Consider the following 72,089-nt stretch of genomic DNA (forward strand, 5'->3'; position numbering starts at 1 on the left):
TGAGGAAGATTAGGTATGTTGTGTTAAATAGTCAACTCCTGACAATATTGGGGATTGTTGGCACATGCCTTCTTCTGAACACGGTACTTTGGTCGAGGGCCGCATAAAATCACGACAGCACGACCTCGAACAGACCTGCTGGGTGGCCTGCTTCTGGCTCTGCCTCTTGTTTTGTCCATATTGGGGGGATGAAGTGAAAGGTATGCACTGACTTGACTAATACGATGTGCGGCCACACAGATTCAATGAAAGGTATACATTGACTGCTGGTATAATACAATGTGCAGTCACACAGGTGCAGTGAAAGGTATGCAGTGACTGCTGGTATAACAATGTGCAGTCACACAGGTGCAGTGAAAATGGATGCACTGACTGCTGATATATAAAACAGCGTGTGGTCACACAGATGCAGTGAAAGGTATGCAGTGACTGCTATATAAAACAGCGTGCGGTCACACAGGTGTAGTGAAAATGGATGCACTGACTGCTGGTATATAAAACAGCGTGCGGTCACACAGGAGCAGTGAAAAGTATGCAGTGACTGATATTATAATACAATTAGCAGCAGTCACACTAGGCACTGAATGTGCTTGGCCTGGCACAGTATAGCAATTAGCAAGAACCAGCTGCGACAGACAGGGCTGTGTATGCAGTGTCAGTGGGCCACACACAAATAAAAAACACATCACAAGAACATTAGCTCTCAAAAGAGCTGTTTTGGTGGTGCTTTTCAGCAACAAATATCAGCAAGGAGCAAGCTAACAAGATCTAACTAAGCTTCCCCTATGTCTGCAGCAACCTCTCTCCGTTCTCTCACTAATACAGCAGCACACAGAGTGAGAACATGTCCGACACTGCTGCCTTATATAGGGGAGGGGGGGGGAGGAGGCTCCAGGAGGGAGTGCAACCTGATTGGCTGCCATGTGTCTGCTAACTGTGATGTAGAGGGTCAAAGTTTAGCCCAATGATGTAGTATAGGGGGCAGGTCAAACTGGAATAAAGTTTGCAATCCAATGCGAACGCGAACCCGTGTTGTTCGCACAAACAAGTTCACATGCGAACTGTTCAGGACATCTCTACATATGTGGAGTTTTCCACAAAGGCAAAAACTTTCACTGTGGACAAGTCTTACCACCCCGGTGTGCAGTTTCAAATATGATATATGTCTCTCTATGCGCGGCGGTCAATGTTACACCAGGTACAACCTTTCACTTGTTGCTCCGCTCTGGATGCTCCAAAGTGTCAGATACATGTGGTCTCTAGCTGGACAATAGAGGCTCCCTTCCCTTCCATGCAATGTCTACACTGGTACTAGCGGTCTGGAGGTGCATTGTCTCACTGTTCCACTCTCCAGTCTCCACCTACCACCAGAGATTCTTCAGCAAGAAAAGGGAAACACAATAGTTTAGTCTGCGGGTTGTGTTGGTGAATGAATCCAGAGTTCTTATGAGCAGATTATTTGTTTAGTTGCATATAGTTAAAGGCAGTGTTCCCGATCAAAGTTTCGACGCTTGGCCTTCGCCAGTGTCATTGTGTGTCTCAACAGAGATGATTGTATGGCCTGGTTTATACTATAGGCTATATTCACTAACAATATATTGCACTGACAGTGCACATAAAGGATATTGGCCTCAATTCACTAAGATCATGCTGGAGATAATAAGGCAAGAGAAAACGTACCACCACACAGTGAGAGAGTTATCTTATCTCTTCATTCCTTAAGTTACCTCCTCTGTAGTTAAGTTACCTCCTCTGTAGTTAAGTTACCTCCTCTGTAGTTAATTTACCTCCTCTGTAGTTATTTTCACATGCAGTTAATAAACAGCCTGTCTTTAACTCTGGAGTTAATTTAAGGATTGAAGAGTTAACTTAAAGACAGAAGAGTTAACTTTAGGTTTGCCTGAGGTAAAATGTTTCCTGAATATGACATGCCTCATCACCATGGTGATAACTCTAGAAACGTTATTAAAGAGACTCCGTAACAAAAATTGCATCCTGTTTTTTATCATCCTACAAGTTCTAAAAGCTATTCTAATGTGTTCTGGCTTACTGCAGCATGTTCTACTATCACCATCTCTGTAATAAATCAACTTATCTCTCTCTTGTCAGACTTGTCAGCCTGTGTCTGGAAGGCTGCCAAGTTCTTCAGTGTTGTGGTTCTGTGATGCATTTCCCCCCTCCAAGCCCCTCTCTGCACACTGCCTGTGTATTATTTAGATTAGGACAGCTTCTCTCTTCTCTCTTATCTTTTACAAGCTGGATAAATCCTCCTCTGAGCTGGCTGGGCTTTCACATACTGAGGAATTACATACAGGCAGAGCTGTCTGCACTCTGCAGGAAGAAACAGCCTGACACTTCAGTGGAAGATAGCTGCAGGGGGAAAGAAACACACAAATGATCTCTTGAGATTCAAAAGGAAGGGTGTATACAGCCTGCTTGTGTATGAATGTATTTTCTATGTGTGGACATACTGTACATCAACCTACTTCCTGTTTTGGTGGCCATTTTGTTTGTTTATAAACAAACTTTTTAAAACTGTTTTTAACCACTTTTAATGCGGCGAGGAGCGGCGAAATTGTGACAGAGGGTAATAGGAGATGTCCCCTAACGCACTGGTATGTTTACTTTTGTGCGATTTTAACAATACAGATTCTCTTTAAAGACAGGAGATAAGCTTAGTGAATTGAGGACATTGTGAGTTAAAAAAAATTGTGTAATGCGCAATATGCAAATAGTGTATGTGTATAATGCAAACAACATGTATGTTACCCATATTAATTCAGCCAATAATGCATGTAGTATGGTAAACGAAGATGTTATCTGCATAACTCACATGTGCCATCTGTGTAACATGCATTGTGTAATTTGTGTAACTTGCACTAAGCTTTAAGTGCACTACCAGCACAGCATGAATGTTAGGGAATACAACCCTATGTTTTAGCTATCAGATTTAAAGTGAACCTGAGGTGAGAGGTATATGGAGGCTGCCATGTGTATTTCCTTTTAAACCATGCAAGTAGCTTGACCTGACCCTGTGTATCTAATAGTTTTAGCTAAAGACCCTGAACAAGCATGTAGTTTAGGTTCCTGGACTCAAGTTTGACTGGATTACCCACATGCTTTATTTTCAGAGTTGTGACTTATGCTGGGCATAGACGGTACGTTTTTTTCTTATCAATCGAGCTGGTGATGTCTCGATTGATAATTTCCGACGTGTCCGATCACCGCATGGATCAATTCCCGGCTCGAGCGGGGACAAGCGGGAATTGATCCGCACGGACGAGCGGTGACGAGCTGGCATCAAGCCGCTGGCTCGATTCCGGTGCATAAACATACCATCTATGCCCAGCATTAGACATTACAGATGCCAGGAAGATCAGCAAGACTGCCAGGTGGCAACTGGCATTGTTTAAAAGGAAATTAATATGGCAGCCACCATATTCCTCTCACTTTGAATTCCCTTTAATGCAGTGCAGAAACACCTAATGTGCAGCTTTTGTTGATCAATGGATTTGATCACATCTTATGTGTCCATCCAAAAAACAAAAAACAAAACAAAACCTGACAGCATGCTGCAATTTACAAGAAGACACACACACATTGTTGTGTTATGAATGTTTTTTTTCAAACAGGTCAGCACAGTTTAGCATATGCAAATATGCATTTAAAAACATATGCAAACGTGTTAATAGGTGTGAAGTAGGTGTTCACACTTAGGGCCTGATTCACAAAGCGGTGCAAACACTTTGCACGCCTGTGAAAAGCCCTTTATCATGCCTAAACTTAGTTTAGGCGTGATCTGAAGGAATTTGCGCAAACTCCCGCGCGCAAAGTTTTGCGCGCGCAGCACACCGTGCTTCGCGCGAAGCGCCCATTAAACCCTATGGGACTTTGCGCACGCGTGTGCACGTTTGCGCGCGCAAAACTTTGCGCGCTGGAGCTTCGCGCGAATTATAGCACAAAGCGGTGATAACTTTGCTAGTCTTTTAGGCGTGATAACTGAGTTATCACCGCTTTGTGAATCAGGCCCTTAGTGTGTGTAGATATTTTTCTTATACCTCTACACACATTTCAGCTAGGTACTGCACTTTGGGGTTGATTCACAAAGCTGAATTAATTTTCATTGTAACTGTAAAGGTGCATACACACGCACTACATCCGGCAACGACGGGTCCGTCAGACCCTCCCGCTGGGCGGACGTTCAGCCGACAGTAGTGCGTGTGTACGCGTTGTGGTCGGACCAATAAGGCTGTTTCTGAACAATCCGCTCAGCGGATCGCTCAGAAACAGCCTTATCAGTCCGCCAACAGAGCGTACACACGCACTACTGTCGGCTGAACATCCGCCCAGCGGGAGGGTCTGACGGACACGTCATTGCCGGATGTAGTGCGTGTGTATGCACCTTAAGAAGAGCTAATGCATAAAGGTCCGTACACACGCCTGATCAAAGGCAACGACGGGTCCGTCGTCATCTCCTGCTGGGCTTGTTTTCAGCAGACAGTACAGCTGGTGTACAATCTGTTGGTGGACTGACAAGACTGCCTGGCGGATCGCTCAGGAGCAGCCTTATCAGTCCACCGACAGACTGTACACACGCTGTACTGTCTGCTGAAAACACGCCCAGCGGGAGGTGACTGACGACGGACCCGTCGTTACCTTCCATCAGGCGTGTGTACGGACCTTTAGATAGACAAATAAGGACAGATAATTCATGAGATAAACAGTTAATGAGAGATAAATTATAAGTTAAGACAAATAAGGAGAAATAAACCATGAGTTAAGTTAGATAAGAAGAGACAGATCATGAGTTAAGTCATTTAAGTAAAGATAAATAAATTGTGAGTTAACAAGTAAGGTGAGATAAGTCAACAGAGAAGCTTTGTGGATCAGCCCCTTTATATGCAAGATCATCTCCAGTATTTTTGCCAATTGCCACTTAAAATCAATTGTTTTTACAGATTTGGATAATGTAAGGTATTTGTTACATTAGCACCCCTCCATTCTCTTGTCACCTACTGTGAACTGTAAGTGAGTAGATAAAATGGAACATTCAGTTCCATTCTGGTCTTTAACCATTTTTCATTTCATCTACCAATTCCCCAACCTTTTTGAGAATATAATCAAGTTGGCTTTTAAAGCTTGTTCTCTTTCTCGCAACAAAGTTTCCATGATTCTGCATATGTTCTTTTCTCTATTGTACTTGTGAAATACTCTTCAATTGTGCTGGGAAGAAACATTCAAAACAAAATAAAGTGATTATTAAACTCACAGCTCAGTAAATAACACCTAACAGAGATTAATTCTTTCCAGATATGAAAAGCCCTCAAGGTTCAATAAACATAATTTGGTAATATAAAAAATGTAATACTGCACTTGTAGCTTAGACTGGAATGATATACTTGCCCTCATCAGCAGTTTTAAAGTTTAGCTAGAACAAATCTGAAGTTGGAATGTTGTGCTTATTGTGTTATTCTGATTATATTATTTTATGTGTGTATCTGTTCAGGAAAATAAGGAGATACTGAAGTTTATACCAATAAAACCATTTACAGTCTACTAAAAGGTCAAAAACTGGGTGAATAAATGCTTTTGGGGAGGACCATGTGATGGCCTCTTACACTGTAAAATGTGGTGCAAAAGGTTAAAAGTGAGGTATGAGAGCAGTGGGAAATAAATCATTATTATGATTTTATGAAAATGAGATAAAATGAACAACTGCAGAAATCAGATGAGATGGAGGGTGGGGAAACACCCTAGAACACAAAAAAACACAGAGACAACGGGAGCCCAAATGGTGCAATACATCACACAAAAGTAGCAGATGAACGGGAGGAGAAAAGTGGGTACACACAAAGTAGGGTTGCAAGCGGGCAACTGACCACTACAGGCAGGTGGAGACCTATGAACCCAACTCTACTCTGGAATCCAGGCAAACCGTAGATGGTCATGCTCTTCAAAGAAAAAACCTGTGAGTACTAATGGGATTCAATGGTGTACCCCTCCTGACGGGGGAAGGGGGGTTGAAGTGACACAAAGGAAGGTATAGGTGCCAAAAAATAAATAAAATTATGTTAAAAACAATAAAAAGGTGCCCTAATCTTGGCTTTGAACACTTGCTGACACTTGTTTTGGCCTGAAGGAGTGGTCAGTGAACCTGGACCGTTGCCATTGTAATCAAATTAATAAAACATATACAATTTTCATCATTGAGGTAAGCCACCTAATTTGTCTCTCTTTTATTGTTTTTAACAGAGTTTTATTTATTTTTGGCACCTCTTCCCCCCTTTGAGCAACTGCAGAAATCATTGTGAAAAAGGGGGATCAGTACTGGAGTGTTTTAAAGGGGGTCAGTACAGGAGTGCTTTAAAGAATAATTGAGCTCTCGATTACGCTCCAATGGCCTGCGCTTGAAGTGAACCTCCAGACTAAAAATTGACTCAGCAGCTCTGGAAAGGCTTGGTGTTTCTTTAACAGTTTCACAGCATCAGAACTTTTTTTCTCTTAAACAATCCTCATTTTCAGCTGCATAGAAGAAAACTGCCCGGGCATTTTTCCCTAATGCTGTGCAAAGCATGATGGGATTTCTGATGTTGTTGTTCTCGTTCTGCTGTTTTGGTGCATTTTTTTTTTTTTTTACATTTTGAATTTGACATTTGAAGCCTAGGGTGCGCAGCTGGGAGGGGTGATCAGGACACTGGACAGTTGGAACTGTGTGTCCTGCTCTCTGTCACCTCCTTTCAACCAAAAAGATGGCTGCCCCCATGACAAAGATGGCAGCCCCTATGAATCACAAACATTTGCCTGTTCTTTTAAAACGGGGTGGGTAAGAGATTAAATTACCTATCTATACTAATTAACATAACTAATGTAACTTAATGACAGTATGTTTGTTTAGGCTGAAGTTCAATTTGGGCAACTCACAAAGATGTAAACTGGGAAAGTGCAAAACACACGTGCCCATGCATGTGCAGAAGCCAGTGACCACAACTCTGATGGTGATCTTATGGAGGGGCTAGCAGTGCACTGGTGAGCAGAGGAAAATGCAGCGAGGGACCACATAGACTTCAAGGAACTGGAAGAAGCCCCAGGTAAAATATTACATTTTCCTTATCAGCTTGGTTATCCTTTAACCCCCTTGCTGTTACAATTCTGGTGGAAAAGGGGGCAGCGCAGCACTTTTAAAAAAAAAATTTTTTTTAATCATGTAGCGAGCCGAGGGCCATGGTGACCGGGCGGGATGACGTCACGGACATCATGGACGTCGGGACGTCAGAGGGAATCCCGATCCACCCCTCCGTGCTGCCTGGCACTGATTGTCCAGGCTGCGCAAGGGGTCTGGATGGGGGCGGGGGTGGCGTGGCGAGGGGGTAGCGGCGAATCGGCGGCGAACGGCGGCGAGTGGAAACTGCACGCAGCTAGCAAAGTGCTAGCTGCGTGCAGGAAAAAAAATTGTCAAAATCGGCCCAGCGGGGCCTGAGAAATCCTCCTACGCAGGTTACCCCGAGCTGAGCTCGGGATAATCGGCAAGGAGGTTAAGGTCTGTTCTGAAAACACATTGATCCCCAATAAAAGGATATGGAAGCAATTTTTTTTCTGCTGGCTTCCAGGTCTTGGCATCTTACATAATGCTGTACACCCTTTCATGTTCACACTCTTTTTCTCCTAGCGTTCCAACTTTTATACTATACAGGGAGTGCAGAATTATTAGGCAAATGAGTATTTTGACCACATCATCCTCTTTATGCATGTTGTCTTACTCCAAGCTGTATAGGCTCGAAAGCCTACTACCAATTAAGCATATTAGGTGATGTGCATCTCTGTAATGAGAAGGGGTGTGGTCTAATGACATCAACACCCTATATCAGGTGTGCATAATTATTAGGCAACTTCCTTTCCTTTGGCAAAATGGGTCAAAAGAAGGACTTGACAGGCTCAGAAAAGTAAAAAATAGTGAGTTATCTTGCAGAGGGATGCAGCACTCTTTTAAAATTGCAAAGCTTCTGAAGCGTGATCATCGAACAATCAAGCGTTTCATTCAAAATAGTCAACAGGGTTGCCAGAAGCGTGTGGAAAAACCAAGGTGCAAAATAACTGCCCATGAACTGAGAAAAGTCAAGCGTGCAGCTGCCAAGATATCACTTGCCACCAGTTTGGCCATATTTCAGAGCTGCAACATCACTGGAGTGCCCAAAAGCACAAGGTGTGCAATACTCAGAGACATGGCCAAGGTAAGAAAGACTGAAAGACGACCACCACTGAACAAGACACACAAGCTGAAACGTCATCAAGACTGGGCCAAGAAACATCTCAAAGATTTTTCTAAGGTTTTATGGACTGATGAAATGAGAGTGAGTCTTGATGGGCCAGATAGATGCGCCCGTGGCTTGATTGGTAAAGGGCAGAGAGCTCCAGTCCAACTCGGACGCCAGCAAGGTGGAGGTGGAGTACTGGTTTGGGCTGGTATCATCAAAGATGAGCTTGTTGGGCCTTTTCAGGTTGAGGATGGAGTCAAGCTCAACTCCCAGTCCTACTGCCAGTTTCTGGAAGACACCTTCTTCAAGCAGTGGTACAGGAAGAAGTATGCATCCTTCAAGAAAAACATGATTTTCATGCAGGACAATGCTCCATCACACGAGTCCAAGTACTCCACAGCGTGGCTGGCAAGAAAGGGTATAAAAAGAAGAAAAACTAATGACATGGCCTCCTTCTTCACCTGATCTAAACCCCATTGAGAACCTGTGGTCCATCATAAAATGTGAGATTTACAAGGAGGGAAAACAGTACACTGGTTTCCTGTATCAAAGGCAGAGCCCTTAACCACTACACTATCCAGCCACCACTGGCTGGACTATACCGGGTGTATACTTATTATGCACACAATCCAATATATATATGATAGGATAACGCCAGTTTTTCTAGGTATATAAATTGTTTATTAAAAGTACCATTTCACATAAATAATAAACAATTTATATACCTAGAAAAACTGACAGGCTCTGCCTGTTCGTAGCGCCATCCTTCTGTATTAAGTATCTTTTTTGCTCCAAGTATTAGTAGGGGGAAGAAGATACCCCAGACCTTGAGGAATAGGCAGCTCCAAATTAATATAGCAGCGCCCTTCAATTAACTCGTTTGGGAAAACAGTACACCTCTTTGAACAGTGTCTGGGAGGCTGTGGTTGCTGCTGCACACAATGTTGATGGTGAACAGATCAAAACACTGACAGAATCCATGGATGGCAGGCTTTTGAGTGTCCTTGCAAAGAAAGGTGGCTATATTGGTCACTGATTTTTTTTTGTTTTGTTTTTGAATGTCAGAAATGTATATTTGTGAATGTTGAGATGTTATATTGGTTTCGGTGGTAAAAATAAATAATTGTAATGGGTATATATTTGTTTTTTGTTAAGTTGCCTAATAATTATGCACAGTAAGGGCCCTTTTCCACTAACGGCGTTTGCGATGCTGAATCGCAAAGTCGCAAACCGCTAGTGATTTTGAAATCGCTACGGTTTGCTTTTTAACATAGGAATCGCGGTAGGTAATTTCCACTACCGCGATTCGTTTTTTACTCAAACGCGATCGCACCACGGAGCGATCTTTGCCGCGATTTTGCTATGCAGTGCATTGCATAGCAAAATCGTGAATGCAATCGCCGGGAAGTTTCCTGCACTTGCGATTCAGCAATCGCTAGCGTTTAGCGCGAACGCTAGCGATTGCTAGTGGAAAAGGGCCCTAATAGTCACCTGCACACACAAATATCCCCCTAAAATAGCTAAAACTAAAAACAAACTAAAAACTACTTTCAAAAATATTCAGCTTTGATATCAATGAGTTTTTTGGGTTCATTGAGAACATGGTTGTTGTTCAATAATAAAATTATTCCTCAAAAATACAACTTGCCTAATAATTCTGCACTCCCTGTATAGTGTTTAATAAATCGGCATAATGAAGTAGAGTGCCCTGCAAGTCCTCCTCATCCGGAGTCATTCAGTGGCTGTAGGCCTCGTTCACATTACAAACGAGGACGGGCACGCACGCGGAAACGCAACGCCATCCGCGTTTGTATGCGTTGTGTGGCTGATCCCATCACTGCAAAGTGAATGGGACAGCCACGCGTTTTGGCAAAAAATGCGTGCAGCACGCGTTCCCGGACCGCACAGGTCCGGAACGCATGCAGTGTGAACATCAGACAGTGCACTTTATGCACTGTCTGATATCGTGCGTGTCGGCCACCTGCACGCGTTTCCAAAGCGCGGCTGGAAACGCGTGCAGTGTGAACGGGGCCTTACAGGCTGTCTCAAATGAAACAGTTGGCTGTTGGATTAATGGTGATACTAAAAATAACAATAATGTAAACATGTGATCATATTAATTTTGTACAGCATATGCCCTGTAAAATATTTAAATGGACATGGAGGAATTTATAAAATGTTTAATGTGTTTTCAGTATTATACTTTTTCAGCATTTGGATACAGGGACAGATTTCAGGAAGGCCACAAAGACCGAGGTCTTGGTCAGCTGCTGCCTTAGGGGTGGATAGACATGAAAAGGGTTGGTGGTTCTGGAAGAGAAGGTTGCAAATTACAAAGAAGGCTTCACATAAAGGGGCAACAGATGTAGCTGATAAACATGATTTTGTTTTATTAAAGGGTGTTGAATGTAACCAATAAATGTGATTTAATTTAAAAAAAAGAAAGCCAGATGTAACCAATAAACCCCCCATGGTAGTGCCTTATTCCACCCCCCCTCCCCCGGCACCTAACCTTAACTCTTCATGGTGGTGCCTAACCTCAAGCACTGTATCCAGTGAAATCATTGTAGCTGCAATTTTTGGCAAATATAACCGGTATTCGGCATGAATGTTGTAGCCACATTTTATGTCACAGATATAAACAGTATTTGGTGAGACCATTGTAGCCATCATTTTTGAAAGATATAATCAGTGTTTGGCATGATCATTGTATCTGCATTTTATGTATAAATGGTATTCAAGAGATTGTTGTAGTTGCAAAAGTAAGTGCTTATAGTGTATTGTAGCCTCAAACATTTCCATGATATAGCCGTAATAAAATAACAGGCACCCTTTTCACCACTTATAGCCACTATTCGTGGCAAATAACATGAAAGTCTATGGCGGTGCCCTTTTTGCACTGGCAGCTCTGGCACCCTTTTCAACTGATACCACTCCACGCAGCACTAGTAGCATATAGTGGCCTTTATTTAAATTATGTTTTCTCCTAAACTTTCACCTAAGAGAAACCTTTTAATCTCCTGTTTAACATTTTTTCAACACTCAGGCCCATATGCAATTAACTTTTTCTCCTGAGTTTTTCCTAGGTGATATTTTCACACCTTGTTAATAAATAAATAAACCATCAGCAAGTGAAAGAGACCACTCAAAATAATTTTGATAGTATTTGTTTATCTACTTTTTAATACTTTTTCAATTACAAAATACTGAAAAGTGATTTTAAAAAGATGTTGAAAACTTGTTATCTCCAAGGAGAAAACTCAGGAGAAAAAATGAATTGCATATGGGGCTCTGTATTTGCCAAAAAGTAGACCAGACCAGGCAAAGTACTGTCAACATTATTCTGAGTATTTTCTGGCTTCCTGGTGGCTGCAATGCATTTTATTGGTAAGTTTGAAAGTATCTCCTAGGAGAAAACTTAGAAAGAGGGAATTGAATAAGTAGTCGGACGAATGGGCTGTATGCAATAAACCGTGTTACGTAGCATTGCATACAACATGTGATGAGTGGAAGATAATGCAATACATTACATACAATGCATCACTCTACTCATTGTGCGTAATACTTTGCACACGTAATTGTTGTTGTACACACCCTAGTAAGTTTCATGGGTGCTTTATTAAGAGGCCCTGTGCCTAGTAATTTTTCCGCTGTGGGTGGAATATCATTGAAGTATTGGATAAACTCTCACCATCTGTAATATTCTGCAGTTAGAAAGATATTAAAAAGTACACATATGATTATAGGTATATGTTTTATGCTTTTATAGCACAGCTGTGTTATTCTGGGTTAGCAGTGTCTGGTAAGTGGATAAATTGCTTTGCTTATACATTCCCACTGAGATGCCAAATCAAGTGCATTTCTTTAACTCAGTTAGATTCTCTAGTGTTTGATTTATAAAATTATATGAACCTACTTTGAATAACTAAGAGTCCCAGTAGGCTCTACAAATCCTTGTAGTCTCTTCCGTGAAATGATGACACAATTATAAATAATAGAAAATAAAAATGAGAACATGTATTATATGGCTATTGTATGATTGAGCAGCATAATTAAATATCATCTCATGTTCACAACACATATTTTTTCTTTTTACCTACAAACAGAATGATAATGATGATGATTGTTCATTTAGTTGTCCACCAAAACCCTTGTTGGAGTAAAGCAGCAACAACTCTTCCCCCCCCCCCCCCCAAACAAAAAAAAACCCTGACGTGGCAACTTTTGCTAGCAGGTGGTATGTAATAATTTAATTCTAATGTTTTGCAAAAAGTGGCAGGTAAAATTTAGAGGGCACCTTGGAGCAAGAGGTACATGGAGGCTGCCATATTTATTTTCTTTCAAGAAATACCAGTTTCCTGGCAGTCCCGTTGATCCTCTTCCTCTAATACTTTTAGCCATAGACCCTCAATAAGCATGCAGCAGATCAGATGTTTCTCACATTATTGTCAGATCTGACAAGATTAGCAGCATGTTTCATTCTGGTGTTATTCAAAAGGTGACCACTAATGATTCAATATTTTTCATCCAATCTTACCAAATCTATAGGTGGCCACTAACGGTCCAATTTCTACCCAAAAATCGTTTGAGTGATCACAAATTCTGATCGGATTGGTTGTAAATAATCTCCATTGGTGGACACAATCGATTAGGATAAAGTGAAAAAAATGTCCTCCGAATGAATTTTCGTCGAACCAAAATTTGGATTTTCTTGTTGGTTGTGATAGATAGGAAGCAAACATTGGTTCGTTGATGGTTTAGTGAACGACGTATTACAATATTTCACTTCTGATCAGAATTTCTGATCGCTCTAACGATTTTTCGCTAGAAATTGGATTGTTAATGGCCAGCTTATGAGGTAGTAAATTGAGTGAGTATATTGAATGAATCTTTGAGACAGTCCCTTAAGCTGGCCACTAACGGTCCAATTTCTAGCGAAAAATCGTTTGAGCGATCAGAAATTCTGATCGGATTGGTTGTAAATAATCTCCATTGGTGGACACAATCGATTATGAACGAGTTAAAAAAAATGTCGCCCGAATGAATTTTCGTCTAACGAAAATTTGGATTTTCTTGGTGGTCATGATAGATAGGAAGCAAAGATTGGTTAGTTGATGGTGTAGTGAACGATTTTTCATCCGATCAGAATTTCTGATCGCTCGAACGATTTTTCGCTAGAAATTGGACCGTTAGTGGCCACCTTTACATTACAAAGAAATGGTAAGATTGGATAAAAAAGGTTGGATCATTAGTGGCCACCAAAACACTACCGTAGCCAAATAGATCTGCAGGGCTGCCAGGCAACTGATATTGTTTAAAAGGAAATAAATATGGAAGCCAGGGAATAACTTAAGTCTTATGAAGAAATAAAGAACAAAGTAGTTTTATCAGGATGGATTTCAGTATCTTTTCTATAAAAAGAGAAATGATAAGAAAAATCTTCTGTTTGTTTTGTTATTTATTGCTGACAAACTTAGGTGAAGGCATAACAGAGACAGCTACATTTGCAATGAATTTTCTCTGTTCTATATAGAGATGGCCCCAACAGTTCGCACATGAACTTATTCATGAACTTTTAGCGAGTTCGACCCCCCCCCCTTTACTACATCATAGGGCTAAACTTTGATGATCTACATCACAGTCAGCAGACACATGGCAGCCAATCAGGCTGCTCTCCCTCCTGGAGCCCCCCCCTCCTATAAAAGGCAGCAACACGGACATGTTCTCACTCTGTGTGCTGCTGTTTTAGTGAGAGAAGGGAAAGAGGTTTCTGCAGAGATAGGGAACGCTTAGTTAGGTCTTGTTAGCTTGCTCCTTGCTGATATTTGTTGCTGAAAAACACCTGCAAAACAGCTCTTTGAGAGCTAATGTTCTTGTAATGTGTTTTTTTTTGTGTGTGGCCCACTGGCACTGCATATACAGCGCTGTCTGTCGTAGCTCGCTCTTGCTAATTGCTATACTGTGCCAGCCCAGCACATTCAGCACACCTTTACTACATCTGTTTGACTGCACATTGTATCATACCACCAGCAGTCACTGCATACCTTTTCACTGCACCTGTTTGACTGCACATTGTATTATTATACCAGTCAGTGCATACCTTTCACTGCATCTGTGTGACTGCACATTGTATTGTACCAGCAGTCAGTGCATACCTTTCACTGCACCTGTGTAACTGCACATTGTATTAATTAACAAAAAGAATAATTTTTCTGGAGCGGGTACATGCCTAATTTTTCTGGCTGCACTGTGGCTGCACCAACACAAAACAAAAGACATGTACATGTGTCAATTCCCCTTCATGATCGTTACCTTGCCGCGGTGAGGGGGCTTGCGTATCACAATGAAGCAATTACCTATATGAGTGTGTTGGGGGGCACACCCAACATAATAAGGTTGTTGCTTCATTATGGACAGACCAAATTCGATCAGCTGGACAGTCACTGTTGTTCTGTCATTGAGCTACCTCAGCCCGACCATATGGGCTTGAAAGCTGCCATCACCTGCACTCTCACCAACGTGCACACCAGCACGGCCATCTGTTTGCGGTGCATTACACAGTGAGTTTGGTCTATTAGTGTGAAACAGTACACTACTTACACTACCTGCTGATCCTTGTATACACATGCAAGATGCTTTCAAGCACTTTAGGCCTCCAATTTAGGAATGCTATGTGATTTCTGCCTTTTAGGGATTATAACCCTGCTCTGCGTCAAATATGTAATATTCCCGGGGACTTTTTGCGTGTATCCCACTCCGCCATGCTCCCCTCCAGGTGTCAGACCCCTTGAAACATTTTTTCCATCACTTTTGTGGCCAGAAACAGTGTATGTGGTTTTTCAAGTTCGCCTGGCCATTAAAGTCTATTGCGGTTTGCGATGCTCGCCGGTTCGCAAACTTTTTCGCAACTTCACGTTCACGAACCGAAAATCGGAGGTTCGAGCCATCTCTAGTTCTATGCATAGTTCTGAAATTATCAGCAAAATGATACATCACTCCTGTTCCTTTCTATGCCCAGTTCCTTTCAATGTTTCAGTCACCGACAATCAGGATGTAAGATAGGTGATGTTGTACAGATAATTCCTGCCTTAAAATCTCAGAGCAGAATTTGTTTACAGCTCTTTCTAATGGAGGAGGATCGGCTGTTTGGACAGTAGTTTGATTCCGGAAAGTATAGTTCTGCACTAATGTACACTGCACTCCTAGGCTATGGGCGGTCTAGATACATTGCAATCACAAAATGAGATCTTTCTGGTGAAAACAGAACACACAAGAAAGTAGAAGTGTTCATATAATCAAAGGTTAAGATGTATGAAATAATTGAATAGTAGAAACATATTTTTATCACGCAGCTCTCCTACAAATGTATGACCCCTGCACAAAAGAATGACACACGATATAAAGATTCCAAACAATCTAAACTTTACTGACAAAAACTGGAAATAACAAGCACAGAGAAAATACAAAGTTTTACTGTAAGTATGGAAGTAGCTGACCTATGGTAGTCTCTGAGAAGAAATATGTGAAAAAACATTGTGGATTTCACAGAATATGGAATAGTTTTTAGGGCTGTTTTATACTGGGGGCGTTTTGCAAGGATACCAATAAAACAATAAAAATACATGTTTTATAGTAGTGCAACTTGCTTTTGCAACTGCATTTTGAGAATTACAGTGTAAAACAGCGCTAGGGTTTCTGCCACACTGTGAAACCAAAATGTAAAGGTGGGTGAATGTGAAACTCACTGGTCATGCTGACTATCTAATAGAGCATAGTGCACTGCAGTGGCGCAGCTAAGGAGTTTTGGGCCCCAGTGCAAGTTTTACAACCCCCCCAAGCACTCATCATATGGCATAACAAAACCTTCCAAGGACATCCACAATAAGAGAGGTGTAAGCAGGGGAGGGGAACTGTTTGTTAAGGATTATTACTTTTTAAAGTAAACATAGAAGATCATAACTAGCATAGCGCCATTGTAGAGCTAATACTGTTGTTGAAGGAAAGCCCCTTGTGGCCACCTCTGGTCCAAGGCTCCTGGTGTGGTCACCTCTGCATCCCCTATTGCTACACCACTGGTGCACTGACCTACCTAAATATTTCTTTGATGAAGGTTTCTCCAATGACAGGTTTTTTTCTTAAAAAAAAAAAGACTCTTCTCTTCTTATCAAAAATGGAAAGGCTGGTTTATTGTTGGAATACTTGAGCACAATTAACAATGAAGCTCATTTATTTAATATACTACGCACATAAGAAGTGAATGAATAATAAAAAAGCCTATCACATTCACAAGGTTCTTTGGCTGTTTTCCCCCCGCTATGTTAACATTTTCCATTGACAATACATCTTGTCCAATGTCATCATGTATTGTCGCGCACAACAATGAATGCTTATAATGATTTTTTAATAAGGTGCAAGAAGGTAGGAATACCTTAGAGCGTTATCACCATTTTAGGAAAATGTGAACTTAAAGTCTCGATTATCAAGGGAAATCATGGATGTTTTGTATTGCATTTATCTGTGGCTAACAATACTAGGTATTGCACAGTTTATTATGCTTTTATGGGTATTTTGTATAACACATTCAAAGTCTAATGGCTCTTTCTTCCTTTGTGAGTTGTCATGTGTTGTATTATGCCGGATCAGATAATAGATGTCTTAAGTCTTTGACATACTATTGTTTTCGTAGGCCAATAACACTGGAGGACAATGTGTTATTGTACTATTGATGACATAATATTCAGAACAAAACATATTCACTTTTGTCCTGTCATTAAGAAAGCAAACAATTTTGTTATAAAAAAACATTCCCTGTTCCCTTTTCTTCACATTGAATGTGTTAAACCCAACCTCGAGACACAAATGTTTTCCTCCTCTTCCCGGGTAAAGATTCAGTTACAGAATTCCTTCTAGAGTTTTCTGAATAAAGATGAGCGAAATTAGTCAAACCAGTTCCGGAATATTTCTACCTTTTTCGCAAAATTTTGTAAATTTACACTAAAGTCTAAGGGGGAAAATGCATTATTAAAACTGTGCACTGTCATATTGAAGCCGATTTTGACTCATTGTAAAGCCCCCATGAATGCTATTGTCACCAAATTTTATATGTATTACTCATGATTTATCTCTCCTTATTTAACTTAACTCATGATTTATCTCCCCTTATTTATTCATCTCATTAATTATCTCTACTATCTGTTTATCTCATGCATTAATTCTCCTTACAGTTAAGCTGTAAAAAGTAAAGGCACATACACACGCCATACTTCATTTGAAGAAGTACAGCGTGTGTATGCGCCTTAAGGGGCTTGATTTACTAAGACAAATAGCCTTATCAAAGTTAACATGCCTTATCAGAGTAGTATAGCGAGCGCTACAAACTTATGCCTTCTAATCGTCAATGACAAGAGCTCCACTCTTCCTGCCCTGAACCCCTGCGGGTTCGTAGCTCTCGCTATGCTACTCTGATAAGGGTGTTATCTTTGATAAGGTGTGTTAACTTTGATAAGGCACGCTATTTGTCTTAGTGAATCAAGCCCAAGGTAAGATAATTCATGAGAACAGCTTTGTGAATCAACCCCCTTTAGCCTTAAAATCTCAGTATAGCAGGGAAATCTGGGTGCAGGAAATGTATAATAAATTCAAAAGTTCAAAATGTGTCTTTACGGGATCTGACTAACTGTTATGCACCTGGTTGTATGGATACCGATTTGCTTAGGGCAGCAGCTCTTGCGGCTTATCAACCAGAGTCCCTGAGCTTGAAACAAGGGGCAGGAGTGCTCGCAGATCCAATGGCATGACCACGAATGGCATGACCAAATAGGAACTGGAGAACTCCCACGAGACGGGTCTGGTACTGCAATGACCTGAACACCAGGCAGGATAGCTGAGAAGCCACAGGTTGATGTCTTCATATAACTTAGCAGAGGGTCGGCAACAGAGCGGGTTCTCGGACAGGCAAAGGTCTGTAACACAGCGGGTTTTTGGACAGGCAAGGTTGGCAACAGAGCGGGTTCTGTCTCAGACGGGCATAGATCAAAGCCAGAGTGGGTAGTCGGATGTAGCAGGATTCAAAACCAGAGTGGGTAGTCAGACGGGCCAAAGTCAGCATTACAGGAACAAGGAACAGGCAGACAGACTTCAGGTCAATGGGAGGTAACTAGCTGCAATATTACAGCACCGAGCTAACTCCTCAGCAAGCTCAAATAGGCCGTTTGGCACGAAATGGCGTCACGCGGAAATGACGTTCGCATGCACGCACATGCGTACTAACAAGCGAAGTTCATGTACACGTGAACGTCCCTTTGCGTGCGCATGCACGAACACGCCCACACACTACACCTTCCGGCGCAGTGGTTTGGACGCGCATGCACGGTGCCCGCGAACACCCACCACCGGACCCCCATTACTGGAGAACCAATGACGAGCCCTGAGATGCTAAAAGACATCCGTTTGTGCCAGCCGCCATAATTGCCCAGGTAACTGGCCGTGACACTAACACCAAATTTTTGATTGTCTCAGGTTTATGAGGGTATTTTTTTAAATGTAAATTTTAACTTTTCGATGCAAAATAAGACTATGGGATTCCAGAAAAGACCTATTTAGAATTAGGACTGTACATGCAATGGTTTATATCATCAATTTATTTTCTCTTCAGGCTGGCTTATATAGTGTATTGTTATAATAACTCATGTTTCCCACCATCTGTATTTAATGCAGAAATGTTAGATCCTGATTTTACTTCTGCTTTCTATCAGAGGCAAACAACGTGTCTTTGGTCAATGCATGAAACCCACTGACCAACTAAGTAAAGAAAGTGGTAGTACCCCTCCAACAAGGGTGGACAATCGGCAACAAAAACAATGTAACAGAGGTGCCAACAAGTGTAAAATATATAAAAAAGACAGGTTAAAAAGGAGATACTGGTGAACTTACCTCTCCAATGATAATCAAATAAACAATTTTCATTTTTTTCATAGTCACTTTTGAAAAAAACCTCCAAAATTCAACGCATTTCATGCGATGCAGCCTGTTTCCTCAGGCAAAAAGAGAGTATCTAGGAGGAATATCAAAATACACACTAAATAACCTCAAATCTGAAAATAATTTTATATATATGAAAATATTCTGCATATAAAAACATAATGCATATAGAAATACAAATATAAATATCAAAATATAAAAATAATAATAGTAAATGTAGGAACCATATGTGTCATAAATTAGTGAATATAAATGTATCTAGTAAACCTATGCCATATATATCCCCTAAATGTATAAGTTACCTGTGGTGCATCATAATAGGCTATAACATATCCAATTAAAATTACTATATGTCTGTAACCACAATAAATACACATAAATGCATTTTACATACTTTTGCAAATCAGCACCCTTATAAAAACAGTGCCTGGGAGCCTGCACATATATGTGTGCATGCACTTGCACTACCAGAAGTATGCACAGGCATGCACACAAAAGCAGCTTGCATGAATGCATGCAACAAAAATACACAAAGCCTGTGAAAGCACAGTGGAATAGAAGCAGCAGTGGTAATATAATATTTAGATGTAGTGAAGTGATACCTGCATAGTTGGCAGTAAAGAATTTGTAGAGGAGGAGGTAGGCAGCCAGTACCATCACTGGCAATGAGGAGACTGTGCTAGGCAGAATTTTCTGCCTATATTGGGTCTGAGTAAAGAGCTGTCAAAAGTGGGGCAAGGTGAAATAGTGGAGGTGTGGGCAGAAAAGGGTACAGAAGAATGAGAAGGTACATTCCAATATCAGAGTCTATGTGTGCTGGGGCCTCCATGAAGCGCTGTGTAAGATTCCGGCATCTATAAAGAGGCAGAAGCCAGTGAGAGCGGTGAGGCGGTGCTTCATGTGCTTCAAGAAATAGCATGCATGCATGTCAGGTGCACAGCCACCTGGACACCATATTGGAAGCTGCCATTAGCCAGTTAGTGGAGGGCAAGAGTGATTTGTGCCTAATGCCAGGTACACATTATGCAATTTCCTGACAGATTTACTTTCATACTGATTATTTCCAACATGTCCGATCTTATATCTGATCAATTTTTCAAATGATCTTCCTTACACTACAATCAGATTGGACATGTTGGAAATAATCGATCTGACAGTAAATCTGGCAAAAATTTGCATTGTGTGTACCTAGCACTAATAAAGGCAAAATAGAGCGTCAATGGGTTAAATATCGCCCCATTGTTCATTGAAAAATTCAATAGTCAATTATAAAGTGCTTAACATCTGTTCCTAGTATAGATGGAAAAAAATATCAACAAAGGTTCCTCAAACCTCATCATTTGTAGTGGAACAGTTTGGCCTTTATTCAATTCCCTTTTTCTCCTAGGTATTATTTTCACACCCTATCAATCAATAAAAGGCCTTTAAGCCCCTAGTTAGTAAGAAAATACTCAGAAGAAAAATAATACATTTTCACCTACTTTTTGATCCTTTCTTATTTGCAGAATACTGACAAGTTTTTGTTTTGTTTTGATAAAAACATATTTTTTATATAGTAGAAATGGTAAATTGGGCCTGTGCGCTCGCTTAGTCCATGACTACAATGGCTGTGCAAGACGAAAAATCCAAAGACAGACATTACAAACGTCTTTAGGGACCAGTATAAAAATTCCTTTGTCCAAAATTCTTACTTGGTGTATGGTGTCCATTGGCAAAATTCCTTCTAACAAAGGTTCATCCCTTTAACTGGAACACTAAGTGCTTAGTAATATGATTCATTAAAAAATAAACGTGTCTCTATCTATTCATGAAGAGAAATCCTGAGGAAAATAAGGTCATTTCTTTGTGAGCACGATTATAAAATTGAGGCTGAAATCCTGATCTCTATCTGCTTGCTCCCATTTGAGCCTATTGCTTGTAATGTGATTGACAGAATAAAGTAAATCAAGTCTACTTTTTCACTTATTAATATAATATGAACTGTGAAAAGATTAAAGTCCCATTTACATAACCCGAGATGAAAGGAGGTGAAATATTGTAATTATCTTTTCAAGCTAAATTTGAACTGCAGTTTAAAATTAACCTATGCAAATGAAAGGTTAAACCCAAGTAAAGTGGTGCGTCTGTAAAAAGTATTTTTTGCTAGTATAGTTTTATGGCGGCGCAGTTAATTACTACCTAGAACAAAGACAGATTTCAATATTCACACACACAAAAAAAATACTAAAACATTTTCATTGCTAGGCTTGTTTTACACAAATGAAATGTGATTTACAAGCTAATGCTGGGTGAATGGGGCACTTCTCACATTTAATGGTGCTAATTTGAAATGAATTAGATTTCTTTTTATACTGGTCAAAGTGTGGTGGTAAGGATGTAATGTTAATATTAATAGAGGAGAATATTGAAGAGCGAAAAATAAAGCCTTAAATAGCTGATTACTGGGTTATTATTTTATTGATTAGTAATTAAATGCTCTTGTTAAACCATTAAGCTGAGCGTTACTAACATGGTATCCATAAGCTTTTTATAGTGTTGACAGATAATGTGGATGTTATTAAGGTATTATAAATACTTTTACTGTAGTAATTTTCTATTTGTTAAAGAACCCTTAAAGGGGAACTGAAGTAAGAGGTATACGAAGGCTGCCATATTTATTTTCTTTTAATCAATACCAGTTGCCTAGCAGCCCTGCTGGTCTATTTCTCTGCTGTAGTATCTGAATAACACCAGAAACAAGCATGCAGCTAGTCTTGTCAGATCTGACTTTAAAGTCTGAAACACCTGATCTGCTGCATGCTTGTTCAGGGGCTATGGTTAATAGTTTTAGAGGCAGAGGATCAGCGGGACTGCCAGGCAACTGGTATTGCTTAAAAGGAAATAAACATGGCAGCCTCCATATACCTCTCTCTTCAGTTCCCCTTTAATTATATGAATAGTTTCTAATTCTGTAGGCACAAGACAGCAAGCATAATATTCGTATTATTAACCACTATCCAGCCCGGTGCTATGTTTAAGGTAGCATGTTTAAAATGTCCTCCCCAGCCGTCGCAACCATGAACGAGCACGCCCTCCCACTGCACGGGTACCAGTCGGAACCTACAGTGCCACAATTGTGGAAAGGGAAGAAGTCTTCCCTGAACTAATTAAAATACCTGTTAGGCAAAGATCATGGCTTTAACGAGAAGCCAAGCCAAACCTTTGCTATAACAAACGCTGCCTCTGTGCTCGTTCTAAGCACAGAGATAGTGAGTTTGAGGACATCTAGCAGTTAAAAAAATACATACATAAGTTAAAATACAAATGTTTGTACTATATTTTCCACATTGCAAATAAAATAATACCTTCTTCTCCCCTCCTCTCCGCCCCCCCCCCCCCCCATAGTTACACTTGTAAAAAAAAAATACATAAATATATATTTTTTTTTTACTATGTATGGCATGAGGGTGTATTACTGTTATGTTTGCATATATGGGCTTATAATTAGTGACGGACGCAAAACTGAAAAATGCACCTTTTTATTTCCAAATAAAATGTTGTTGCCATACATTGTACTAGGGACATCATTTAAACGTTGTAATAGCCGGGACAAATGGACAAATAAAATACATGAGTTTTATTCACAGTAGCACGTTTTATTTTAAAACTATAATGGCCGAAAACTGGGAAATTATTTTTTTTCCATTTTTTTTCTTAATATTACTGGTACAATGCATGTAGAATAAAATAATTCTTAGTATAATGTACAACCCAAAGAAAGCCTATTTGGGGGCAACAAAACAAACAAGATATAGATCATTTTGTTGTGACATGCAGTGATAAAGTTAATGGCAAAGGAGCGCTGAGAGGTGAAAATTGCTCTGGTCCATTTGGGTAAAAAACCCCGTAGGGTGAATTGGTTAAACAAATAAGTTGTGTTGGCTTTTTACCCACAAAAAATGCATGACCAGCACAGACCACATGGGCACTTTATGCAGTATACCACAAATTTAGAATTACACTCTAGAGCACCCTTTGGGTACTGCACAAAGTGCCCATGTGGTTTATTATATGTGGGGCAGACCACCCAGAGGGCAAAGGACAGAAATAAATTACTCACTTGCTGATGGGTATAGTCTTTAGTATAACAGCATTCATGATAGTACACATGAGTGATTTTACATTTTTTTGTTGTTGTAGCCAGATCTAACTAGGTAGTCTAAAACAAGCACACACAGTGCTTATGGCCAGTATCTCGGCTTGCCCATAGTAAAGGACTTGCAGGGGGACACCCCCTGAAGAGTTCTAAATATGCACTTACTTTTAGCTCATAATTTTTCAGAAATTGCTCAAAAGGAAGTAATCCCTACTCCACACAAAAACAATACCTACCACTCACACATGCTTAACTTGTGGTGATTGCTGTACAAATGCTATGACTGAATGTGGTACAAATGTGAGAGCTAAGCCATGATGAGAATGCATAAGTAGAAGTTGCTATTTAGAATGGCCATCTGAATATGCACTTAGTACCTTCCGCTGCGCACATAAACAGGAATGCTTAGCTCACCCAGATGATGGTATGCAGTGAACATTAGATAGATCGAAGCTTACATAATTTCATAATTGGAAGAAGTGGTTGCATTAACACCTCAGGGAAATTCCTAAGATCTACAGTAAATGGGGATCTTACTTTGGAAAAGTTTTTTGTTAAACAAAGGTTTGTCATTACACATTGAGGTCGCATTCACAGTGCCATGTTGTGGAGCTGCATTATAAAGTCTTATAACGCAGCTTACCGCACTGCAATGATAATCCTATCACGTTAACGTCGCATTGAAAAATTGTTGCGTTGTAGTAACTCACTGCTTGCAGTACGTTACCTCTAAATGCAGACATATTGCTACTTTAACGTAACATTAAAACACAATGTCCCCCAGTGAATATGCCCTCAGATCAAGCCATTCCTCTAGATTGTAAGCTCGTAAGGGCAGGGACCTCCTCCTATTGTTTCTACACATACCACATTTAGTGATATCTCAATCCACACATTATCTGTGTATGTATTTGTACTTGTATTACTGGAGGTTCTGACTGTGCAGTGTCTTGAACTTCTCATGTATATACAGTCTGTTCCCCAATATTTGATTTGTACTATGTACATTGCTACAGAAGATGCTGACGCTACATAAATAAAAAAAAATAATAATAAGACATGATTACATTTAAGCAGTGAGATAAATCTCCAAAGAAAAAATACAGCATGTGAGCTCTACCCAAATATAAAAACAGACAAATAAAACTAGGGGGTTTAATAAATTGTGGCATTAAAGGTGACATTTCAGACGTGCAAATCATCATTTTAATTGAGAACAGAGAGCTTTGGGATTGTGTTTTCTAGTTCTTTTTCTTTTTTTTCTTCTGCAATATTTTGTTAGTCAAGTCATTGTAAATGTTGGAGAAAATTATGCATTGTTTATTGAAGAAAATGCTTACATTGATGTATGTGATAGTTATTATGATTTATAGTATAATATCTTTGAAGTGTACATGAGCCAAAGCTTGGGTACAAAAACAGATACCTAAAGAGATCCTCTGGATCCTAATGAGGATCCCTTTGTGGTCCTTCGGTCCCCTGTTGACAAGGGAGGACTCCCAGAAAATTACTTCTCTTCTATCACGAGTGTAGTGGTACTGCACCTGCACAAGTACGGCCTACCTGCGCAATAAGCTGGAGACGCTCATGCATGAACGTCTCCATGCTACTGCGCAGGCATGGCTGAGCTTGTGTGGCTGTAACATGGCCATGCTCATGACAGAAGAGGAGTGCAGTTCCTAGGTTAAAGGGGTTCTCTGTGAATGATGAAGGACTACAGGACAGTAACAGAAGTCTCATTAGGATCCAGAGGCATCCCTCTCCTAAGGCAAGTATCTTTTTCTGAACCTGGGTTCACTTTAATTTTTCTTATTTGATTATATGGTTCTAAAAGCTATTAGCATAAATCTTCCATATAGGAGAATTCATCTTGAAGGTAGATGTAAAGAGTGTATAAAATGTGTACTTGTTGCATGTTTGAAGAAATTGGCTCATTGACTTTTCACACAATTCTAGATATTATAGCTTGCTATATACTAAAATGGAAAATTATTTATTACATTACATTACACTTGGACTTTTATGTAATTTATATATTAATAGCAATTTATTTAACAACTTGTGACCTTAGCCCGTTTAAAAATGGTATAGGTCTGTCACCACATCGCTGCGCGCCACGCACCGCACGTCCACCCCTTCCGGCCCTATCCTCCCTCAGCTCTTCCCATTGTCTCTTTCCATCCCTGCACATGCGCAGTAGTGCAAAACATAGGACACACACACACACACACAGGAAGTGCAGGGACTCAGAGACACTTGATTATTATATAGAATAGCACAATTTCACTTTAAAAGTTTGCCAAGAAAAGTTCTCAATTCACTGGTTCAATTTATAACCAAAAGAAACAAGTGAAATTCAAGACATTTTTTCTTTGTTTTGGAGCACATTTTTCAAAATCTATATTTAGCATTTTGTAAGCAATTTTGTGTTCCTATACTTTGAACACAAGTACAATTTATGCTTTGAACACAAGTGCGATTGCTCCAAAATCATTGTAGTTGGAATTACTCTCAAGCAGTGTTTCTCAACCTGGGGTCCGCAGACCCCTCTGGGTATATCAGCAGCTGTCAGGGGCTCCCCCAGGGGCCACAGACAAAATGGCGGATCTCGCCCCCAGGAGAGACGTGTCAGGCAGGGCAGGCAGTGTTGGTGGGGCGCAGCAACTTACTTAGCCCCGTTTCCATGTGGACTCCTGTTGCCGGGCTCTCCTCCTGTCGCCGCCTCGCATCCTGCTGTCACCATCGTTACCCTGCAGCCTCTCATGATGTCAGAGTTGCTGCAGGAAGTAACCATAGCGGGAAGATGCGGCGAAAGGAGGAGAGCCTGGGGAGAGGAGGAGAGCCCAGCGAGAGGAGCCTGCACAGGAATGGGGCTACATAAGATTATACTGGGGCACTACCTGGCTATCTATACTGGAGCACCTATAGCTCACTAACTACACTGGGGCACCACCTGTACCTGGCTATCTATGCTGGGGCACCAGTGGCACCTAGATAATCTATTCTGGGGCACCACCTGTACCTGGCTAATCTACTCTGGACCACTACCTGCACCTGGCTAATCTATTCTTGGGCACCTATAGTTTGCTACCTACACCTGGGTACCACCTGTACCTAGCTATCTATACTGGAGCACTTATAGCTCTCTGCCTACTCTATGGCATCTGTACCTGGCTACCTATACTGGGGCACATATAGCTCGCTACCTATACTGAGGGCACCTGTACCTTGCCAACCTATACTGTGGGCACCTATGGCTGGATACCTATACTGGGGGCACCTATGCCTTGCTACCTGTTCTGGGGAACCTATCCCAGATACCTGTATGGGGGCACCTATACCTAGCTAAGGCAGGGGATCAAGAGGTGACACAGGGGAAACTAGAGGGTGACAAAAAAGGTACAGGAGGAACAGAGGGGGAGAAAATAGGCACAGGGGAACAGAGGTGACACAGAGGGGGTCAAAAGAGGCACAGGGAGAACAGAGATAATACGGGGAGAAGAGGTGACACAGAGGGAGACAAATGAGGCACAAACTGAGGTGACACAGAGGGGGACAAAAGAGGCATAGGGAGAACAAAGAGGGACAAAGGAGAATGGATTCGGGTTAAAAATGGACACGGTCCTTATCTCATTTGTTAACCAGGGACAACCTGTATTTCACTAGTATTTGGCTCCACCCACATCATGTAATTGCCACGCCCACTTTTTTTCCAAATACTTTCTTGCAATATCTGTCTCCTCCTAAACTCATCATATACCCAAAACACCTCAATACCTTGATAGCACCTCTTCTGTTTCTGTTTGTATGGGCAGAGGCGTATCTGGGTAATATGGCGCCTAGGGTAAACAGTGGAATTGCACCCTCCGCAAACCCTCCTGCACGCACCGTATATGCCCACTATTACCAACAGTAAAAACAAATACACCCACTTACATACAGTACATAAACCCCACCAACACACACATACCACTCGCATATATAAATACACACACAAAAAAGCACATACATACTGTAAAATTCAGAAACTCAAAAATATACACATAAAGAACACTCAGACACATGCACAAGCAGACCCTGTACACAAAGAAAGACACTAACGCACATATATAAATATACACACACAAAGACACACATACATACTGTGCATTTGCAAACCCACACACACCCTGTACACAAACAAAGATACATATATACTGTACGGTACACTCAGAAACACACACATACTGTACACACACACGCACACTAACAATCCTATAAACACACAGACACACATATAACACACAGACACAGACTTATGCACACATACATATTAACACACACAAAGACACGCATACATACTGTATATTCAGAAAGACACAAAAACGTACACACAGGCATACTGTACACACATAAATACACAAACAACATACTGTACATACTCAAATATACACACAAAGACACCACACACACAACAGCCTTACAACATTTCACTGAGCCATTTAGAACTTTCCTATTACATATACTGGGCATCTGTTCTTCAGGTATTCTGCTGTATCTGATGAAGATCTGTTAGAGGGAGTGATCCTCCCAAATGTGACATTATAAAGCAGCTCTGCATCATTCAGCCATTGGTCAGTGTTACAACAAGTTTTATCTATCTGACAAGAATCTGCTTTCTCTATTGGCAACAGACCTTGCTGATCCCGCAGTTCACTTCCCCCTGCCATGTTCCCTTCACATTCTTCTGTCAGTCATTCATGGACAGTGCTAACTCGTTTTCCTATTTCCCGGGCATGCCATCTCCCTCTCCCTCTTCCTAGCCTGCAGCTTCCAGGGCTCGCCTGGGACACAGCGCCACCTACTGATTGCCAGGAGCATCTGCAGCTGGAAATGCTGCTCTCTCACTACACTGACATCACAGACCTCTCTTTACTTGCTGCAGATTTGTGATGTGACGGGATCTGCAGCAGGAACAGGGAGGCAGCAGTGGCAGCATGGGGTGCTGTGGAGCCCATGGCACCAGCCATGCCTGCACCCCTCTAGATCTGCCACTGTGTATGGGGGCTACCTACACCACTGTATAGTTTGCTTCAATCTCAAAAACTCACGTTTGACTTTATCTGGCAAAATAACTGACATAGAGTTACATATAACATTCTAACTCAACTACCTCAGTTGGAGGTATGGGAGTCCCACAACTGTATCGGTACTACTTAGCCACAATCTTAGACCAATCTCAACACTGGTGGGAAAGTACGTATGTGAAAAAGTGGGTCTCCTTAGAGAAAAATACATGAATAGATGATCTATTTGGCAGCATTCTCAATAGTACAACAGGACAGAAACCTACCAAGTACTGGCTTCATTCCATCCAAGCCAACTTGAAAACTAGGTAAACTAAAGGATGCAACATCAATTTCAAAATTCCCCCAGCATAGATACAACACCTTGACCCATATGCACTTATTTTTTTCACCTGAGTTATATCCTAGGAGATAATTTTCATCTTCTCTTTTAACAACATTTTCAGCATTTTACAATTGAAAAAGTACCCAAAAGTTGGTGAAAAAGTACTCTCAAATTTATTTAGAGTATTTTCTTGCTTGCAGGTGGCTTAAAAACATTTTATGATGAGTTGTGAAAATATCACCTAGGAGAAAACTCAGGAGAAAAAGTGAATTGCACATGGGACCTAATCCCTAACTTAGACATCACTTATTTGATTAAACTGGGCCTAAAACAAGTTAATCAACATTTTTCAAAATAATACCTTCAAACTTTCCAAAAGCTGTGTCTTCAATTCAAACTGCCCAATACAGACTTTTATAAGTACTTACAAATTTGGCATTTATGTAATAAGTGCAAATTAAATGATCCACTTATACATGAGGATATACTGTAGTTAAGTTGCTCTTGAACACATCCCAATATCTTCAATCTATTTTGATCTGGTACAAGATTTTTTTCTTCACCTACTCTCTCTAAACATCACTATATATGTGTCTGGGAAAAAGGAACTGAAAAAGAGTTAGACAACTGACATTTGGAATAAACCCTTTACAAATTACCACCACTCCACAACATTTTCAGGTGTGTCCTGCACTGGCAAATAATACACAAGCGCCTCTTGGTCCATTTGTATTTGACACCAGTCATCCTGTCTAAATATAACCATCAAATGACAGATCTGTGCTTGAGAAATTGTGTCCATTCAGCAAACTTTTTACACATATGGTGGTATTGTTCACATATACAAATACTTGGGAATTGATCTCAGAAGGAAATGGAACCACTCTCCCCTTCCAACCATATATTGGTCTTCTACATCTAGATATAGACTAATTTCACTCTTCCATTAAAAGGTGCCCAAGCCGAATCTTAGGTTCAAAAAGAGGTATTTATCTAAGGGAAGACTTACAGTAGGATTCTATTGAGGTTTCCCTTTATGCTATGTCAGAGAAGCTACTCCCTATTTTCCTTTGTTTACCTAAAGTTAAAATATAATGTTATGAATGTAATTGCCATTTTCCACAATGACTGACTAACCAAATATTGTGGGGTAGGCTCAGTCTGTATGTAAACCCATTTTTGATGTTATACTTCACGTGTCATTCAAAGTTATTTGACTAAAATTTGCATTTTCACCTGATTAAAAAACAAAGTGGAATTTTCTCAAAATATAAACTTTTGAGAAAATAAGAGCTTTCTTGTTGAATGTGTTTCTCAAGTCCATCACCTTCAATGCATTTGGTAACATTTGTTTTTGCATCAATAACTATTAATTTTTGCATGTAGTCGACTACTTCCATGAGGCTTGAGTTACAACATTTCAGGGTTACAAAACAAAGTTTTCTTCATGTACAAAATACTGTTTTTAATTACATATTTTTGTTGTTAAATGTTACAGTATTGTATAAACTGTGATAAGTAGTTTAAAACACATTGAAGACGACTACAAAAAAATCATAGTTTATACTGTTTGCTCAAATCCATAGCTGTCCGACAGTAAATCAAATATCCACATTTCACCATGCATAACACAGGACTCAACTTACAAAACAATTCAACTTATAAACCCATCTCCCAGAATGGAACCTGTGTGGTCTGCCTGCATGTATACTGATTTCTGCACAAATGTGTAATCTCATGCTGATAGACTTCAATGTATTTGGTGAAAATGAGTTTTCTCATGCCCATATATTTTCAAATAGTCTCATTTGTGCAGAAATGTGACATTTTTAGAAATTAATGGTGAATTGAAAATGGCCATATTTGCCCATATTTATTCTTCAGGTATTTTGGACAGCACCATCAGAAAATTTGGATACCCAGCTAAACATTTCATTTATTCTTCTATATATTACTCAGCTAATCTCAAAAGATTTGCCAGGACATCTTAATGGTAAATTATACATGATCAGCGCAGAGTCCAAAAACAAAAGACGAGTCTTCAACAAAGAATAAGAGCAGGTAAATCTCCACCACAAAAAATATGGGGGTCACGGCACAGCTCTGTAATCATGGATACCCAAAAAAAGGAAAAAGGCTTACCAGCTGGTGACAACCCACATTATAAGGTTGTATCAATGATTTGGTAGGACATCAGGAAGCAACAGTCTGTCCAGGATCTACCAATTCAGCAATGATTCATCTCACGAATGGATATCAGGAAACATCATAAAAAAACAAACAAACGGAAACTCTAAGTGTAAACCGTTTAATATAAAGTTTTTATAGTAAAAACAGCTTAAAAATAGCATAAAAACAAAACTTACATGCAATGGGAACCCCGAGAAAGTTGCACGCGTGTATGGGTCAGCAGTAAAGGACAGTATAAAGGTGCCGCCTGTCTCCTTCCCGACCGGTTTCGCAAACTAGCGTCATCAGGGGATTAAGGATACAAGCGGCTGGCACCAAATATATACACTTTTACAATAAAGAAAGGGGTGGGGCTATGAACACCAACAGTCAAGACCCCTCCAATAGAATATAGATCAGACTCTACTGGGAGAGTGACTATAATCCAGATCAACACACATTAAAAACAATGGGATATAAGATTAGATATCTGTAGTCTTCAGTGGCTGGACAGTGCAATGGTCAAGAGCTCTGTCTCTGGCATAGGAATCCTGGGTTCAAGTCCTGGCTCCCCTGGTCTAGCAAGCAACCATGCTTTTTTTTTTACAAACTATAGTATGCAACACACACTGGTATATTTAAAACCAGAAAGGGCACACCATAGAAGGTGAATAAGTGAAAAACTTACCTAGACAAAGCCAGATAGACATTAAGTGAAATCCAAAGTCAGAGAGTACAGAACTGCATAGTGGCTAAATGGCCGGCATAGGAAACTTACAAAGAGGAAAAACCATAGTCCTCCTAATAGGATAGACAAACAGCGCATATCTGCATTGCACGTCATCTACAATGCCTGAGCAAAAAAATAAATAAAATAAAATATATATATATATATATATATATATACACACATATATACTGTATATATATATATATATATATATATATATATATATATATATATATATATATATATATATACACACATATACATATACACATATATACACATATACATATGCATGCGTCATTAGTAACGCTAAGGCGGCAAAGTGCCACATATGCATACAATTCATGCGGCGTAAAGTGCACAAACCCGGCGTGAAGTTTATGCAGGGATACGCTTGGAATATATAAAAACGTGTGTAAGACTTATGCATAAAACACATGAGATACATGAGACTATGCATGCACCATTATTAATCGTGGGAGAAATATAATAATCAACGCTATCATGTGAATGAGAGGAACGCCGAGAGCATAAAAGGACTCGTACGTACCAATAAAAGAGGAAACAATAGTGCACATGCCCATGTGATGGGGGGTTGTGTAAAGAGCAGCAAATTACTAGTGAGCTCCTTACAGGAATGTGCATAATATTTCACGCAAAGACGCGTCGAATGAGTAAGAATGTATAAGGAGGAAACAACAGTGAGAGAAAGAAAGACTCCCATTAACCAATGCCAAAATAAATTACCAGTGAAACAATTCCCACATCTAGACTTTTTTAGAGAGATATATATAGCTGAGGGAGTACCACACCAGATATGCCAGTCAGTATAGCAAGAGGTTATACAAGTGACCTTACAAACAATATTAAACAAATAAGCCAAGCAGACCGACACACATGTACAATCACAGAGTAAAAATATCATAAAAGATTATAAACAGTCATAACAATTATTAATTATTAATAAAACAATTTACGTCCAGTTCAACGTTCAGCCCATCTGGGCGTAGTGTTCGCAGTTTAAAGATCCATTCGGTTTCTAGTCGTGAGACATCTCTAACCCGATTTTGGCATCTCCAGTTTTTCTTAATGCTATCTATAACGCAGTATTTCAAAAGGGAAGGGTCCTTATGATGTGTGGTAGCAAAATGTTTGGGTACTGGATGTCCCATAGATCCCTTACTGATCAGGTAGATGTGTCCCCCCAGTCTTTCCTTAAAGGATCTGGTGGTTCTACTCACATATTTTAAACCGCAAGGGCATTCTAATAGATAAACTGTGAAAGTGCTATCACATGTGAATAACTGTTTAATTAGAAAGGGCCGTGTGGTAGAGTTCCCCGAAAAGGTATGAATTCTGCGTGGCATGGATTTGTATGCTTTACATCCTTTACACTTCCCACATCTATAAAAACCCTTAAGTAGAGATGTCGCAAACGGTTCGCCTGCAAACGGTTCCAGGCAAACTTTGGGGGTTCGCGTTCACCTGCACCAGGCAAACTTTTGCGGAAATTTGATTCGCCCCATAATGCTCTATTGAGCAAAACTTTGGCTCTCCATATCACTGTCAGCAGACACATTATTGCCAAACACACTGCTCTCACTGCTGGAGGCCCGCCCCCCCCCCCTCCTCCTCCTCCAAGCAAGGTCCTTATACAATTTGACTCAGTTGTCTTCCTACACTACACACTCTGCTAGGGATATTTTAATTGGCCTCTTGTGGGTCTCCTCCCTTCTACCCTTCTACCTCCTACCGGAGGGAGGAGGGTCTCATCTGCCAGGGAATTATCCTATTTCAAAAACCAGTATACATCATACCATGGCTGGGAATTGAACCCAGATCTCCCTGTGTGGTGGGCAAGCACACTTACCACGGTACCAAGTCTTTCTCACCAATTTGGTCTCTAACAACCCTTAAGTCCGCCGGACCATATCCCTTGGCCTCAAACCTAGTGATCAACAGATCACTTTGCAAAACATAATCCAAGGGCAGGGTGCAATTTCTCAGAATCCTAGTAAATTGGCTCCTAGGAACTCCTTTTAGCCAGGGGAAATAGTGACAGCTGCTAACAGGGATAAAACTATTTCTGTCGGTATCCTTAAAATAAGTCTTTGTAATAAATCTATCAGATTCCAAACGAATGGTCAGATCGAGAAAGTGTATTCCCTCAGAGTTACAAACACAATTAAAAACCAGATTATCGGTATTATCATTAATATGGTTAATAAACAATTGTAAAGATGTCTGATCCCCTTCCCATACTACCACCACATCGTCTATGTACCTCCTATATAAAAGGAGTTGCGGAAAACAAGATTTATCAATGAATCGTTCCTCCCAAACAGCCAGAAATAGGTTAGCACGAGGCTGGGAGCAAATTTCGCTCCCATAGCCACGCCAACCCTCTGCAGGAAGAAGGATCCATCGAACCAAAAATAATTGTGGCTCATAGCAAAATTTAAACACTCCACAATAAACACAGCTTGGTCAGAGCTAAATTGATCGTTTTTCATTAGACCTATACGTGCAGCTTCAACTCCATCCTCCTGATTAATAACAGTATACAGGGATGATATATCAGCTGCCATCAAAATGCAGGTACCCTTAACCGAGAGAGATCCCAGCAGTTCGATTAGATGGCCAGAGTCTCTGAGGTAGGATGGGATAAAAGGGACTAAAGGTTGAAGGAAGTGGTCCACAAATTACCCCAGTCTGGAAGTGATTGAGTTAATCCCACAAACTATGGGTCTCCCCGGTGGCTGTATGGGGTCTTTGTGAAGTTTTGGGAGATAATAAATAACCGGTGTTCTGATTAGAGTTGGGCCGAACGGTTCGCCTGCGAACGGTTCCATGCGAACTTCCATGGTTCGCGTTCGTGTCCCGCAGGCGAACCTTTGCGGAAGTTCGGTTCGCCCCATAATGCATGGAGGGTCAACTTTGACCCTCTACATCACAGTCAGCAGGCACAGTGTAGCCAATTAGGCTACACTAGCCCCTGGAGCCACTCCCCCCTACTAAAAGGCAGGCAGCGGCGACCATTACGGTCACTCGTGTGCCACTGCCTGCCTGCATTAGTGAGAGTAGGGCGAGCTGCTGCACACTCTCTCTCATAGGGAAAGATTAGTTAGGCTTAGCTTGTTCCTGGCTGCATACCTGTTTTGTGAACCCACCACTGCATACCTGTTCTGTGAACCCACCACTGCATACCTGTTCTGTGAACCCACCACTGCATACCTGTTCTGTGAAACCACCACTGCATACCTGTTCTGTGAACCCACCACTGCATACCTGTACTGTGAACCCACCACTGCATACCTGTACTGTGAACCCACCACTGCATACCTGTTCTGTGAACCCACCACTGCATACCTGTTCTGTGAACCCGCCACTGCATATCTGTTCTGTGAACCCACCACTGCATACCTGTTCTGTTCAGTGAACCCGCCACTGTATACCTGTTCAGTGAACCCGCCACTGCATACCTGTTCTGTTCAGTGAACCCGCCACTGCATACCTGTTCTGTTCAGTGAACCCACCACTGTATACCTGTTCTGTTCAGTGAACCTGCCACTGCATACCTGTTCTGTTCAGTGAACAGTTTGGTGTGTCAGTGTGAAGCAGTACCTTAATTACACTACCTGATTGATGTATACACATGCAAGATGTTTTAAAGCACTTTAGGCCTGTCATTTAGCATTCAATATGATTTCTGCCCTTAAAACGCTGCTTTGCGTCAAATCCAGATTTTTCCCGGGGACTTTTGGCGTGTATCCCACTCCGCCATGCCCCCCTCCAGGTGTTAGACCCCTTGAAACATCTTTTCCATCACTTTTGTGGCCAGCATAAAATTTTTTTTTCAAAGTTCGCATCCCCGTTGAAGTCTATTGCGGTTCGCGAACTTTAACGCGAACCGAACCTTCCGCGGAAGTTCGCGAACCCGGTTCGCGAACCTAAAATCGGAGGTCCGGCCCAACTCTAGTTCTGATATGAGAGGGAACCAAATACTTCGCCTCTAACTTGTTCAGAAAGCCATCGGATTCACCCCTAAGGATCAAACTACTCAGTTCATCATAAAAACGGTGTCCTGGATCTCCTCGAAGGGGGAGGTATGTGGCACCGTCGTTGAGTAGGCGTGCCATCTCAGCTTTGTAGTCAGCCCTATTAAGTAGCACAATAATCTAGAGATGGCCATTAAAATGCAAATAACTTCAGGTTGATATACATTTTATGTAGACTTATGCAAAAGCAAGTAGCTTGGAATTGTACCAGGCAACTCCACTAGCAGATGATTCTGATTGCCACAATTGTTTAGGGTGCATGCGATTACATAAAATTTGCATTACATTTCAATTATTTGCATCTTCTCTAAAAAGTAAATAGAAGGCAAAACCCTTTAATCTGGCTGAGAAAATATTGCTGCTAAAATTTTAGTACTTTTGTTTGCTTAGCAGTTAAATGAAGTAGATGTTACATCAGACTGTAATGGCTGATGTTTAGAATTCAATCATAAACATGAAACATTTAAACTGAACATAAAATTGTGAGACTTACTCGATTCTATGTTACTAATGTTCTACTTATTACCAACATTAAAACACATAAGTGTGTCATCATAAGTTTCTTTCAGGTTTGCTTCAAGCCAACTTCACCTCCTTTCTTACCAAACCTCTTATATTTTGTGTTCCAAAAATGGGAATTGGGCAGCACTGCAGGTAAAGCACAGTCTCGATGAATAAGAATTTGCTGAGCTGTAGTGCTGACCATAAAGAGTTAATCTTTCAGCAGAACATTGAAGAGTTTGAGAGTAAGAACTGCATTGTAGCTGGGCACACCAACTCTGAGCTCAATGCTTGCTAGAGGGGTCTGTGGGTTACATGACAGTTTTTTTTTCCAAAGGGGATTTCCCTGAAATGGCTTAATCAAATATGAAAATAACTCTGGTAATTGCAGAATTATTTGCTCAGTGTTGCTAAAAATGGAAAACTTGTAAGAGTAAACTAAGGCATCAGCTAGCATTGAAAAAACAGTTTCATAATATATTTATGTAACGATCAGTGTAACACAGAGAGGGTCTGATTACCGGTGATCTGCAGTATCACCGAGAATACAGATATATACCCGATTATTGATGATCTGCAGTATCACCGATAATCAGATATATCTCTAACCTCTGGACACCTGGGTAATAAGAGTGTTTAGTGCAACAGAAATACTTTGAGGACTGCACCTGTGGAGCAGGCGCACAGCAGTAAGGGGTACTGCACAGTAACACGTTCCTTCCGTAAGCCTGAGACTCTCCTGAGGGAGGGGTCAGGCTAGGAGTAGGAAGGACAAGTGTGAGTGACACCAGGAGGGGTGTCACCCACAGGTCTGTGAGCTATCTCTTGACTGAAGAGATAGCTCTCGAGGTCGGACAAGCCAGGTCGGCAACAGACAGACAGATCAGGGACAAAGACAGGAGACAGATGAGGAATCCTAAGACAAACAGAGTACGGAAACAGAGTATCAGATATAGCGAAGTACCTAATCAGAGATCAGAAGAGTAGTCAGGAAAGCAGAAGGTCATAACAGATAAACAATGCAATTAGTACTTTAAGCTATCAAGAATCTGACTCAGTGTGGATTCCCAGCTCCAGCCGGTTCTGGCACACTGTCGGATCTAGCTAAGGTCTGAGAGCTAGCACATATAGTTTTCCCTAGACTGAGGTGTGAGGTCCTTGATCATCAACACCTAGGAACTGGTCTAGATAATAACACAGATAATATCACAGATACTGACAAGGTCTGAGTGCTACCACGTAGTGATCGCAACGCCAGACACCAGAGAAATGACCAGCACCCAGTATATATACACAAGCGCTCTCAAGCGCCTCCCCTAAGTGCTGGACCAATGATACCTGATAGAATTGTCACCCTTCTGACTGCCATAAAGGCTCTGCCTCTCAGCGCGCGCACGCGTCCTTCTGAACCTGTGTGGACTATCAGTCCCAGCCACACCAGACATGTGTTGTAATGCATCTGTTGGTTTGAACGCGGAGCCAGCCGCACCGCTGTCAGAGCATGCGGCGGCTCCCCCGCGCTCCGTCAGGCTAGTGGATACAGGCCCATGCGCGCAAGCTGCCATGTTGAACGCGGAATCAGCCGCCCTACTTTGAGTACTCGCGGCGGCTTTTCCGCATTTTCTCACAGTACCCCCCCCCCCCCCCCGAGGAGTGGACTCCGGACAGCTCCTACCTGGTTTCTCAGGATATAAAGCGTGGAACTCCCTCCTTAATTTATCCGCATGCATGCGACACTCAGGTACCCATGTTCGCTCCTCAATACCATACCCTTTCCCGTGAACTAGATACTGCACTGAGTTTTGTACAACACGTGAATCTAAAATCTTTTCTACTTCGTACTCAGGTTGGTCATCTACCATCACAGGAGGAGGAGGAGTGGAACCTACATGAACTGCTGGCTTAAGCAGGGACACATGAAAGGATCTTACACCACGCATGCTGGCAGGGAGATCAATGGCATAAGTAACATTGTTGATCTTCCTGGTCGCTGGAAAAGGGCCCACAAATCTGGGTCCTAACTTCAGGGTCAAATGACGTGTGGACACCCAGACCAAGTCTCCTGGCCGGAACTTCCACTCTAAGGAGCGTTTTTTGTCAGCTTGACCTTTCTGACTTTGAAAAGCCTTCTCCAAATTATTTTTCACGATCCCCCAAATGTTCTTAAATGACTTTTGCCAAGCCTCCAAAGCTGGAAACGGAGTGGAAGCTACTGGCAGTGGGGAGAACTTAGGCAACTTTCCAGTTACCACCTGAAACGGAGAAAATCCCGAGGAAGAGCTTTTCAAATTATTGTGTGCAAATTCTGCAAACGGCAAGAACTTGACCCAATCATTTTGCGCCTCCGCAACATAACACCTTAGAAACTGTTCCAATGACTGATTAATTCTCTCAGACTGACCATTGGTCTGTGGGTGGTAGCTCGACGAAAATGACAGTTCCATGCCCATTTGATGACAAAATGCCCTCCAAAATTTATAAACAAATTGGACTCCCCGATCTGACACAACATTTTCCGGAATGCCATGTAGCCGGAAAATGTGGATGATGAAAAGATCGGCCAACTCCTGGGCCGAGGGGAGTCCTTTCAGGGGCACAAAATGGGCCATTTTACTGAAACGGTCGACTACCACCCAAATGACCGACATGCCCTCAGACCTCGGAAGCTCACCCACAAAATCCATGGACAAATGGGTCCATGGTTCACTCGGGGTGGGCAAAGGCTGCAACGTTCCCACAGGTGCCAGACGGGAGGGTTTGCTTTTTGCACATACTGCACACTCTCTAACATACTCCTTGCAGTCAGTTGCCAATGAAGGCCACCAAGCACACCTAGCAACAAGGTCCTGTGTTCTGGTGGCCCCAGGATGTCCAGCATTTTTGTGGGAGTGGAACATCTGCAATATCTGGAGACGAAATGGCAGTGGTACAAACATCACCCCTTCAGGCTTTCCTTCAGGGACATCCTGCTGGAAGGGACTTAACCCATTCAGGTTCCGTCGTTTTCACTTGAGAAATGTTCACCTCCCATTCATTAGCCTATATCTTTATCACTACTTATCACAATGAACTGATCTATATCTTGTTTTTTCCGCCACCAATTAGGCTTTCTTTGGGGGGTACATTTTTCTAAGAGCCACTTTACTGTAAATGCATTTTAATGGGAAGAATAAGAAAAAAACGGAAAAAATCATTATTTCTCAGTTTTCAGCCATTATAGTTTTAAAAAATTCCATGCCTCCATAATTAAAACTCACGTATTGTATTTGCCCATATGTCCCGGTTATTACACTGTTAAAATTATGTCCCTATCACAATGTATGGCGACAATATTTTATTTGGAAATAAAGGTGCATTTTTTTCCGTTTTGCATCTATCACTATTTACAAGTTTAAAATAAAAAAAATATAGAAATATTTCATCTTTACATTGATATTTAAAAAGTTTAGACCCTTAGGTAAATATTTACATGTTTTTTTTTTTATTGTAATGTTTTTTTTTTTATATTAAACATTTTATTTGGGTATTTTTGGGAGGGTGGGATGTAAAGTATAGTTTTATAATGTAATTGTGTGTTATGTTTAATTTTTTTTTAATTTTAGTTGTAGTTTTACTTTTTGGCCACAAGATGGCGGCCATGAGTTTGTTTACATGACGTCACTCACACACGCTTAGAGTGACTCATCGGAGAGGGAACGGCCAGAAAAAGCACAGCTTTCGAGAGAAGCTGTCGCTTTTTCAGCGGGGGAGAGGAATCAGTGATCGGGCACCATAGCCCGATTCACTGATTGCCTGGCTACTAAATCCGTGGCCGGGAGTGCGCGTGCACGCGCGCGATCGGCCGCGGGAGCACGCGGTAGCGCGCATGGTTTCTGGACGTAGTTTCTACGTCCAGGAACCAAAATAGGTTAAAGTCTACATCCAGTTTTTCCAGGTCTCTGTGGCTGCCAACACTACTCTCTGTGGGATAATTGTCTCTGGGTCTGAGGGCTGTGCTGTCTCTGGCTCAAAGCATCTGGACAAAGCATCCGCTTTAATGTTTTTACTACCCGGAGTGTACGTAATTACAAATCTGAATCTCGAGAAAAACAGTGACCACCGAGCCTGACGGGGACTCAATCTCTTAGCCCCCTCAATGTATTCCAAATTTTTGTGATCAGTGTAAACGGTAATCGTATGTTCTGCTCCTTCTAGCCAGTGACGCCATTCTTCAAAGGCCAATTTAATGGCTAGGAGCTCCCTGTTGCCTATATCGTAGTTTTTCTCTGCTGGTGAAAACCTACGAGAGAAATAGGCACACGGGTGTAATCTTCCCTGCAACCCAGAACACTGAGACAGCACAGCCCCTACCCCGACCTCCGAGGCGTCCACCTCCACAATAAAGGGATAGGAGGTGTCGACGTGTCTCAAAATGGGTGCAGAGCAAAACAATTCTTTCGAAGTGGAGAAAGCAGCCAGAGTTTCAGGTGACCAGTGGTTGGTATCTGCCCCTTTCTTTGTGAGACTGGTGAGGGGTGCTATGACTGTGGAGTACCCCTTTATGAACCTTCTATAGTAATTAGCGAATCCTAAAAATCTCTGAAGAGATTTTAGTCCCACTGGCTGGGGCCATTCCAGGACAGCAGAGACTTTGGCAGGATCCATAGAAAGGCCCGAGGTGGAAATTATGTACCCCAGAAAAGTGACAGATGTTACCTCAAAAATGCATTTCTCCAATTTAGCATAAAGCATGTTCTGTCTTAACTTGTGCAGCACAAATTTGACATGAGCCCTGTGCTCAGAGAGGTTATCAGAGAAGATTAGTATATCATCCAGATATATCAGAACAAATTTACCCAACACCTCCTCCCTGAATACTTCATTAATGAGTTCCTGAAAGATGGCCGGGGCGTTACACAACCCGAATGGCATCACCAGGTACTCGTAATGCCCATCGGGTGTGTTAAAGGCCGTCTTCCACTCATCGCCCTCTCTGATCTGCACCAGGTTGTATGCACCCCGCAAATCCAATTTCGAGAAAATCTTAGCATTGGTGACCTGAGTGAATAAATCGTCTATCAAAGGCAATGGATAGCAATTTTTTACTGTGATTTTATTCAGGCCCCGGTAATCAATGCATGGCCGAAGGCCTCCGTCTTTTTTCTTTACAAAAAAGAAACCTGCTCCGGCAGGCAACCGGGAAGGGCGAATGAAACCCTTAGCTAAGTTTTCACGGATGTACTCTCACACGGCCACTTTTTCTGGCCCAGACAAATTGTAGAGATGACCTCTAGGGGGCAAACAACCAGATCGGAGATCGATGGGGCAATCGAAAGGACGATGTGGAGGTAGTTTCTCTGCAGCTTTGGGACAAAACACATCTGCAAATTCAGAATATTGTTCTGGTACTCCCTCCACATGAATCCTGGTCTGACCCAAGGTCACCCCCACTAAACAATGATGAAAGCAATGGGCTGACCAGCTTGTTAGCTGACCAGTGGCCCAATTAATTTGAGGGGAGTGAAGGTGCAACCAAGGCATGCCAAGGATGATAGTGGAGGTTGTCATGTGCAACACAAAAAAAAAAAACTTTTCCCTATGCAACACCCCTATAGTGACTCCCACCTCTGGTGTCTGAGACAGAGGACGGCTACGTTGCAGGGTGGAATCATCCACTGCCGTAACTTGGATAGGTGGTGTTAACGGGGTGAATGGAATACCCAATTTCTTAACAAATTCGTAATCCATAAAATTAGCCGCTGAGCCCGACTCAACGAAGGCCTCAGTGACTTCAGATTTATCTTCCCATGTAACCGTACAAGGAAGAAGCAACCTTTTATCATCTAGGGGTAAAAGTTGTACGCCTAGGGTATTACCCCCAACTACTCCTAGGCAGTAGCGTTTCCCGATTTCTTCTGGCAATTCTGTACTCTATGACCCCCCTCTGCACAATAAAGACATAACTGCTCTGAAATCCTGCGTCTCCGCTCCACTTGAGACAACTTTGACCGACCAATCTGCATTGGTTCGGGTGGAGGTGAAACGGGAGGAGGTGGAGTCACAGGAGGCGCAGCGTAGGACACCAACTTTACATGATTTCTACCCTGGGTCTGTCTCTGATAGCGTAGCCTACGGTCGATCCTGATGGCCGATGAAATGGCCTCATCAATGGTCTTAGGTTCAGGCTGACTCAACATAAGATCAGAGACCTCATCTGATAACCCTGATAAGAAACAATCTAACAGGGCAAAGGTGTCCTACCTGGCTGATACTGACCAGAGTTGGGCCGAACCTCCGATTTTCGGTTCGCGAACCGGGTTCGCGAACTTTCGCGAAAGGTTCGGTTCGCGTTAAAGTTCGCGAACCGCAATAGACTTCAATGGGGATGCGAACTTTGAAAAAAAAAATTAATTATGCTGGCCACAAAAGTGATGGAAAAGATGTTTCAAGGGGTCTAACACCTGGAGGGGGGGATGGCGGAGTGGGATACATGCCAAAAGTCCCCGGGAAAAATCTGGATTTGACGCAAAGCAGCGTTTTAAGGGCAGAAATCACATTGAATGTTAAATGACAGGCCTAAAGTGCTTTCAAACATCTTGCATGTGTATACATCAATCAGGTAGTGTAATTAAGGTACTGCTTCACACTGACGCACCAAACTCATCGTGTAACGCACCGCAAACAGCTGTTTGTGTAGTGACGGCCGTGCTGGACTGGTGCGCACCATGGCGAGAGTGCAGGTTTTGGTGGCTTTACAGCCCATATGGTCAGTCACCTGGCTGATGTAGCTGAATGACAGAACAGTGACTGTCCAGCTGATCAAATTTGGTCTGACCACAATGAGGCAACGACCTTATTATCGTGGGTGTGCCCCCCGAGACACTCATCTAGGCGCCGGTCATTGCTCCATTGTGATACGCAAGCCCCTTCACCACGGCAAGGTAATGATCACGAAGGGGAATGGGCGCATGTTCATGCCTTTTCTTTTGTTGTTGCAGCTGCCCGCAGTGCAGCCAGAAAAATTAGGCAGTCATGTACACGCACCCGAAAAATTATTACAGCGGCCGCTGCTAGCAGCGGCCTAAAAAATTCAGCAATCCGCCTGGAGTCCCGGACCCTGTTGGTGGTGGCGGAGAAGGTAGTGAAGCGGCCTGCAGGCAGACATGCTGTGTGGAGGGACTGGGAGCGACTTAGTCTTCTTGGGGCAGGCCAGGCAGCCAGTCACACGGCGTGCAGGCAGAGATGCTGTATGTGCGGGGACTGACTTAGTCTTGGGGCGGGCAGCAGCCCTCCGGGATCCATGCCTCATTCATTTTTATAAAGGTGAGGTACTTAACACTTTTGTGACTTAGGCGACTTCTCTTCTCTGTGACAATGCCTCCAGCTGCGCTGAAGGTCCTTTCTGAGAGGACGCTTGCGGCAGGGCAGGAGAGAAGTTGGATGGCAAATTGGGACAGCTCTGGCCACAGGTCAAGCCTGCGCACCCAGTAGTTCAAGGGTTCCTCATCGCTGTTCACAGCAGTGTCTACATCCACACTTAAGGCCAGGTAGTCGGCTACCTGCCGTTCCAGGCGTTGGTGGAGGGTGGATCCGGAAGGGCTACGGCGAGGCGTTGGACTAAAGAACGTCCGCATGTCCGACATCACCATGAGATCGCTGGAGCGTCCTGTCTTTGACTGCGTGGACACGGGAGGAGGATTAGTGGCAGTGGTACCTTGCTGGCGTTGTGCCGTCACATCACCCTTAAAGGCATTGTAAAGCATAGTTGACAGCTGGTTCTGCATGTGCTGCATCCTTTCCACCTTCCGGTGAGTTGGTAACAGGTCCGCCACTTTGTGCCTGTACCGAGGGTCTAGTAGTGTGGCCACCCAGTACAGCTCATTCCCCTTGAGGTTTTTTATACGGGGGTCCCTCAACAGGCAGGACAGCATAAAAGACGACATCTGCACAAAGTCGGATCCAGTACCCTCCATCTCCTCTTGCTCTTCCTCAGTGACGTCAGGTAAGTCAACCTCCTCCCCCCAGCCGCGAACAATACCACGGGAAGGTTGCGCAGCACAAGCCCCCTGCGACGCCTGCTGCGGTTGTTCTCCTGCCGCTGTCCCCTCCTCCTCCTCCTCCTCCCCCAAAGAAACACCTTGCTCATCATCCTCTGAGTCTGACTCATCTTCTGCACATGACCTCTCTTCTTCCTCCTCCTCCCCCCTCTGTGCTGCCGCAGGTGTTGAGGAAACAGCTGGGTCTGATGAAAATTGGTCCCATGCCTGTTCCTGCCGTAACGGTTCCTGGTCACGCTCATTCGCAGCTTCATCCGCCACTCTACGCACAGCACGCTCCAAGAAGTACGCGTAGGGAATTAAGTCGCTGATGGTGCCCTCACTGCGGCTCACCAGGTTGGTCACCTCCTCAAACGGCCGCATGAGCCTGCATGCATTTTTCATCATTGTCCAGTTGTCGGGCCAGAACATCCCCATCTTCCCAGACTGTTTCGTTCTACTCCAGTTGTAGAGGTACTGGGTGACGGCTTTCTTCTGTTCTAGCAGGCGGGAGAACATGAGGAGGGTCGAGTTCCAGCGAGTGGGGCTATCGCAAATGAGGCGTCTCACCGGCATGTTGTTTTTACGCTGAATTTCTGCAAATCGTGCCATGGCTGTGTAAGAGCGCCTCAAATGCCCACAGAACTTCCTGGCCTGCTTCAGGACATCCGCTAAGCCAGGGTACTTTGCCACAAATCTTTGAACCACCAGATTCATGACATGTGCCATGCAGGGTATGTGTGTCAGCTTCCCCATATGCAAAGCGGCAAGCAGATTGCTGCCGTTGTCGCACACCACGTTGCCTATCTCCAGGTGGTGCGGGGTCAGCCACTCATCCACCTGTTTCTTAAGAGCAGCCAGGAGAGCTGCTCCAGTGTGACTCTCCGCTTTGAGACAAGCCATGTCTAAGATGGCGTGACACCGTCGTACCTGGCATGCAGCATAGGCCCTGCGGAGCTGGGGCTGTGTAGCTGGAGAGGAGAACTGCCACTCAGCCAAGGAGGAGGAGGAGGACAGCGAAGAGCATGTAGCAGGAGGAGAGGAGGTGGCAGGAGGCCTGCCTGCAAGCCGTGGAGGTGTCACAATTTGGTCCGCCGCTTTCTGCTTGCCATCGTTCACCACCAGGTTCACCCAATGGGCTGTGTAGGTAATGTAGCGGCCCTGCCCGTGCTTGGCAGACCAGGCATCCGTGGTCAGGTGTACCCTTGACCCAACGCTCTTCGCAAGAGATGACACCACTTGCCTCTCAACTTCACGGTGCAGTTGGGGTATGGCCTTTCTGGAAAAATAAGTGCGGCCTGGCATCTTCCACTGCGGTGTTCCGATGGCCACAAATTTACGGAAGGCCTCAGAGTCCACCAGCCGGTATGGTAACAGCTGGCGAGCTAACAGTTCCGCCACGCCAGCTGTCAGACGCCGGGCAAGGGGGTGACTGGCCAAAAGTGGCTTCTTCCGCTCAAACATTTCCTTCACGGACACCTGACTGCTGCTGTGGGCAGAGGAGCAGGAACCGCTCAAGGGCAGAGGCGGAGTGGAGGAGGGTGCCTGTGAAGGTGCAAGGGAGAGAGCGGCATAAGCAGATGATGCACCTGAAGGAGGAAGAGGAGAAGGAGGGTGACTTTGCTTTTGTGTGCTGCTGCTGCTTTTGCTCAGGTGGCCATCCCATTGCTGTTTGTGCCTTTTCTGCAGGTGCCTTCGTAAGGCACTTGTCCCTACGTGAGTGTTGGCCTTTCCACGGCTCAATTTTTGTTGGCAGAGCGAACAGATGGCTTTGGTCCGATCTGAGGCACACACATTAAAAAATTTCCACACCGCTGAGCCACCCTGGGATGTGGGCACCTCAGCAGCTGATGCTGAAGGGCAAGTTGGCTGGCTGTACATAGGTGGCGAATCTGGCGATACATGGTGCCGGACTCTGCCACCAGCTGTTTCTGACGAAGAGCTGCCCCAGCTTCTTTCAGCAACTTCTATCCTCCTACTACTCTCTGACTCCCCCTCTGAACTGTCCCCCTCTTCATCTCCTCTATTGGGAACATACAGAGGATCCCTATCATCGTCATCATCGTAATCATCCTGCCCAGCTTCGCTTGCCTCAGAAAAATCCAAATGTGTAGGTCCTTCATCCTCCTTACACGTTACATCCATAGTGTTGTCGCGTAACGCAGACATATGAGCTGGTGAAAATTCATCTGGCTGTAACAATGGCTGTGCATCAGTGATTTCACCACCACTAAATAATTCTTGCGAAGTGTCAAATGCAGCGGAAGTGGTGCTAGTAGTAGCGCTGGTGGCTGAGCAAGATGAGGTGTTCTGTGTCGCTAAATACTCAACCACGTCCTGACAATCTTGGGAGGTGATGGGACGTGCCTTCTTCCGAGCACTGTACTGTGGGCCAGGTCCACACGAAATTACATTTACACGACCTCGCGCAGACCTGCCGGGTGGCCTTCCTCTGCCTCTGCCACTACCTCTTCCTCTTCCTCTACCTGTTTTGTCCATATCGGGTATGCACGGAGTGGTATATCACACTGCGTGCACTCACGTAGGTAGGTGGGTTCACTTAACTGCACAGGTATGCGCACTGATGCGGTGGGTTCACTGAACAGTACAGGTATACAGTGGCGGGTTCACTGAACACAACAGGTATGCAGTGGCGTGTTCACTAAACAGGTATACAGTGGCAGGTCCACTGAACAGAACAGGTATACAGTGGCAGGTCCACTGAACAGAACAGGTATACAGTGGCGGGTCCACTGAACAGAACAGGTATACAGTGGCGGGTTCACAGAACAGGTATGCAGTGGCAGGTTCACTGAACACAACAGGTATGCAGTGGCGTGTTCACTAAACAGGTATACAGTGGCAGGTCCACTGAACAGAACAGGTATACAGTGGCGGGTTCACAGAACAGGTATACAGTGGCGGGTCCACTGAACAGAACAGGTATACAGTGGCGGGTTCACAGAACAGGTATGCAGTGGCAGGTTCACTGAACACAACAGGTATGCAGTGGCGTGTTCACTAAACAGGTATACAGTGGCAGGTCCACTGAACAGAACAGGTATACAGTGGCGGGTTCACAGAACAGGTATACAGTGGCGGGTCCACTGAACAGAACAGGTATACAGTGGCGGGTTCACAGAACAGGTATACAGTGGCGGGTCCACTGAACAGAACAGGTATACAGTGGCGGGTTCACAGAACAGGTATACAGTGGCGGGTCCACTGAACAGAACAGGTATACAGTGGCGGGTTCACAGAACAGGTATACAGTGGCAGGATCACTGAACAGGTATGCAGTGGCAGGATCACAGTACAGGTATGCAGTGGGCTGAGGGCTCACTGAACAGAACAGGTATGCTGTGGCAGGATCACTGAACAGCTATGCAGTGGCAGGATCACAGTACAGGTATGCAGTGGGCTGAGGGCTCACTGAACAGAACAGGTATGCTGTGGCAGGATCACTGAACAGGTATGCAGTGGCAGGATCACAGTACAGGTATGCAGTGGGCTGGGGGCTCACTGAACAGAACAGGTATGCTGTGGCAGGATCACTGAACAGGTATGCAGTGGCAGGATCACAGTACAGGTATGCAGTGGGCTGAGGGCTCACTGAACAGAACAGGTATGCTGTGGCAGGATCACTGAACAGGTATGCAGTGGCAGTATCACAGTACAGGTATGCAGTGGGCTGAGGGCTCACTGAACAGAACAGGTATGCTGTGGCAGGATCACTGAACAGGTATGCAGTGGCAGGATCACAGTACAGGTATGCAGTGGGCTGAGGGCTCACTGAACAGAACAGGTATGCTGTGGCAGGATCACTGAACAGCTATGCAGTGGCAGGATCACAGTACAGGTATGCAGTGGGCTGAGGGCTCACTGAACAGAACAGGTATGCTGTGGCAGGATCACTGAACAGGTATGCAGTGGCAGGATCACAGTACAGGTATGCAGTGGGCTGAGGGCTCACTGAACAGAACAGGTATGCTGTGGCAGGATCACTGAACAGGTATGCAGTGGCAGGATCACAGTACAGGTATGCAGTGGGCTGGGGGCTCACTGAACAGAACAGGTATGCTGTGGCAGGATCACTGAACAGCTATGCAGTGGCAGGATCACAGTACAGGTATGCAGTGGGCTGAGGGCTCACTGAACAGAACAGGTATGCTGTGGCAGGATCACTGAACAGGTATGCAGTGGCAGGATCACAGTACAGGTATGCAGTGGGCTGAGGGCTCACTGAACAGAACAGGTATGCTGTGGCAGGATCACTGAACAGCTATGCAGTGGCAGGATCACAGTACAGGTATGCAGTGGGCTGAGGGCTCACTGAACAGAACAGGTATGCTGTGGCAGGATCACTGAACAGCTATGCAGTGGCAGGATCACAGTACAGGTATGCAGTGGGCTGAGGGCTCACTGAACAGAACAGGTATGCAGCCAGGAAGAAGTTAAGCCTAACTAATCTTTCCCTGAGAGACAGTCTGCAGCAGCTCGCCCTACTCTGACTAATGCAGGCACACGAGTGGCCGTAATGGCCGCCGCTGCCTGCCTTATATAAGGGGGGGTGGGGCTCCAGGGGCTAGTGTAGCCTAATTGGCTACACTGGGCCTGCTGACTGTGATGTAGAGGGTCAAAGTTGACCCTCAGGTGCATTATGGGGCGAACCGAACTTCTTCCGCAAAAGGTTCGCGTGCGGTACCCGCACGCGAACCACCTAAGTTCGCGCGAACCCCGTTCGCCGGCGAACCGTTCGGCCCAACTCTAATACTGACCACCTTCTGAATTCAGCAGCATACTCCTCGACCGGACTCTTGCCTTGACTTGAGCTTCCGCTCAGAAGTCGAGGCAATGTCTGGATCATCGTAAATTATTGCCATGGCTTTAAAAAATTCATCTACAGAGGTTAGGGCTAAGTCTCCAGCGGGTAGACTGTATGCCCAGGTCTGAGAATCGCCTGATAACAAAGTCTTAATAAATGTGACCCTTTGGGCCATAGTTCCTGAAGATCTAGGTCTCAGCTCAAAGTGTGATAACACTCTACTCTAGTTTCATAATATATTTATGTAACGATCAGTGTAACACAGAGAGGGTCTGATTACCGGTGATCTGCAGTATCACCGAGAATACAGATATATACCCGATTATTGATGATCTGCAGTATCACCGATAATCAGATATATCTCTAACCTCTGGACACCTGGGTAATAAGAGTGTTTAGTGCAACAGAAATACTTTGAGGACTGCACCTGTGGAGCAGGAGCACAGCAGTAAGGAGTACTGCACAGTAACACGTTCCTTCCGTAAGCCTGAGACTCTCCCGTGGGAGGGGTCAGGCTAGGAGTAGGAAGGACAAGTGTGAGTGACACCAGGAGGGGTGTCACCCACAGGTCTGTGAGCTATCTCTTGACTGAAGAGATAGCTCTCGAGGTCGGACAAGCCAGGTCGGCAACAGACAGACAGATCAGGGACAAAGACAGGAGACAGATGAGGAATCCTAAGACAAACAGAGTACGGCAACAGAGTATCAGATATAGCAAAGTACCTAATCAGAGATCAGAAGAGTAGTCAGGAAAGCAGAAGGTCATAACAGATAAACAATGCAATTAGTACTTTAAGCTATCAAGAATCTGACTCAGTGTGGATTCCCAGCTCCAGCCGGTTCTGGCACACTGTCGGATCTAGCTAAGGTCTGAGAGCTAGCACATATAGTTTTCCCTAGACTGAGGTGTGAGGTCCTTGATCATCAACACCTAGGAACTGGTCTAGATAATACCACAGATAATATCACAGATACTGACAAGGTCTGAGTGCTACCACGTAGTGATCGCAATGCCAGACACCAGAGAAATGACCAGCACCCAGTATATATACACAAGCGCTCTCAAGCGCCTCCCCTAAGTGCTGGACCAATGATACCTGATAGAATTGTCACCCTTCTGACTGCCATAAAGGCTCTGCCTCTCAGCGCGCGCACGCGTCCTTCTGAACCTGTGTGGACTATCAGTCCCAGCCACACCAGACATGTGTTGTAATGCATCTGTTGGTTTGAACGCGGAGCCAGCCGCACCGCTGTCAGAGCATGCGGCGGCTACCCCGCGCTCCATCAGGCTAGTGGATACAGGCCCATGCGCGCAAGCTGCCATGTTGAACGCGGAATCAGCCGCCCTACTTTGAGTACTCGCGGCGGCTTTTCCGCGTTTTCTCACAATTTATAAGATTTTCTTCTTCTTTGGCTCCAGGTCAGTAGGAGTATGTCATAACTTGGTATGTGTGAGCTGATGGAATTGGTGTTAAAATCTCTACTGATTACTGAATGGCCATGTACTGTATGCTGTTAGGGTTTGTTGATCGGATCAGCCAAATTCTGATTTCATCGAAATTTGGCATTCCGCAGCCAAATCCTGAATTTTGAAATGTGAAAATTGGCTTCTGAAACAAAAATTTTCAACAAACAGTGACATCAACAAGACAATCACTGGGGAATCCCTGGCCCCTGGAGGCCACGTTAGAATGAGTGGTTTTCCATATGGATCAAGGGTCCAGGGGACTAGGGCAGGGGATGGCTGGTTGCCTGGACCACCCATTCATGTGAAAAAATGCTCATTCTGCCACTTAAGTGTGGCCTCCGGGGACCAGGGAAATGCGGGCAGAAATTTTGTTGCCATCACTTAGGACTGAAAATCCTTGTTTTAGAAGCCAATTTTCACTTTCCTTGTTTGCTGAAAATTCTTGTTTCCGACGCCAATTTTTACATTGACAGAATGAAACGCAGTATTCAGATTGGGATTTTACTTGGAACATTGAAAAATCAGAACTTGGAACTGTTCCATTTCCGAGAGCTCACCCCTAGTAATGGCGTTACAGAAGCAAAATGTGTGTTACCTACATCATGCGAACTGTGCTATGTATGCAACACATGGTACTTTAGCTGCATAAATACCAGAAAAATTGCTGTTCGCTGTCTGTGCAAATCAACTTTACTGAGATTTAGTAAATTATGCCCATTATCTGTCAGTCTACATAGATTATTTATTCTCTTGTTTCATACAGTATTTATAAGCTGAAAGACCCTCATAGAGAGAGAGAAATCTGGGTTATTGACCAAACATTTAGTAGGTTTCCGTTTGGAAAATAAAAGCAAATAATTGGCTGTTTTTTATGGACAAAGCTTTTACTTTTACCTTTCATTATGTATGTGACCTCACAATACAAAAACAACATTATAATGCCACTGAGATAAGGCTGAATACCTTTTATGTATGCACTGAAATAAAATGCTTCAGCCATAATATAATGCAATAATTATACTGTTGACCTTGATTATATTGCTCTCCCTGTTTGTATACTTTCTCTAGCCATAATAATTATTTCAGGATTTAATCAGGTATCTTTATTTTTTAGCTTCTGTGCTTCCTGACCCATAACTGAGATCTGCATTTCTACCATATTCAGACGCAAGTTAAATAAGCCTTTTTACTTTTGCTAAAATATTATTTCAATGTCTACTTGATGGTCTTGGTGTCACTTAGAAATTAAACCTGTGCACAGCAATGAGGCATTTTATTTTTTTACTGTTGACTGTTAACCTCCCTGGCGGTCAATTGATCTGCGGCCGCACGGCCGTGGGAGGTTTTTTTTAGCCTAATTTTTTTATCATGTAGCTAGCCTATCGCTAGCTACATGATTCCCCCCTCCCTGCGGCGTCCCTCCCACCCCTCCGATCGCTGCTGGCGATCAAGCTCATCCGGAAATCCCGTTCTGAACGGAATTTCCTTTAGGGCTTCCCCCGTCACCATGGCGACGAATGGAGTGATGTCATCAATGTCATCGATGTCATGACGTCACAGGGAGTCCCGATCCACCCCAAAACGCAGCCTGGCAGCGATTGGCCAGGCTGCGCAAGGGGTATGCAGGGGGGGGGGGCCTGTATCGCGGCGGGTAGCGGCACATCGGCGGCGGCGATCAGGTAAGACACGCAGCTAGCAAAGTGCTAGCTATGTGTTTTTTAAAAAAAATTATCCAAATCGGCCCACCAGGGCCTGAGAAATCCTCCGCAGTGGCATACCCTGAGCTCAGCTCGGGATTACCGCAAAGGAGGTTAATAAAAACATTTTTTTCAAATTTGAACATGGTGCACCTTGATTAATGAAAACTTGAGAAGTAACAATGTGCAGTTGGTTCAAAACATATCCACAAGAAATCTGTCATAGGTTAGCATTTTATAATATTTATTGTATTTATAAAGCATCAACATATACACAGCGCGAGATAATAAATGCATACAATGATACAAAGGATGACAGAGGTAACAATGTTATACAACATAGGACAAAGCTATACAAGGCAGGGTACAAAATACATGATCATGTGATTTTGGGCTGGTTAGGTTAGGTAGGCCCAGTAACACAAGGACGAGGCGGCCAGTCATAGGAAAGGGTGACACAATCCTTTCCTATGGCAAGGCCCCACCACAGGCTTACCAATCAGCCTAGTTAAAATTCTAAGCAATACAAGATGAATATATGATAAACATTAGATGATTATTAATTTCCTTCAGAGAAACTGCATGTCCAAACTATTAGCAGAGACAAAGATATTGATTGATAAAGACTAGGGATGAACGAGCAAGATTTGCAAGTGATTTGGACCCTTCTTGGTTATTAAAGATTTTAACTAAAAGGCCCATTGATTTGCCATATGGTTACTTTTTTGCCAAACAAGCTCAGGGAAGGGGGATTTGGTTTACACACTAGATCTAGGGGCTTGGCTATGGGAAAGTCAGGAGCTTTGCTTTCTATAGTAGACAGAACTGTTCCAATGCAGTTCCATTCCACTAAATGTTCAAACCTTGTGGAGGCTTTGAACAAAAATTCACTTATTCACAAAAGGCCATGCATATGTGAAATGCTTTCTACAAATTAAATTGCACTAAAACTATTTAGTAATGTAATCATTTTCCACAGGAATCTACTTACTTTCCCTACACATGATCTTACATAATTTTGAATTGTGTAATTTTTTTCCTAGAATTATATAAAAAAAAAAAAAAAAAAAAAAAAAAAATATATATATATATATATATATATATATATATATATATATATATATATATATATATATATATATATATATATATATATATATATATATATATACATATACATATATATATATATATATATATATATATATATATATATATATATATATTATATAATTTCTGGTGTTTTTTTCCTGTTTTTTTGTTTTGTATACATATATATATATGTATGTATATATATATATATATATATATATATATATATATATATATATATATATCCTACTAATATAATAAATGGGAAAGTTCGGATGTTTGGATGTTTGGATGTTTGTTACTCGATCACGCAAAAATGGCTGAACGTATTTGAATGAAATTTGGCACACACATAGTACATTACCTGGAATAAAGTATAGGATACTTTTTATTTGCATAACCAAAAAGGGGGCGGAGACAAATACAAATTTCACTGGAAATGTAAACTGCAGCCATTCTTACACGGTTAATGGCAGGGTTCTCAAACTTTGCACAGTTGGTCGTTGGGTGACTGGGATTAATATTCAGAAAGGTGGGTGGAGTCTATAAAAGCCAATCAAAATGAACCTATTGATTTTCAAGGGGAATATTTACATTGCTGCCATTCTTGCACTGTTAATGGCACAAGCCTCAAACCTGGTACAGTTGATCATTGCGTGACTGGGGTTCAATTTCAGAAAGGGGGTGGAGCCACAATCAGTCAATTAGATTTGTTTAATTTCAATGCAAATTATTAATGCCAAACACCGCAAAGATCACAACCTTGGTAATTGATTAATTGTGTGTTAGGGTTAGAAAAGTAGGTACAGCCAACACCAGCCAAATACATAAGCGGGCAATGCAGGGTCATAAGTGGGCGGAGACAAATACAAATTTTACTGGGAAAATTTAAACAGCAGCCATTCTTACACTGTTAATGGTAGGGTTCTCAAACTTTGCACAGTTGGTTACTGGGTGACTGGGATTAATATTCCGAAAAGTGTGTGGAGTCTATAAAAGCCAATCAAAATTAACCTATTGATTTTCAAGGGTAATATTTACATTGCTGCCATTCTTGCACTGTTAATGGCACAAGCCTCAAACCTGGTAAAGTTGATCATTGGGTGACTGGGGTTCAATTTCAGAAAGGGGGTGGAGCCACAAACAGCCAATTAGATTTGTTTCATTCCAATGCAAATTATTGATGCCAAACACAGCAAAGCTCACAAACTTGGTAATTGAGTATCGATTAATTGTGCGTTAGGGTTAGAAAAGTGGGTGCAGCCAACACCAGCCAAATACATAAGCGTGCAACGCCGGGTCATAAGTGGGCGGAGACAAATACAAATTTTACTGGGAAAATGTAAACAGCAGCTATTCTTACACTGTTAATGGCAGGGTTCTCAAACTTTGCACAGTTGGTTACTGGGTGACTGGGGTTAATAATCAGAAAAGTGGGTGGAGCCTACAAAAGGCAATCAAAAATTACCTATTGATTTTTCAGGGGAATATTTAATGGCTGCCATTCTTGCACTGTTAATGGCACAAGCCTCAAACCTGGTACACTTGATTATTGCGTGACTGGGGTTTACATTCATAAAACAGGGCGGAGCCACACACAGCCAATATGATTTGTTTCATTTTAATGCAGGTTATTGATGCCAAAGACCGCAAAGCTCACAAACTTGGTCATTGAGTAATTGATTCATTGTGTGTTAGGAAAAGTGGGCGCAGCCAGCACCTGCAAAATACATAATCGGGCAATGCCAGGTCATCAGTAGGCGGAGACAAATGCAAATTTCACTGAGAAAATGTAAACTGCAGCAATTCTTACACTTTTAATGGTAGGGTTCTCAAACTTTGCACAATTGGTCAGTGGGTGACTGGGATTGATATTCAGAGAAGTGGGTGGAGCCTACAAAAGCCAATCAAAATTCACCTATTGATTTTCAAGGGGAATATGTAATTGCTACCATTCTTGCACTGTTAATGGCACAAGCCGTAAACCTGATACAGTCAGTCTTTGGGTGACTGGGGTTCATATTCAGACAAAGGGGTAGAGCCACAAACAGCCAATCAGATTTGATTAATCTTAATGGAAATTATTGATGCCAAAGACAACAAAGCTCACAAACTTGGTAATTTAGTAATTGTGTGTTAGGGTTAGAAATAGTAGGCGGGGCCAACATCAGCCAAATACATACCTGAACAATGTTAGGAAATAAGTGGGTGGAGAAAAATACAAATTTCATTGTGCAAATGTAAACTGCAGCCATTCGTACACTGTAAATGGTAGGGTTCTCAAACTTTGCACAGTTGGTCACTGGGTGACTGGGATTAATATTCAGAAAAGTGGGTGGAGCCTATAAAAACCAATCAAAATCCACCTATTGATTTTTAAGGGGAATATTTAATTGCTGCCATTCTTGCATTGTTAATCACCTGTTCCTGGTACAGTTGGCCATTGGGTGATTGGGGTTCAAATTCAGAAAAGGGGTGGAGCCACATCCAATCAGATTAATTTTATTTTATTGCAAATTATTGATGCCAAAGACTGCAAAGCTCACATACTTGGTCATTAAGTAATTGAGTGTTAGGGTTAGGAAGAGCCAACACCAGCCAAACACATACCCGGGCAACGCCGGGCGTCCAGCTAGTATATATATATATATATATACATATATATACATATATATATATATGTATACAAAACAAAAAAACAGGAAAAAAACACCAGAAAAGATAAAAACCCTAAACATGGAAGACAAGCGTATTCAATTTTGAAATCTTTCATATCTATTGAAGTGTCTAATTGCATAGTTAAATGAAGTATAAATATAATAATTTTACACCATTAACCTCCCTGGCGGTAAGCCCGAGCTGAGCTCGGGCTATGCCGCGCAGGGAGCGATCTCAGCCCCTGGTGGGGCGATTTTCATCATGTAAAGTGCTGTGCGCGCAGCTAGCACTTTGCTTGCCGCTCGCACAGCTCGATCGCAGCCGCTCTGTGGCGATCGGCCGCACGCAGAGGCAGAAGAGGGCCCCCCCCACCAGAGCCCTGCGCTGCCCGGACCAATGAGTTCCGGGCAGCGCTATGGGCTGGATCGGATGCGCCTGACGTCAGGACGTCGGCTGACGTCCATGACGTCATGCCGATCGTCGCCATGGCGACAGGAGAAGCCAAACAGGGGAACGCGTTGTATACGCGCTCCCCTGTTTGCTATTGATGCCGGCGACGATCGCACTAGAGGGACACATGCGCCCTCTAGTGGTGTTTCATGTAGCTACCACTCTGGTAGCTTTACATGAAACAAAAAAAAAATTAAAAAAAATGATTTTTTTGCCCATTTGAAAAAAAAATTAACCGCCAAGGAGGTTAAAGAATAGTGAAGATAACAAAAGAAAACATTTGGCTTGGGCTAATAATTTCTCTTTGGAGAACCAATTTTCTTAAAAGACTGATATTTTTTAACTCAGACAGCCGTTTTGAATTATCTGATTGCGTATATTACAAAGCAGTCAGTGACAGGAAAGACTATTGCCTTCTCTAAAAGAAACAGTCAATTACGAGACTAGTTTTACTTGCACTAGTAAAAATGATCTTATGCTGTGCCTAAGAAAAAAGGATTTTGTAATAAAGAAAGGGCAACGAAAGGTACATATGACAGGGAGCATCTAAGAATTAATATCCGTGTAGACTTTGCACGTAACTGTCCTTGCAACTAACAGGACAGAAGTCAAGAGCTGGTACTCATACCACACTTACAGGTATAATTGAACAAAAATACAGCGAGCCTGATTTATTAAAGACTTAAGTAAGGTTAAGTATAAAAACATAAACTTATGGCTGAAGAGGATGTATAACATTTTTGTTTTAATAATTGTCTTATTTACTTTCTTTGCAGTAACAAACTTACCGGTATTTTCAATTTTGAATGCTATTTTATTTAAAGTGGACCTGAACTCAGAACTTCCTCTCTGCTCTAAAAGATATGCAACAGCATAATTCCCTTTAGGGTTAATTTCCTTATGCAGTGCAGTGCAGGAGCCATGCATCAGCTGCGTTGCATGTAGTTCCCCCAGAGGCGGCACTTGCTATCCCATTTATTTACTATAAATGGGATAGCGACGCAAATGCACCAAAATGCGTGCAACCATGTCAATCGCAGCATATGTATGGAAACATCAGAGAGTGCAGTCTATGCATACTCTGATGTCCCTGCGATCGGGTTTCCATAAGCACGGCTAAAAGTGCGCATATGGAAAAGAGCTCTTAAAGAAAAACATTTCTTTTGTCCTGCAATAAAGCTGCACTGTGTCTACTTACTGCTTTCACAGAAGCAGACATATTGTTAAAATCCTGTGTTTACCAATTAGCTTCTTTGCCATGGCAGTCAGCTGACACTGCTTGTGATTAATCACAGATGAGGGGGAATTCTCTAAATACATAGCGGGTGCATTTCTCTGTTTTCCTTCTGTCCTGTGCAAGAGTTCAGGTCCACTTTAGGAATATATGAACCATTACAAAAGAATGTCTGGAAGTTTTCAGAAGTCCAACTGCTTTTTTCCTGTTAGATTTTGTAAGCAGAAAAGTACACTACTTTACTACTGATACAGCCAACCTCAAAAACAAGCCTTTATCATTACAGAATTTCCCTAGCTGTGATTAGATATGTTGCATTGAGTTTGACTGACCAGTAGTTTTGTCTACAAAAACTGGCATTAGCGGGAGCCCATGATTAACCTCCTTGCCGGTTATCCCGAGCTCAGCTCGGGGTAACCTGCGCAGGAGGATTTCTCAGGCCCCGCTGGGCCGATTTGCATATTTTTTTTCCTACACGCAGCTAGTACTTTGCTAGCTGCGTGTGGTACGCGATCGCCGCCGCTACCCGCCGATTCGCTGCTACCCACCGCGCCGAGCCATCCCCCCCCCAGACCCCATGCGCAGCCTGGCCAATCAGTGCCAGGCAGCGCTTAGGGGTGGATCGGGATTCCCTCTGACGTCCCGACGTCCATGACATCGGTAACGTCATCCCGCTCCGTCGCCATGGCAACTGAGGAAGCCCTGCAGGAAATCCCATTCTGAACGGGATTTCCTGCTTACTCTGATCGCCGGAGGCGATCGGAGTGGGTGGGGGGATGCCACCGCTCAGCAGCCCAGGGCTCGCTACATGATTTGTAAAAAATAAATAAATAAATAAAGTGCTGCGCTTCCTCCTTGCCGGCGGGAATTGGACCGGCAAGGAGGTTAATCAACTGGCAGCTTAATTAAATGATGAAGCTGGCAGTTAATTATTAGCTTATAAATAGGATTATCCTTTTGCAAAGTTCTGCTTCAGTCTCTGCTAATTCTGGCAACTGTGGAGTGAAAAATCAGCTTTTAGTGAAAGTATATGCTCATCTTTACTGATAAGTGATGATTAAGTCATATTACTCACTATGAACATAATTTCTCTGTGCTAGACAACAATAACACACAATTTTTAGGTTGAACTCCAGATATCTTTTAATATTTTTTTTCCCTAAGAATAAAATGCTGTTTAACCACTTGAGGACCTAGGGCTTTACCCCCCTTAAGGACCGGCCACTTTTTTTCCATTCAGACCACTGCAGCTTTCACGGTTTATTGCTCGCTCATACAACCTACCACCTAAATGAATTTTGGCTCCTTTTCTTGTCACTAATAAAGCTTTCTTTTGATGCTATTTGATTGCTCCTGCGATTTTTACTTTTTATTATATTCATCAAAAAAGACATGAATTTTGGCAAAAAAATGATTTTTTTAACTTTCTGTGCTGACAGTTTTCAAATAAAGTAAAATTTCTGTATACATGCAGCGCGAAAAATGTGGACAAACATGTTTTTGATAAAAAAAAAACCATTCAGTGTATATTTATTGGTTTGGGTAAAAGTTATAGCGTTTACAAACTATGGTGCCAAAAGTGAATTTTCCCATTTTCAAGCATCTCTGACTTTTCTGACCCCCTGTCATGTTTCATGAGGGGCTAGAATTCCAGGATAGTATAAATACCCCCCAAATGACCCCATTTTGGAAAGAAGACATCCCAAAGTATTCACTGAGAGGCATAGTGAGTTCATAGAAGATATTATTTTTTGTCACAAGTAAGCGGAAAATGACACTTTGTGAGGAAAAAAAAAAAAAAAAAAAGTTTCCATTTCTTCTAACTTGCGACAAAAAAAAATGAAATCTGCCACGGACTCACCATGCCCCTCTCTGAATACCTTGAAGGGTCTACTTTCCAAAATGGGATCATTTGTGGGGTGTGTTTACTGTCCTGACATTTTGGGGGGTGCTAAATTGTAAGCACCCCTGTAAAGCCTAAAGGTGCTCATTGGACTTTGGACCCCTTAGCGCAGTTAGGCTGCAAAAAAGTGCCACACATGTGGTATTGCCGTACTCAGGAGAAGTAGTATAATGTGTTTTGGGGTGTATTTTTACACATACCCATGCTGGGTGGGAGAAATATCTCTGTAAATGACAATTTGTTAATTTTTTTTACACACAATTGTCCATTTACAGAGATATTTCTCCCACTCAGCATGGGTATGTGTAAAAATACACCACAAAACACATTATACTACTTCTCCTGAGTACGGCGATACCACATGTGTGGCACTTTTTTGCACCCTAACTGCGCTAAAGGGCCCAAAGTCCAATGAGTACCTTTAGGATTTCACAGGTCATTTTGAGAAATTTCGTTTCAAGACTACTCCTCACGGTTTAGGGCCCCTAAAATGCCAGGGCAGTATAGGAACCCCACAAATGACCCCATTTTAGAAAGAAGACACCCCAAGGTATTCCGTTAGTAGTATGGCGAGTTCATAGAAGATTTTATTTTTTGTCACAAGTTAGCGGAAAATGACACTTTGTGAAAAAACACAATTAAAATCAATTTCCGCTAACTTTTGACAAAAAATAAAATCTTCTATGAACTCACCATACTCCTAACGGAATACCTTGGGGTGTCTTCTTTCTAAAATGGGGTCATTTGTGGGGTTCCTATACTGCCCTGGCATTTTAGGGGCCCTAAACCGTGAGGAGTAGTCTTGAAACCAAATGTCGCAAAATGACCTGTGAAATCCTAAAGGTACTCATTGGACTTTGGGCCCTTTAGCGCAGTTAGGGTGCAAAAAAGTGCCACACATGTGGTATTGCCATACTCGGGAGAAGTAGTACAATGTTTTTTGGGGTGTATTTTTACACATACCCATGCTGGGTGGGAGAAATACCTCTGTAAATGGACAATTGTGTGTAAAAAAATCAAAAGATTGTCATTTACAGAGGTATTTCTCCCACCCAGCATGGGTATGTGTAAAAATACACCCCAAAACACATTGTACTACTTCTCCCGAGTACGGCGATACCACATGTGTGGCACTTTTTTGCACCCTAACTGCACTAAGGGGCCCAAAGTCCAATGAGTACCTTTAGGATTTCACAGGTCATTTTTGTTTCAAGACTACTCCTCACGGTTTAGGGCCCCTAAAATGCCAGGGCAGTATAGGAACCCCACTAATGACCCCATTTTAGAAAGAAGACACCCCAAGGTATTCCGTTAGGAGTATGGTGAGTTCATAGAAGTTTTTATTTTTTTGTCACAAGTTAGCGGAAATTGATTTTAATAGTTTTTTTTCACAAAGTGTCATTTTCCGCTAACTTGTGACAAAAAATAAAAACTTCTATGAACTCACCATACTCCTAACGGAATACCTTGGGGTGTCTTCTTTCTAAAATGGGGTCATTTGTGGGGTTCCTATACTGCCCTGGCATTTTAGGGGCCCTAAACCGTGAGGAGTAGTCTTGAAACCAAATGTCGCAAAATGACCTGTGAAATCCTAAAGGTACTCATTGGACTTTGGGCCCCTTAGCGTACTTAGGGTGTAAAAAAGTGCCACACATGTGGTACCGCTGTACTCAGGAGAAGTAGTATAATGCGTTTTGGGGTGTATTTTTACACATACCCATGCTAAGTGGGAGAAATATCTCTGTAAATGACAATTGTTTGATTTTTTTACACACAATTGTCCATTTACATAGAAATTTCTCCCACCCAGCATGGGTATGTGTAAAAATACACCCCAAAACACATTATACTACTTTTCCTGAGTACGGCGGTACCACATGTGTGACACTTTTTTGCAGCCTAGGTGCGCTAAGGGGCCCAACGTCCTATTCACAGGTCATTTTGAAGCATTTGTTTTCTAGACTACTCCTCGCGGTTTAGGGCCCCTAAAATGCCAGGGCAGTATAGGAACCCCACAAGTGACCCCATTTTAGAAAGAAGACACCCCAAGGTATTCCGTTAAGTGTATGGCGAGTTCATAGAAGATTTTATTTTTTGTCACAAGTTAGTGAAAAATGACACTTTGTGAAAAAAAACCAATAAAAATTAATTTCCGCTAACTTTTGACAAAAAATTAAATCTTCTATGAACTCGTCATACACCTAACATAATACCTTGGGGTGTCTTTTTTTTTCTAAAATGGGGTCACTTGTGGGGTTCCTATACCGCCCTGGCATTTTACAGGCCCAAAACCGTGAGTAGTCTGGAAACCAAATGTCTCAAAATGACTGTTCAGGGGTATAAGCATCTGCAAATTTTGATGACAGGTGGTCTATGAGGGGGCGAATTTTGTGGAACCGGTCATAAGCAGGGTGGCCTTTTAGATGACAGGTTGTATTGGGCCTGATCTGATGGATAGGAGTGCTAGGGGGGTGACAGGAGGTGATTGATGGGTGTCTCAGGGGGTGGTTAGAGGGGAAAATAGATGCAATCCATGCACTGGGGAGGTGATCGGAAGGGGGTCTGAGGGTTTGGCCGAGTGATCAGGAGCCCACACGGGGCAAATTGGGGCCTGATCTGATGGGTAGGTGTGCTAGGGGGTGACAGGAGGTGATTGATGGGTGTCTCAAGGTGTGATTAGAGGGGGGAATGGATGCAAGCAATGCACTGGCGAGGTGATCAGGGCTGGGGTCTGAGGGCATTCTGAGGGTGTGGGCGGGTGATTGAGTGCCCTAGGGGCAGATAGGGGTCTAATCTGATAGGTAGCAGTGACAGGGGGTGATTGATGGGTAATTAGTGGGTGTTTAGGGTAGAGAATAGATGGAAACACTGCGCTTGGGTGGTGATCTGATGTCGGATCTGCGGGCGATCTATTGGTGTGGGTGGGTGATCAGTTTGCCCGCAAGGGGCAGGTTAGGGGCTGATTGATGGGTGGCAGTGACAGCGGGTGATTGATGGGTGGCAGTGACAGGGGGTGATTGATGGGTGGCAGTGACAGGGGGTGATTGATGGGTGATTGATAGGTGATTGACAGGTAATCAGTGGGTTATTACAGGGGAGAACAGATGTAAATATTGCACTGGCGAATTGATAAGGGGGGGTCTGAGGGCAATCTGAGCGTGTAGGCGGGCGATTGGGTGCCCGCAAGGGGCAGATTAGGGTCTGATCTGATAGGTAACAGTGACAGGTGGTGATAGGGAGTGATTGATGGGTGATTGATGGGTAATTAGTGGGTGTTTAGAGGAGAGAATAGATGGAAACACTGCGCTTGGGTGGTGATCTGATGTCGGATCTGCGGGCGATCTATTGGTGTGGGTGGGTGATCAGATTGCCCGCAAGGGGCAGGTTAGGGGCTGATTGTTGGGTGGCAGTGACAGGGGGTGATTGATGGGTGATAGGTGATTGGCAGGTGATTGACAGGTGATCAGTGGGTTATTACAGGGAAGGACAGATGTAATTAATGCACTGGCGAATTGATAAGGGAGGGGGGGGGGTCTGAGGGCAATCTGAGCGTGTGGGCGGGTGATTGGGTGCCCGCAAGGGGCAGATTAGGGTCTGATCTGATAGGTAACAGTGACAGGTGGTGATAGGGGGTGATTGATGGGTAATTAGTGGGTGTTTAGAGAAGATAACAGATGTAAACGATACATTTGGGAGGTAATCTGACGGCGGGTTTGCGGGCGATCTAATGGTGTGGGTGGGTGATCAGATTGCCCGCAAGGGGCAGGTTAGGGGCTGATTGATGGGTGGCAGTGACAGGGGGTGACAGGGGGTGATTGATGGGTGATAGGTGATTGGCAGGTGATTGACAGGTGATCAGTGGGTTATTACAGGGAAGAACAGATGTAATTAATGCACTGGTGAATTGATAAGGGGGGGTCAGAGGGCAATCTGAGCGTGTGGGCGGGTGATTGGGTGCCCGCAAGGGGCAGATTAGGGTCTGATCTGATAGGTAACAGTGACAGGTGGTGATAGGGGGTGATTGATGGGTAATTAGTGGGTGTTTAGAGAAGATAACAGATGTAAACGATACATTTGGGAGGTAATCTGACGGCGGGTTTGCGGGCGATCTAATGGTGTGGGTGGGTGATCAGATTGCCCGCAAGGGGCAGGTTAGGGGCTGATTGATGGGTGGCAGTGACAGGGGGTGATTGATGGGTGATAGGTGATTGGCAGGTGATTGACAGGTGATCAGTGGGTTATTACAGGGAAGAACAGATGTAATTAATGCACTGGTGAATTGATAAGGGGGGGTCAGAGGGCAATCTGAGCGTGTGGGCGGGTGATTGGGTGCCCGCAAGGGGCAGATTAGGGTCTGATCTGATAGGTAAAAGTGACAAGTGGTGATAGGGGGTGATTGATGGGTGATTGATGGGTAATTAGTGGGTGTTTAGAGGAGAGAATAGATGTAAACAATGGATTTGGGTGGTGATCTGATGTCGGATCTGTGGGCGATCTATTGGTGTGGGGGGGTGATCAGATTGCCCGCAAGGGGCAGGTTAGGGGCTGATTGATGGGTGGCAGTGACAGGGGGTGATTGACGGGTGATTGATGGGTGATTGACGGGTGATTGACAGGTGATTGACAGGTGATCAGGGGGATAGATGCATACAGTAAACAGGGGGGGGTGGTCTGGGGGGGGGGGTCTGGGGAGAATCTGAGGGGTGGGGGGTGATCAGGAGGGGGCAGGGAGCAGGGGGGGGGGATAAAAAAAAAATAGCGTTGACAGATAGTGACAGGGAGTGATTGATGGGTGATTAGGGGGGTGATTGGGTGCAAACAGGGGTCTGGGGGGTGGGCAGGGGGGGGTCTGATGGGTGCTGTGGGCGATCTGGGGCAGGGGGGGGAGAAATCAGTGTGCTTGGGTGCAGACTAGGGTGGCTGCAGCCTGCCCTGGTGGTCCCTCGGACACTGGGACCACCAGGGCAGGAGGCAGCATGTATAATACACTTTGTAAACATTACAAAGTGTATTATACACTTTGTATGCGGCGATCGCGGGGTTAACATCCCGCCGGCGCTTCCGTATAGCCGGCGGGATGTTGCGGCGAGCGAGCGGTGACAGGCGCCGGCGGAGGATCGCGTCACGGATGACGCGATCGCTCCGCCCATGCCCTTAAATGGACCGCCGCCTCTGTGGGTGAGGCCGTCCTGCAGGGCTCCACTTCCCCGCCGCCCCTGTGTAGTGGGCGGTCGGGAAGTGGTTAAGTGCACATTCACAAAGTTTAGTATTTATAGCAATTCAAAGAAAGGCTATAGGTATACCGTATTTACTTTAAACAGGAGCTGTCAGCCATTCTATTTCAGAAAAAAAACACATATATAAGTAGATAAATACTTGCTCTACTTGCATAGCATATGTATTGCACTGTCCACATTTTGATTATAACACATTGGCTTAACTTGAATCCTTGTGCAGATCGCTTGATATTCCTCCCTGTATTGTCTAAAGAAGCGGGATTGAGCCTGCAAAACACATTGCAATTTTTTGGGGGTTTCTAATAAATGTGTTTGACTGTCTGAATCGCAGTCGTTGTCGTTTCTGCTTGAGGGAGGTAAGACCACCACTACCTCCTTCATTTTTGCCAATTAAGTCATTTTTTAAGCTCATTTAATCTAATTTTATACTTTTGGCGCCTCTGTTCCTTATATACATTTTGATTATAGTGATTTTTCTATAGTAAAAAAAAAGAGAAAATCCTTCTTAGGATTTTCCATCTTGACTCTATCTTGAAGCCAATCCTGACATCATTTCCTCCCTTACTCTGTCTGTGTTTGCATTGGCCGTCCTCCTCCCAGTCTTCAGACACTCCCACCCAACTCTGCAATAGAGAGTGCATTGTCATTGTGTGACTCTGCAGTTTCTCAGCATGAGAAATATTGGCCAATCAGAGAGAAACAGAGGCGTGGGAGGGGAAAACGGGAGGGAAAGACGCTTCAGCCAATCAGGCTGCATTAGTTAAGTATGAGGGGGAAAGTAAAGAAGAAAAAAGAAAACCCAGCATGCCCTTTAACTTCCTTTGTGCGGCAGATGAGAGCCAGGGAATCTCGGGAATGATCTTTTATGGACAAGAAAAATAAGAGTGATTTTTTTAACTTTCGGATTGCATGGTTAGCATCCTTATTACTTGTTTACCAGATAAAAATAAATAATTGATTTTTGACTTTATGCCTGGCAGTTACGCATTAAAGGAGATGGTCTAATAATAGGCAGTGGAGTGAAATGTATAATAATAATAATCCTAACATTTGTATAGCATTTTTCTCCTGTTGGACTCAAAGCGCTCAAGAGGTCACCCTGCAGTGTTAGGAAGTCTTGACCAAGGACTTCTTATTGAATATGTACTGTACTCTACCCAGGATTTGAACTCTATTTGGTCTCTATGACAAAGACTGTGCCCTTAACCAGTAAACTATCTAGCCATTGCCCATAGCTAAAGGCATGCAGTGAACACAGGTTCTCTGCCAGGTATTTATTTCCTTTTTTAGCACCTAGATTCAACCTGCTGTTAGGGACAGAACTACAAATCATGCCCCTCCCCCCCCAGCAAAACTTTTATGCACCCAATAATCTCAGCCTTTCCCTAAGCTACCCCTGGGGACCCTTACAGACTGGGGCCCATCGTGCTAGGGGTTATAAAACAAGTGTGAACATCAGAATCTCCCCACCCATAACAAGTGTAGCCACAAAAACTCCTGATCTGAAGGATGGATTATTGGAGGGAGTGAAGTAGATGTTGGGACCCACTTATGGCTCTAGGCCCCCCCCCTGCGGTCACAGGGACTGCTCCACCTCTGCATGCTGCTAATTTGTGGTGTGAATCATATTTGCATATTTACAAAGTCCTTGGATCACAGCAATGGTGAGGCATTTTTCCTGTAGGGATTTTGTGATGAGACAAGCTTGGAATTTCTACCTAATAAATGTGAAGTATGAACTTAAGATGGATTTCAGGCTGTTCAGCTATTGTCAGGTGCTGCAGAGAAGAGGTCAGAGTTGCAGAAAAAAATGACTCTTCCTTATTGCTACTGTTATCCTATTGCAACTTCCTGCTCCCTGTACCATTGAGGCTAATTTCACACCAGGACGTTGCGTTAGAGGGGGCGTTAAGGTCGCATAACGTCCCCCTAACGGAACGCCTGGTGGTGCTGGATCTGGACGTCAGAGTGAGCCGCGTTGTGCAGCTCACTCTGGCGTCAGTGATGCCGTGATGCGCACTCTTGTGCGCATGCGGCATCACGTGGTCCCGCCGGCCAATCGCTGCACAGAGCGGCCGCTCCAGGAAGTAAACACTGCACGTCACAACGTGCAGTGCATATTAATTAGCCATGTGCCTGGCCGCTCTCCGCTCCTCCCCAACGTTACTGAGCATGTGCAAGCAGTCTAACGCGGCTCAGCCGCATCTAAAGTACTGCATGCAGTACGTTGCCTTGTGACGCAGCGTTACAATGTAACGCAACGTGGGCACTGTGAACAACCCCATTGATTTTTCATTACTGTGCGGTGGGCTGCGTTACAGGCTGCTCTAACGTGCGCCTGTAACATCCCACTGTGAAACCAGCCTGAAACTGAACTCTCTGAAAGGAGAGGGCATGAATGAAACTGCCTGCTCTTTGAATGCCTCACCCTGGAAATGAATGGACTGAGAGAAAAACTGCTTCCTTGCAGCCAACACTGTTCAAATGTTAATTTATATGTTGCTTAGAAGAATTTCACAAGTTAGATAAAGGACACCCGAGGTGAAAATAAACTAATGAAATAAACAATTGTATCTATCCTTCTTCTCCTAAAAATGACTTTTTAAGGTATTCCACAGTTTTATTTTATATGTAAGTCTGCTTTTTAGGTCTTTACTGTTTTATTATTTTTGCTCTATCAACTATCGACCCTTTTTATCTCTTTCCTGCTCTCAGAAGCCAGTGAGGGTTGCACTGTAGTCTGACCCAGTTCTGACTCAGACAGGAACTGCCACTTACATACCTGATGTTCAACTCTTTCAGACAGATAAAAAAAAGTAACACAGCATAGTTATTTGCGTGCTAGGCACTGTACATACACATATCTATCTCATCATGTCACGTCGGGTTTATATGAAAAGGGCGCCTGTAAAAAAGGGCGCCTGGTGGAGCCCATATATACCAATTTCGGCTACAAAAAAGGCACCTGGTGTAGCCCATATAAACTTCGGCTACAAAAAAGGCGCCTGGTGTAGCCCATATAAACTTCGGCTACAAAAAAGGCGCCTGGTGTAGCCCATATAAACTTCGGCTACAAAAAAGCTGCCTGGTGTAGCCCATATAAACTTTTGCTACAAAAAAAGGCGCCTGGTGTAGCCCATATAAACTTCGGCTACAAAAAAGGCGTCTGGTGTAGCCCATATAAAAACTTCGGCTACAAAAAAACTCTGGGATGTGTTAATTACTATTCCCCCTCCAGGTTGCCATGGATAGTGGGGGAATGAAATAATTTGGCTTCCAGCGCTTGTAGCCCATATAAAAACTTCGGCTACAAAAAAAGGCGCCTGGTGTAGCCCATGTAAACTTCAGCTACAAAAAAGGCACCTGGTGTAGCCCATATAAACTTCGGCTACAAAAAAGGCGCCTGGTGTAGCCCATATAAACTTCGGCTACAAAAAAGGCGCCTGGTGTAGCCCATATCAAAACTCGGGCGCCCTTTTCTACACCTTGTAACCCATATTTCCAGAAATAACATTGATGTCTATGGCGGCGCCCTTTTCATACAGGCAGCTCAGGCGCCCTTTTCAACCGATACCGTCACGTCACCTCGGGTACCCTTTAAAGGGACCCTGAGCAGTACTTTAAATTAAAAATGTCACTTACCTGGGGCTTCCTCCAGCCCATCGTAGGCCGCAAGGTCCCCCAGCATCTTCCTGGATCTTCTGCAGGTTTCGCTGGTGGCTCCATTACCGGTGACAGCCGGGCCAGGTGTTGGGCCGACACTTCCTGGATCTGGATGCTTCATCAGCCAGCCGCTACACGTCATCACGGCGGCCGGCGTGACAGTACTGCACATGCACGGTTTTGTAACTCTGAACCACGCATGTGCAGTACTGCCACGCCGGCCGCCTTGATGACGTGTAGTGGCCGGCGTGATGATGCCAAGCATCCAGATCCAGGAAGTGTCGGCCCGACACCTGGCCAGTAATGGAGCTGCCAGCGGGACCCACAGAAGAGCCAGGTGGATTCTGGGGGACCTCGCCGCTTACGGTGGGCTGGAGGAAGCCCCAGGTAAGAGAATTTTTTTATTTAAAGTACTGCTCAGGGTCCCTTTAAAGTGAATGGGTGCTTTCATGCGCTTATGTTCTTTGTGATGCAGTGCTTAATTGTTTTATTCCTTTATCATTTACGCATAACATTTGTTTCAGTAAACTGTAGTTTTTATGACACAAATTTCAACTAAATGTGAATTTACCTTCTTAGGTATTTGAAATTATTTCATGTGAAATCCCAAGACGTTTGACTGGCACCATCCGATAGCCAGCATTAATTACTAGCAATCGGATGGTGCTTGTCAAACGTCTTGGGATTCAACAAGACTGGAGTACTGCCAGACCGACCTTGGCACATGCAACTGGCATTAAGAAATGTGCTCCACCGTTCTTTGACACATGTTTTATGTAAGCAAGAAATATCTCCCATGAGTTGTCCTCCCTTTGTGTTCCTGTAAACCAGACATGCATCTTGAACTGTTGTAAAAATGAATAGGCCACACAGGCACGTTTCCACTCCAACAGTTCCAGGAACAGGGACACAAAGGGACAGTTTGCAAATTTAAGAGCAGTGCATTGTGGGAGGTACTTCTTAGTCAATAATTGTAGGTGCTGCTTACTGTGTAGGACAGAATCTAGAGCAAAAAGGTATTAAAAGTGCACACTGAAATGTAGGTAGTAGGTAGTGTTGGGCGAACACCTGGATGTTCGGGTTCGTGTCCGTTCGCCGAACATGGGCCAGATGTTCGGCATGTTTGGCCCGAACCCCGAACTCCCCCAAACATCCCGCTTTTGGGGGCCCTATGGGGTCGCAGGCATAAGGGGGGAGCATGCCCCGGTCGCGGGGGGGGGGGGTCGGAAATTCCCCCCACCCCCTCCGCTAGCGCTCCCCCCTCTGCCCGCTTCCCCATACAAAAATTTTCCGTAAAGTTCAATAGTACCTTCAGTGGCTGGCTGGCACTGTGGTGTGAGTGAGTAGGAGGAGTCCGAGTAGGACGCGTTGAGGCCGGGCATCGGGCGGTTCAGTGGTAGTACCCTTGTGGTACTTCCGCCCTTTCTCTGACCTCACGTCCTCTACGTGATGACGCATACGAGGGTACGCGTGATGCGTACCCTCGTATGCAGAGGACGTGAGGTCAGAGAAAGGGCGGAAGTACCACAAGGGTACTACCGCTGAACCGCCCGCTGCCCGGCCTCAACGCATCCTACTCGGACTCCTCCTACTCACTCACACCACAGTGCCAGCCAGCCACTGAAGGTACTATTGAACTTTACGGAAAATTTTTGTATGGGGAAGTGGGCAGAGGGGGGAGCGCTAGCGGAGGGGGTGGGGGGAATTTCCGACCCCCCCCCCCCCGCGACCGGGGTATGTTCCCCCCTTATGCCTGCGACCCCATAGGGGGGCAGTATTCGGCCGAACAGGGCCCTGTTCGGCCTGTTCGGCTGGGCATTGAGCTGTTCGGGCGAACCCGAACTAAAAAGGCCAAACACCATGAGGTGTTCGGCCGAACTCGAACATCACCCGAACAGGGTGATGTTCTGCAGAACCCGAACAGTGGCGAACACTGTTCGCCCAACACTAGTAGTAGCTTGGAACAATGCCCTGATGACATACATTTAGTGTGCGCTCTTTTTTTGTCCTTTCTGTTCTAGATACTGTTTTATTTTAAACTGTCAAGAAAGAAAGAAAGAAGCACGTGTTAATGCAAACCACCAAGGAATACACACTCAATATTTTTAAACAGATACTAACTTGAGAAAAAAAAATCTCACATTACACCAATGTAACACTTCACCCACCATGGTTGTAAATTAATGACGATAAATGTATCTGCATCCTTGAACTTACCCATGTGTTAGCTTTTAATGACTGTTTTAAGAAAGTGTTACATTGCACTTTATCAGCATCAGTCTTTGCCAAGAGACTGATACTTGGATGTAATGAAAACTTTGTTCATTATTTGAATTTTGTTTGTCAATATATATATATAATATATATAGACTATATGATTCTTCCTATATTACTTTGACATTGTGTTATGGAAATATGTAACTAAAAGTATTTCCATTCCTACCGCACTGATATCCCGTCCATTTCATTGGCATTCCCCAATGTAGAGCAAGAAAATATTTTTGGAATCAATTTGCATGAAAATGTGGCCTTTGTTATGGTTCTGCTAAAAGTATGCCAATAGGTGTGGTTTTTGGACACCTTAATAAGTTCAATATGCAAAGCAGATAAAGGGTGCTGTGTCATTTAAAGTATCATCAATATAATCTGTACAAATTAACAAGCTGACACATCATTGCATTCCAGCAGTTCTGGAGGTGTGTTTAGCTTCTAAGGGTAACAATGGTTAATTTGCATATATTCAGCAGTAGTGCACTGGGAGACATCTCAAGCTCACCCCAACCTTAATTATCGCAAACTCTTTCTGTTTTAAAAAAGCAAACTTTTGTTTTTCTTCCCAATATAAGAAAAAGACACACACACCAGTTTGTAAGTTTTGCTAAAGATAAGTGTATTTGCACACAATTTGTTTGATAAACAGCAATCAGGCATCGGGGCATGTTATTCAAGAAGAATACATGAGTGAAAACTACATGACTCTAAATAGAGAGTTTGCTGGGTAGATATCAAAGAACCATTTCACCCAAAATGGCAACAGTACCCCGACTGCCAGAGCAGAAACTTAGTACAGTACAGAACAGTGATTAGCAGCTACAAGAATCTATAACAACACCACTGTTTTGGAGATCTGCCTTCTTTGTCAAGTTATAAAAGGTAAGTATTGCAGGTATTTGGGGTGTCCAGAAAGGCTCTGATGATGCCCAAGGCTTTCAGTCCCCTCTTATATGCACCGATACTACTGGCCAGGAGTGTTTAAGCCGGCCCTGTGATGTGTTCATCAACACTCAAGAAAGTTGCATTTGTGTGATGTAACCTTTACACTCAGAAGTCTCTGATTGGCAGTGTTTGAGCCAGCCCTTTGATGTGTTCATCAACACTCAACAAAGTTGCATTTGTGTGACATCACCTTCACACTCAGAAGTCTGTGATTGGCAGTGGTGGTAGAATAATAATAATTCCTTTTTTTGCATAGCGCTTTTCTCCTGTCAGACGCTTGTGAGGCAGCCACTAGAGCACACTCAGTAGCAGTGTTAGGCAGTCTTGCCCAAAGAACTCCTTACTGAATAGGTGCTGGCTTACTGAATAGGAAGAGCTGAGGTTTGAACCCAGGTCTCCTACGTCAGAGGCAGAG

Source organism: Hyperolius riggenbachi, chromosome 1 (assembly GCF_040937935.1).
Source record: "Hyperolius riggenbachi isolate aHypRig1 chromosome 1, aHypRig1.pri, whole genome shotgun sequence".
NCBI lineage: Eukaryota > Metazoa > Chordata > Amphibia > Anura > Hyperoliidae > Hyperolius > Hyperolius riggenbachi.